This window comes from Lepus europaeus, chromosome 17, assembly GCF_033115175.1.
Source record: "Lepus europaeus isolate LE1 chromosome 17, mLepTim1.pri, whole genome shotgun sequence".
NCBI classification, from domain to species: domain Eukaryota; kingdom Metazoa; phylum Chordata; class Mammalia; order Lagomorpha; family Leporidae; genus Lepus; species Lepus europaeus.
The window spans coordinates 194,482-245,874 of NC_084843.1; the positions used below are offsets into that span (position 1 = coordinate 194,482).

General features: G+C 57.1%; 3 protein-coding genes across 3 annotated transcripts; 2 read left to right on the forward strand and 1 right to left on the reverse strand.

The window, feature by feature from the left end:
- Positions 1 to 12,622: 12,622 nt before the first annotated feature.
- On the forward strand, positions 12,623 to 23,285 carry LOC133776379 (cytochrome P450 2E1). Its single transcript, XM_062215305.1, has 9 exons — positions 12,623 to 12,847; positions 13,742 to 13,901; positions 16,723 to 16,872; positions 17,191 to 17,351; positions 17,672 to 17,848; positions 18,675 to 18,816; positions 20,507 to 20,694; positions 21,126 to 21,267; positions 22,976 to 23,285. Exons 1-9 carry the CDS (start codon positions 12,671 to 12,673, stop codon positions 23,158 to 23,160), a joined length of 1,482 nt encoding a protein of 493 aa, XP_062071289.1. The 5' UTR covers positions 12,623 to 12,670; the 3' UTR covers positions 23,161 to 23,285.
- A 2,547-nt stretch (positions 23,286 to 25,832) lies between these two features.
- LOC133776004 (synaptonemal complex central element protein 1-like) lies at positions 25,833 to 31,219 on the reverse strand. Its single transcript, XM_062214643.1, has 13 exons — positions 31,133 to 31,219; positions 30,713 to 30,787; positions 29,948 to 30,007; positions 29,592 to 29,666; positions 28,968 to 29,015; positions 28,704 to 28,758; positions 27,708 to 27,797; positions 27,435 to 27,498; positions 26,674 to 26,740; positions 26,485 to 26,608; positions 26,307 to 26,417; positions 26,082 to 26,169; positions 25,833 to 25,967 (listed from the first exon to the last, which is right to left on the reverse strand). Exons 1-13 carry the CDS (start codon positions 31,200 to 31,202, stop codon positions 25,890 to 25,892), a joined length of 1,005 nt encoding a protein of 334 aa, XP_062070627.1. The 5' UTR covers positions 31,203 to 31,219; the 3' UTR covers positions 25,833 to 25,889.
- A 6,120-nt stretch (positions 31,220 to 37,339) lies between these two features.
- CALY (calcyon neuron specific vesicular protein) lies at positions 37,340 to 46,074 on the forward strand. Its single transcript, XM_062215148.1, has 7 exons — positions 37,340 to 37,403; positions 43,497 to 43,651; positions 44,201 to 44,311; positions 45,154 to 45,267; positions 45,493 to 45,753; positions 45,808 to 45,909; positions 45,997 to 46,074. The coding sequence occupies exons 2-7, from the start codon at positions 43,517 to 43,519 to the stop codon at positions 46,072 to 46,074; spliced, it is 801 nt and encodes a 266-aa protein (XP_062071132.1). The 5' UTR covers positions 37,340 to 37,403; positions 43,497 to 43,516.
- The last annotated feature ends 5,319 nt before the right edge of the window (positions 46,075 to 51,393 follow it).

Genomic DNA, 51,393 nt, shown 5'->3' on the forward strand with positions numbered 1-51,393 from the left:
CGTATGCGGTGTGAATGTGTTTGTGGCTCCACGGCCCTGCGGCTACGGAGTCTGAATGGGCCCTAGCCTGCAGCTCCGTGTTCGCAAGGAGAGCGGCCAGGCGGGGGAAGGGCCTCAGTCCGCATCAGTGCTGTTCCAGAGGTCTTTGTCTCTTGTTTTGTGCAACCAAGGGGGACACATGATGGGAAAATTCCAGTCAGAACCAACTGTTCCAGACTGTATGATAAAAACTTTAAAAGGGTTGCAAGCATAAAACTGTGTTCTAAGTGAAAACAAGGGACATTTCAGACTTTTAACTCTTCGGTTTGTGGTATGTTAACTCCACCCCTTTGCTGGGAGAGGAGGGATGAAAGGTCAGCTGCCTGTCGGCAGGGGTAGTGATAACTTCAAGTTCTCCTAATCAAGTGCATCTCTGGTGAGCTTTTCACCCGGGACACCCCAGCCTCCTGGCCCTCGGTCACTCTTGGGACCTGTCTTGCAGCTGCTGGAACAACTCTGTTTCAGAGGCGGTACCAGGTATCTGACTGTTGACTGGGTGCAGTCTGGGAGCCGGCAGCGGGTGCTGTTATCCACTGTCGGGATGGATGGTGGCTTCTTCCCAACAGACACTTTTTGTCCCAGATTACCTGGCCTACTCCCTGCTTCATCAGTTTCATGGAAACACTCACACGGGGAAAACAGCTTAGAAGCTCAGGTCAACTGGTGTCGTATGACTGTGCTCCCCATGCTTGACAAAAGTGTAACTCAGAGATGCTAAACTTGTGCCTGCAGCAATGCCAGACAGGGGCCCTCACAGCCACCAGGAACATGAAGAAGAGGACGAAGCCTGTTTGGAGAACTAGAGACAGACGTTGCTAAGTTACTACCCAGCAGAGGCTAAGGATGCCTGTTGTTACTGTTTGTGTGACTCAGGCTCGGTGGAGTCCTTCCACACCAGATCAGAAAAAGCCAGAAAAGGCACCAGGGTTTTGCTGATTAAGATTTCACCCAGGTATGGGGTGCCTACCACTGTTGGAAGATTAAGGCTGAAATTTGATGTGTTACCTTGTTTAGAAATGTTGTCTTAATTTGAAGATTCTTGACATGTTGTTCCAAAATGTAAATTTAAAAAATTGGTAGATAAAAAACATCACAAATATAAAAATATGTGCTTAATAAAAAAGGTTAAAAGGAAAAGAGTTTTTAAATAAAAAAAGAACATGGTTTGTAAAAATGACTTCATCCTGATGGCTAGTTTAAACTAAAATGGGAAAGAAAGTTTTAAGTAAGTTACAGAAGGTGTGAGGAAGTCACAGAATGTTATAAAAATGTTTTTGGTTACAAAACTATTAGTCTATTTTTCTTTGACATAAAATCAAAATCTGACCCTCTGTTAAAGCAATGAGTTAAAGTAATCTATTATGTTCTCTTGATGTCTCTGTTAAATTCTAATTGTTTAAAAACAGCTAAGTTTTTTATTAAGAGCTATGGGTTATTTAAATGTGTTTACTTTCAGTCATTTAAATTTCAGGCACCTTGTAACAATGATAAAATTTGGTCTATATTATGTCATCATGTTAAAAAATCTTATTTCAACCAGATATTTTGGATTTTGAGCCTTCTTGGCATCCTTGACAGTCATTCAAAAAAATTAAAATTTCAAACATTTAAACTTCGACAATTTACAAATTGGTCCTTGGAAATTGTTGAAGAACATGTCTCTCATCTTGTAAAGACACCAACTAATCAGACTATTTGGACTATATTAGAAATACTGTCAAGATGTGAAGTGGTGCTGAATTTTAAGTTTCTATAATATAAAATGGCATTGATACAAATGTCTGAGAATTAAAAAGTCTAATGATCTGGTGTTACTAGACATGATGGTTATTATTATTTTTTTTTTTTTTTGACAGGCAGAGTGGACAGTGAGAGAGAGAGACAGAGAGAAAGGTCTTCCTTTGCCGTTGGTTCACCCTCCAATGGCCGCCACGGCTGGCGCGCTGCGGCCGGCGAACCGCGCTGATCCGAAGCCAGGAGCCAGGTGCTTCTCCTGGTCTCCCATGGGGTGCAGGACCCAAGCACTTGGGCCATCCTCCACTGCCCTCCCGGGCCACAGCAGAGAGCTGGACTGGAAGAGGGGCAACCTGGACAGGACCCGGTGCCCTGACCAGGACTAGAACCTGGTGTGCCTGTGCCGCAAGGCAGAGGATTAGCCTATTGAGCCACAGCGCCGGCCTGACATGATGGTTATCTTAATGAGAAAGCCCCAGAGGCCTAAAGAGTTAAATGCTTTGTAAAATCCTACAGGTGCTTTCAAAAATACTGTAAAGTAAGCAAGTGCCTCTTGTTGGTTAATGAGTTTATAATTTTAAATGTGGCAACTTAAATTCTTGTCATCCACGGTTTTGTATATCAGATTTGCTGCTCATAAAACTAACGCATTGTTGGTTCCATGTTTAGCTGTCCTATAGGTTCTGATGAACTTTTTCCAGCCATATCTATTGTATTCAGTACCTTGGGCTGGCTCTGTAAACAGATGAAGCCAATAATGTATTAAAGTTACCAACTGAAAGAGAGTATCCCCGAATGAGGATGGACTGGGTCCAAAGAAAGGTAAGGTAAGCGCGCCTCTTGCCCGTTCTCCAGCCTCCTGATCCCAGAGACAGTCAGACGCAGCAGGGAGTCAAGTCAAGCAAGCAAGAACTCCATTTATTGCGCGCATAGCAAAGCCTTTTGAAGCACAAGACAGCAGGATTACCGGGGCCAGGCATAAGGACCAACCAATTACTTAAAAGGTCATTTTACGGGGCGACTTTTTACAGGACCAGCCATATGTCTGTACACTCATCATCAGTTGTTGTCACCTCTCCTGTCGTTGCCTCCTGTGCCTAATTTCCCCACACTCTGGGCTGCTGGCTCTCCTCCTACCAGGCCCTCAGCATCTCCACTGAAGGACCTGGCACGTGTCACCTGCAAGGCAGGTTCTCTCACCTATGAGGCAGCCCTCTCACCTGTGAGGCACGTTCTCTCCACCTGCTGCTCACTGCTGCTGTCTGGGTTTTTTTCTGAACACCATGCCCATGCCCCACACCCAGAGGTTCTGCTGGAACTGTGGAATCTCTGTAGGGTGCTGGGGTAGAAACTGTCTTGGTGGCACCCATGTGCAGCCGGGATTGGAAGCATCACATGTGGACAAATGTAATTCTGTCTTGGGGAGGTAAGCGCCACACTGCTCTCTTTATTGAGAGCTGCAGCATTGGCATAGCCACAGGGCGGCTCCCCACATGAGCCCTCAGCTGCACGGAGGTATCAGCCGTCTCTGGATGTGATGAAAATGAAAGCAACGACTTCCATCCTTGATGAGTGAACTGTATAGCTGTGAATTATATTCATATCTCAGTAAGGCTGGGTTTTTAATTTGTGTATTTGAGAAGCAGAGAGACACAGGCTGAGAGAGAGTGCTCCCATCTGCTGGCTCACTCCCCAGATGACCAATAGTCAGGGCTGGACCAGGCGAAAGCCAGGGTCCAGGAGCTCAATCCAGGTCCCCTGTGAGAGTGGCAGGGACTCAATTGATTGAGCCGTCACCACTGCCTCCCAGTAGCAGGAGCTGGAATCTGGACCTGGAGTGGAGAACTGGACCCACGCAGGTGCATTCTGGTCACGGGCGTGTTACAGAGCAGCTCCAAGACCGGTTGGAGGGAAACCTGGGTCTGCTCGCCTGATGTGCAGAAAGCCAACGGCTGACGTCACAGTGGTGGAGTAAGCAGGTGCTCACTGCAAAGCACAGAGCAAGGGGCCGGGCAGCTGCCACTGAATTTCTGGGCTCCCTAGGGGTTAGGGTAAAAGTTCTGGGTTCTCATAGACCGGGGCTGTGGTTGAGAGGTGCGTGTTAAGCTCGCGTCCAAACTCTCGGTTGGTCTGCAGTGCCTGCTGCTCTCTGATTGGTCGGCAACGCTGTGTCCTTTATGGAATTTTGATGATGTCAGATTGGGCTCCAGTCTGTCTGGGGACTCACGCAGGTGGAAGTGACATTTTGCTCAGGGCTTGGGGTTCCTGGAAGAGAAACCCCTGAAGACACAGCTGAGCATCAGGGTGTTTTCCGTGGGGACATAACGGCCTGGTGAGTCCCGTGTTCAGGGACCTCGTAGGGCAGCGGCTCCACTCCCTGGATTCTGTGAGTTCACTATAGTAAAAGGCTGATTCGCAGTCACGAAGGCAGGGCAAGGAAACTAAGCTAAGGTGGGGGCTGAACGCGAGGGCCCTTGGCATCTGGCGTCTGCATCCAGGCACCGTGAGAGGCTCGGGTTCAAGCGCCCCCACCGGCATCTTAGCTGGCAGCCAACACAGCCCTGTTCTATTTGTCTAAAATGCAAATCAACACTACAAGAGCAGGAGGCAGGAGAGCTTTGGGTCTGCCAGCTGAGTGTGAGGATGTTTCCACTCGGGGACATTTTCTCAGAATCTGCAACTTGGAAGCAGAAGCACACCAACACTGATAACGTTTCGTTACATTCACGCACGCTGGCCTAATCGCTGGGTCACTCCTTGGATGAACCACATCTGATTTTTTACACTTTAATTTTACTTAAGTGGTTAATTTTGGTATTTTAAAGATTTATTTATTTATTTGAAAGGGGGAGATACAGAGAGGCAGAGGCAGAGGTAGAGAGAGGTCTCCCATCCGCTGGTTCACTCCCCAAATGGCTGCAGCAGCCAGAACTGGCCCGATCCGAAGCCAGGAGCCAGGAGCTTCCTCTGGGTCCCCCATGTGGGTGCAGGGGCCCAAGGACTTGGGCCATCTCCCAGTGCTTTCCCAAGCCACGGCAGAGAGCTGGATTGGAAATGGAGCAGCTAGGACTTGCACCAGTGCCCATATGGGATGCCGGCACTGCAGGCAGCAGCTTTACCTGCTACACTACAGTGCCAGCCCTATGGTTAATTTCATGTAGATTAATCTCTCCATTTAAATTACCCACTAAAGATTTATTCTTCAATGAAAGTTTTTGTTCATAGCCATTAATTTTAACTCATTATCACTTCTGCCAAAGTGGATTTTCCTTTGTGGTCAGTATTTCTCCTGATGCTTTCTTCTTGTTTCTGTTGTTTCTTAGCTAATTGATGAGAAAATGAACGTCATTTGCTGGACCTGAGATGGGAGACAAAGGGCAGATTGGAGGCACAATGGGGAGGGGCATATCTCTGAGTGACAGAGGATACTGCCCACAGCTCCTCACCCCACCCTGGAAAGCGGGTGCTTAGCTGTGGTCCCGGGTCAGAGCAGGGGGAGCACTGAAGGAAGCTACGTGTCGCTTGAGTGGGCAAGAGTTTCCTGAGAGACAGAGAAGTCTTGTTCCTGGCTCCGTCGTGTCTGAGGAGGCTGCAGGTGCACTTAGCCAACAATACCCTGCTCGGTGGCTCTTCAGTGTCCTGAGTTACCGTCAGCCACGGTGGACTTTGAATACAAGAAGCCAGAGTAGCTGCCGGAGCATCGAGCATACAGAAGGTATTGCCAGGTGGGTTACTGAAACAAACAAAAAATTAAAAAAAAAAAACCAGGAAAATATTTGAACAACGCTATTACAGAACATGCAACTGTAAGCCTAAGCTGAGCCATCACGTGGACAGACCTTCTAACCAGTGCTTCTCTAATCATCTGCATGGAGGCTGTTGCTTTCTGTTTCTTGTTGTTTACCAATCATGAGCCAATGCATTTTTAACAATCAGTAAAAATGAATTTCTAGAAAAAGGTCACGTGCTTGTCCAGTCCCCTGGCACAGACCACACTTAGAGCAGTTGAGTGAGTGAGGCCGTGGAGCAGGCTCCGGGCACCGCAGAGGTGGTGAGGTCAGCACTGTGCTCCCTGACAGCGAGGAGCCAGACCTCACCACAGCCACGTGCGTGAGAAATCCTCACAAGTTCACTTTTACTGCTTAGATGCGAGCTCAGCATTGTGCACCCAGCAGGAGAGGGGAGATGCGCCAACACCTCCCAGGGATGTTAGCAAGGAGCTGGGCTGAAGTGGAGCAGCAGGGACTGATCCCATGGGCCCTGAGAAGAGATGTAAAGCCATGGGGCCTGCACAACGCTGATTCGGGCAGAGGACAGTCCGAGGGAACGGGAGCCAGCTCATCCGGACGTGGACGTCAAGAGCCAGGACTCCCGGCTCTGGTACAAATCCACCCGTCCTGGCCGCAGACCAGTGGAACACTAGGGGACATTGACTGCCAGGCACCCCATGAACAGACCCCAGGGGAACCACACGGCCACTTCCATAGATACAGCAAGGAATCCACTGCACTTCCACATCAAGCACTGGTTTGGAGTCGACTGCAGACAGAGAACTCCCTTGACTGCACCGCCTCAGCCCCAGGCGCAAGACAAAACACAAGTAACAGAGTGTGCTGGCTCCATTCAACAGACAGACTGCAGGAGGGGCCGGTGTAGGGCACACTGGATTAACCCACTGCTTGCAAGCTCGGCATCTCACACCAGAGTGCAGGTTCGAGTCCCTGCTACTCTGCTTCTGATCCAGCTTCCTGCTAATAGCCTGGGAGGGCAATGGAAGATGGCTCAGGTGCTTGGGGGGCCCTGCCACCCATGTGGGAGACCCAGGTGGAGTTCTAGGATCCTGGCTTCAGCCTGGCCCAGCACCTGCTGTTGCAGCACTTTGGGAAGTGAATCAGCAGATGGAAGATCTCTCTCTCTCTCTCTCTCTCTCTCTCTCTTTGCCTTTCAAATAAATAAGTATAAGTCTTTAAAAAAGAAGAAGAAAATTACAGGTTTAATGGCTGGAAAAAATAAGGCAAAACTCTTGTTAGTCACAGATAAGTTTATGTACTGAGAAGCCTCCAAAGAATCTACAGAAATCATTAGAAATAAGAGAGTTTGTGATGAGGTTGTCTGGATCAACAAAGACCATCAGTATTACTATACAGCAGAAATAAACAGTTGGAAAATGTAACATCTTTTTAAAGATTTTTATTTATTTATTTGAAAGTCAGAGTTACACAGAGAGAGAAGGAGAGGCAGAGAGGTCTTTCATCTGCTGGTTCACTCCCCAATAGGCCACAATGGCTGGAGCTGCGCCGATCCGAAGCCAGGAGCCAGGAGCTTCCTTCGGGTCTCCCACGCGGGTGCAGGGGCTCAAGGACTTGGGCCACCTTTTACTGCTTTCCCAGGCCATAGCAGAGTGCAAGATTGGTAGTGGAGCAGCTGGACTCGAACCAGCACCCATATGGGATGCCGGCACTACAGGTGACAGCTTTACCTCCTACACCACAGCACCGACCAGGAAAATGTAACTTATGAAGGATTTTGTTTTAAAAAAAAAATCAACAGGGCCTGTGTTGTGGCCCAGTTGGTATCACTCCTGCCTGCAACACTGGCATCCTGTACGGGCACTTTTTCGTTCTCAACATCACCACTTCAAATCAACCTTCCTGCTAATGGCCTGGGAAAAGTAGCAGAAAATGGTCCAAGTGCTTGGACCCCTATACCCACTTGGGAGATCTGAATAGAGCTCCTGGCTTTGGCCTGGCCCAGCTCTGGCTATTGCAGCCATCTGGGGAGCAAAGCAGAAAATGGAAGATTCCCTCTTTCTTTCTCTCTCTGTTTGCAACTTTGACTTTCAAATAAACAATATATCTATCTTAAAAAAAAAAAAAACTTTAAAATGCTCAAGAATGAATTTGCCAAAAATGTGTACAATTCTTTTTTTTTAATATTTATTTATTTATTTATTTGAAAGAGTTACACAGAGAGAGAGAGGAGAGGCAGAGAGAGAGAGAGGTCTTCCATCTGCCGGTTCACTCCCCAGCTGGCCTCAACGGCTGGAGCTGTGCCGAACCGAAGCCAGGAGCCAGGAGCTTCCTCCGGGTGTTCCCACATGGATGCAGGAGCCCAACACTTGGGCCATCCTCTACTGCTTTCCCAGGCCACAGCAGAGCTGGATTGGAAGAGGAGCAGCTGGTCCTTGAACTGACGCCCATATGGGATGCTGGCATTGCAGGCGGCGGCTTTACCTGCTACACTAAGGCGTTGGCCCCGTGTACACTTCTTATGCTGAAAATTGTAAACTTCATTGAAAATATGTTTAAATGTCCTAAATGAAAAGAGTGTCCATGCCATGGACAGGAAGACACAATATTGAAAGATATTTAGTTTTCAGAAACTGTGTAATTCCAATCAAAATCCCAAAAGAATTTTTGAGGAAATTTAACTGTCTTTTTTTTTTTTTGGACAGGTAGAGTTATAGACAGTGAGAGAGAGACAGAGAGAGAGGTCTTCCTTCCGTTGGTTCACTCCCCAAATGGCCACCATGGCCGGCACTGCGCCGGTCCGGAGCCAGGAGCCAGGCGCCTCTTCCTGGTCTCCCATGCAGGTGCAGGGCCCAAGCGCTTGGGCCATCTTCCACTGCTTTCCAGGTCATAGCAGAGAGCTGGACTGGAAGAGGAGCAACCGGGACTAGAACCCAGCGCCCATATGGGATACCGTGCTGCAGGCAGAGGATTAACCAAGTGAGCCAGGGCGCCGGCCCCGTAACTGAGTCTTAAAAGTCATGCAAGACCAAAAGGCCAAGGGACATCTGGTGGAAACGGTCATTTCCAGTCTCAGGATGAAGCTGCAGTAACTGACGGGGCAAGGCTGGCCTCTGAGGGCAGCAGCTGTGTCGGACCTCAGCCTGTGAGGAGGCACTGGTCCTGAGAAATCCCAAATCCATGTGGAAAACCCCTCCTTACTCTCCCTACACACAGGATGCACTTCTGCACAGAGCTCAGACACAATCGCGAAAGGTAAAACTTGACAAGCGGGCAGCCACGGGAACTCTGATCTTTCCGGATGGAAGCCGGGACTCCTTAACCGCAGGGTGGCGCTGAGCCCAACACGGAAAACCGATCATCTGCGTGTACCTGGTCGTTCTTCAGCCCTGCACCGCAGGGACACATGACCCTAATACGGGGCGGGGGGGGGGGGGGTGTCCCTGTAACACAGGAGACTGACGAGGATCCAATGTCTTCCTCGCACACGGAGACATTCCTGCACATGGCCAGAGCCGCAGCCCCCAAGAGAAGATGAAGCGAATCCCCCAGGAGGCATTTTCGGGACGAGAACACAATTTTTCTGAGCGATAAGAGGGAGAGAGGGAGGGCTTCTCCACTCTGTTCATAAACTGGAAAAAGTAAAATGAGACCACACTAAGTCATATTGTTACCCCCTTAGATGGGCGAAAATCCAGAAACGCATTAGTGCCCAGAGGCAGTGCGGGGCGGCGCCATCCGCCTCGGGCAGCCCAGGGCCACATGCGGTCTGGACGCTGGCTGTACGGACCGAGCCTGGCCGGAGTCCCCAGGATGAAGTCAGGACGGCGGGCGAGCGGGCGGGTGCGAGGGGCGCGTGTCCACGGCCGCGTCACGCGAGCCGGGCACATCTTGTACTGGCAGCAGGGCGCGTCGGCGTCATGAAACCACTTTAAAAATCCCCAAATAAGAAAGGTAAACAACATACAAAGTATAAAGAAAACCGGTGAGCAAAGTTCAGGAGAGCAGTCGCCTGGGTGCGCTCAGGAGGCAGCGCCCATGGGTGCGGGGCGGACGCACGGGGCGCATCCTCCCCGCGCCGCGCTCTGCGAGCCGCCTGCCCTCCGCGTGCGCTCCCGCGCCCTCCGCCAGGCACTGTGGCCCTGCAGGCACCGTCCAGCTCCCCGCCACGTCCCCAGGAGGCTCCGGGGGCATGAGAGGGTCCCACGCAGGACCACAGGGCGCCTTCCTGCGCCCCGCGGGGCTGACGCCTTGCTGGCAGGGAAGCGGTGCGCCTGCTCGCAGAATGGTCCACGGTGGCACAGACTGGGAGAGGCAGCTGAGAGATAAGCGAGCGCCACTGTAACGGGAAAGCTTTGTTCCCGCGCCAGGCGGGCTTGTCCTTTGGACACCCAGGTTGCGAGACCTCTGCTTCTGTTTAGCTTGGAAAAGATCGTTGGCTTTTTCCAAGGCCATGAGTAACAGTGGCGTGGAACTCTAAATATTGCTGAAAAGCTTTGTAATTTGGAGTTCTAACCTTTTACAAACAGAAACCTCCCGGGGAGCGTCCTCAAGTCCCCACCCAGAGCGCGCGCCCTCAACACCATCCCACACCTCGGCCTCGGCCTCGAAGGACAGTGATCTACCTTTGACTGAGAGATGAGCGAGCTCCTCAGACCCCTGGGGGTGTTTCCGCGGTGTTCAGTCGGGGGAGTCTGGACGTTAGTCCTAGCAGGAAAGCTGCTGCTCCACCCAGAATAAACTACAGGAGACCCCTCCCCCACCCAGAGCCCCCTCGGGAGAGGAGTGGAGTCCCCCGCAGAGCAGCAGAGCTGACGCCCCGCACTTCTGTCAGAGGACAGCAGTCAGTGTGCCCGAGACAAACCCTGCCCTCACGGGAGAAACCCCCTTCCCAGTGGGCGGGCGGACTGGGGGTCCAGAGCAGCGGCTCAGCAGCAGGTCTGTCTGCAGGAGCTCGGGAAGGGAGTCGCTCAGCCTAAAGTAAAAGGACGCGCACGGGACAGCAGTGCCCAGAACCAGCATGAGTGCAGAGACGCCTTTCAGTAGGCGTAAAACTAAAGGAAGAATGAAAACCAGCAACCTTGTTCTTCCTGAATGAGGCTGAAGATGTGGAAGCTGCCTTGGGGGTGAGCTGGCGCCTTCACTGTTTGCTTTATCCACCGACGTAGGTTTGGGTCTGTTCCCCGGACATGCTTAGCTTTCCCAATTCATGTTACTGTGCTAATCTGTAGAAACAATTTTTTGTTAACTTTATTTCATTTACTTGAAAGGCAGTTACAGAGAGAGGAAGACAGAGATCTTCCATCTGCCGGTTTATTCCCCGAATGGCCACAACGGCAGGGGCTGAGCCAGGCCATAGCCAGGAGCCAGGAGCTTCTTCCAGGTCTCCCATGTGGGTCCAGGGGCCCAAGCACTTGGGCCTTCTTCTGACGCTTTCCCAGGAGCATTAGCAGGGAGCTGGATCAGAAGTGGAGCAGCCGGGACTGGAAGTGGTGCCCATATGGGATGCTGGCCTGGCAGGCAGCAGCTTAACCCATTACACTGTAATGCCGGCCCCTATAAACAATTCTTAAACTCCAACAAAGCCTCCCTGTATTGTGCTACGGGTGAGTTCTAGCAAAATTTCAAAGTCCAAATGGCTCCCCTGCAGCACAGAGGAATTTGGGGGCATTTCTGTGGTTTCGAGGGTCAGCTCGATTCTTACACAAGAGCCTAGAAACACGAAGAAACTGCAGTCCAATTTTAGTTGTGGGTATGGATGTGAAATTACTAAGCATGCTGTTAGTGCGCTGGATTTCTCGGCAGGCTAAGAGCACCGCCCCAGGAGAAACAGGCTATGATGTGGGGCGCTGAGTGCTTTTATGTGAGACGTTCTTATCTGGCATCTTCCTAGCAGATCTAAGAGAGAAATCATAGGATTGTCTGAATCAAGACAGCATTCCATCCCTGCCCAATACTGTTTGTTACCAGAGAAGGGAGACACCTGTCACTGTGACGGCCTCTTGGAGGCACACGGCACACCCGCTCTGTCAACCTGGGTATCAAACCTTGTCCTAAAAGGCCCAGTTGGTGGGAGAACGGAACCTTGTCCTGGACCACGTCTCAGCCCTGTGGGGTACACGCTCCCCAGGATGTGCAGGGCCGCAGGCCACACGTGCACACCCAGGTGAGCAGCACGGGTGCAGCCGTTCTCAGCCAATGGGAGCCAGAGGCCTGCTCTACTTTCCACACCCTGATCTTCCCGCTTTCTCCACACCAAAGCCAGGCCTTGAATTCCAGCCTGAGGGGCCAACTCTGGCCACATCAGCACCAGGAGGAGAGACCGGCCAGCAGGGAAACTTGGGCCCCTGATGGGTGCCTGCCTGGCCCGGGAAGGGAGAACAGGGTGCAGGGGCCAAGGCAGCTGCACCTGTGCCCTCAGAACCGGGCCCTGCTGACACCGTCCACAGTCAGGTCAGGCTCACGTGGTCGTCCCACCTCCAGGGGAGCAGAGGCCCCCGAGTCTCAGGGCGAGTAACAAGTGGGCACCATGACCACTTTATACAATAAAAATAAACTTTTTATATAAGAGATTATGTTTCTCAGAATTGCTGACTCTCTCCTCTGCTTCTTTCCCTCCATGAATGGAGGGAGTGTTTGGATCCTGCTCTGCCCTTGTTCGTTTGTCTGGTTGGGGTGGTCAGACATTGAGAGGCCAGTCCTGGCACCCTGCCTGTGCTGCCTTACATAAAAGTCCCACCACACATAAACACTTGGCATGGATCTGACTACGGGCCACATGTCCAACCAGTGTCAAAGGACACAGTAGGTCCCCACCCCACGCTCAGGCCTATCGGCTGGTGAAGCGTCTCCAGGCACTGGGGTGTTGCCAGAGCCCTTGGTCCTCGTCGGGTCACTGGGCACGCCTTTTAAGAAGCAACCATGTCTGGCTCGTCGGGTCACTGGGCACGCCTTTTACGAAGCAGCCCATGGCAGGCCTCAGCCTTTGAAACAGTGGCCAGCCACAGCTAATAATAAACCAGGAACTTGGGCCAACGGGGAAGGAAGGTGGCATTGGCTGGTGGGGAACCCTCCCTTCTCAACAAGGCGTTAAAAGCTCGGTCTTTGTAGGCTCGTCCTCCTCACCAGCAGCAGGACGCCAAAGCATCATGGCTGCTCTGGGCATCACCATCGCCCTGCTGGCGTGGATGGTCATCCTCCTGCTCGTGTCCGTCTGGAAGCAGATCCACAGCAGCTGGAACCTGCCCCCAGGACCTTTTCCACTGCCCATTATCGGGAATCTTCTCCAGCTGGATCTGAAGGATATTCCCAAGTCCTTTGGCAGGGTAAGCAACAGTGTTTACTTTGGGGAGAATAAACCAAGAATCTGATCTAAATGTACATATCTGTTTATTGTCAAAGAAGTTACTGTTACTCAATGCCAGTCTGTTTTGAATTAACTGAATCCATACATCCTCCAGGAGTAAGACAAATACTGAGCTGATGGTGCAGCTTGGGTGCCAAGTGTTCAGAATGGGCATTGACTTTGGACGCCCTGGAGGCCCTGGTCATGCCGTGTCACTGGAGCAAGTGTGCGCAGGCTGGTGAGGCTTGCACATTGCTCTGGGCCACTCCAATGTGGGCAATGCGTTCATGACCAGGTGTGCGTCTGCTGGGCGTCAACCTGTGTGATGCCAAAAAGCAGCCTGAAAATTGAAGTGTCAGCTCAGCCCATTTGGAACCAGACCAATCCCACCACCTGCCCCTGCAACTACTGTGGACAGTGAATGAGCTAGAACGTCCAAGACTTCGGTGGGTTGATAAAGGAAGGCCAGGCCACCAAGGCACTGGGAATTGGCTTTAGTTGTCCACCAGTGACCACACATCGACATGGTGCACAGCAAAGGGTGGGCAGTGGCAGGTTCCTGGCTCCAGGTCAGCCTGAAGCCTTGGGAACCGGGGCGTTGAGTGTGGACCTGAACAGTGGGGTGATGGTGCCTGCAAAGTGGCCTCTGGTAAGGGAGACAAGAGCCAGAGCCCACGGGGGGTTGATGTGTCCAGGCGGGCAGCTGGGCATACGGACATGCCTGCGGTCGTCCCACAGTGGGGTGGACACAGATGGCCTTTCCTCAAGGCCCTCTGAATTCTCTTGGCCAGCAGCAGTGGCAGTGATGGGGCAGGGACGAAGCAGCATTCCTTTGCTCACACCAGCCTCACCCTGCACCTGCTGGTCTCCACAGCTGGCAGAGCGCTTTGGGCCGGTGTTCACTGTGTACCTGGGCTCCAGGCGTGTTGTGGTTCTGCACGGCTACAAGGCGGTGAGGGAGATGCTGTTGAACCACAAGAACGAGTTCTCTGGGCGTGGCGAGATCCCTGCTTTCCGGGAGTATAAGGACAAGGGTGAGTTCACATCCCAGGCATGGAGACCAATCCCTCCAGCAGCGTGAGGGTTCCCCATGGCCCTGGCCAAATCCCAGACTAACAGCGGCAGCCGCAATCCTGTCCTGACACAAGAGGAGCATTGCCGGAGGACAGCCCCTGTCTGCCACCCGCAGATGGGCTCGAGGCCGGAGCCTCGGAGGCAGCGCTAGTTGGGCTGCAGGAGCTTCACTGCCTCTGTTGGGGTCTCCAGAGCCCTATTTTATACGTTGTACATGGCCCAGACTGACCCTGGACGTGGAGTGCACCTGGTCCTCCAGGGATAATGACATGACTGTCTGAGCACAGGCGGCAATGTGCCAAGCGACTGCACACATTGTTTCGGGAAATTGTCATAGAGCTCTGAGAAGCCTGCCCCCTCCCCGGGCTCCTGCCTGGTGAACAGCCTCTAAGGAGGTTGTGCTAGGCGCTACCCTCCACTCACAGCCCAGCCAATGTCCACGCCCGCAGCTCTGCCCCCCTCCTCCTGACCCCTCAGGGTAAAATCCAAACCCTCCTCTGACTGCACTTCCCAACTCAAACTGCTCTGTGTCTGCACTCTGGGACCAGCCACCTTCTTTCTAGAATGTTCCTCACAGCACAGTGAGCACACATGCCCTGGGCACTTTCTCTGTGGGGGACTTGACCATTGTTCCCCAGTTTACGACAGAGCCCCAGAGCCTGGCAGGACGTCTTGTCACAGTTGGCACCAAAATGTTCTTGTTTGAGAAACGGTGGTAAAAGTAAGAGGAGAGGGGAGGAGAGGTCTGGCTGAGAAAGGGCTGTGCAGGGCCGGGCTGGGTGGGCTGTCCCAAGGGGGCCCCGGGTCTTCACAGAGCTGAGCTGACTGAGCTGACAGTCAGAGATGACACAGGTTTGTACCTGGGGAAAAGAGAAAAGTGTAGAGTTAATTGGAATAGGGATGGAAATCCCTGAACTTTTTTTTTTTTAAGATTTTATTTATTTATTTAAGAGGCAGAGTTACAGACAGTAACTTCTATCCACTGGTTCACTCCCCAAATGGCTGCAAAGGCTGGAGCTGTGCTGATCTGAAGCCAGGAGCCAGGAGTTTCTTCCAGGTCTCTTTCGTGGATGCAGGGGCCAAAAAACTTAGGCCATCTTCCACTGCTCTCCCAGGCCATAGCAGAGAGCTGGATTGGAAGAAGAGAAGCCAGGACTTGTGTTATGCCCAGTTTGATTATCCCCAAAGATCACGAAGGAGCTGACACCGCTGTAAGACACACTAGAGTTATGTTGCAAGCTCGCGCCCGGACTCCCAACCGTCACCGACACAGCAGGTCTGAATTGAGAGACCCAACTCTTCAGTTAATGAGGTTTTTATAGGGTTTTTAGAGACATTCTATACGTTATAGCACCATTCAGCAATTCGTCTCATTCCACGGGAGATTCAAAGACCATCTCTTAAAATCGAGTAGTGCATCCACCGGCAGGAATGGAGCTAGTAAAGGTGGCTGGATGGCTTTGAGGTCGATGCTTTTTAAAATGATCGGAGAAAGTATAGGGTCCAGGGGCCGGCACTGTGGCACAGCGGGTTAAAGCCCTGGCCTGAAGCGCCAGGATCCCATATGGGCACCAGTTCTAGTCCCAGCTGCTCCTCTTCCGATCCAGCTCTCTGCAGTGGCCTGGGAAAGCAGAACATGGCCCAAGTGCTTGGGCCCCTGTACCTGCATGGGAGACCCGGAAGAAGCTCCTGGCTCCTGGCTTCGGATCGGCGCAGCTCCGGCTATTGTGGCTATCTGGGGAGTGAACCATCGGATGGAAGACTCTCTCTCTGTCTCTACCTCTCTATGTAACTCTTTCAAATAAATAAAATAAATCTTTAAATTAAATTAATTAATTAATAAAGTATAGGGTCCAGGCCACTAGGGTTTACGTTCCAAACTGCCGGGTCTCAGGATGTTATCAGTCACCTTAACTGCCTGAACCGAGAACTGGAACTTCAGGTACCTCCCCGCTCTCTGCTGATTGGCTGCTCTAGGGGAGTTTATCTCAAGGGGAGTTTATTTTTCTTCTTTCAGGAGCTTTTGGCTTAGGGTTCAGGGCCCGGTCAGGCCCGAGTTACAAGATGGAGGCCTAGTCTAAAATAGCTGTGCCTTGATCCAGGCTCAGGTTCCTCACTTGACCGACGCCCATGTGGGATGTTGGCACCGCAGCCAGGGGCTTCACCTGATGTGCCACAGTGCCGGTCCCTCGTGAACATTTTTAAAGGAAAAGTTCAATCTTAGGTCTGTGGATTTCAGACATCATGGTCCAGGGGTCCTCCAGGGGACATTCCAGGAGGAGATGAGGAGGATCAGCTCCGAGACCAACGAGCTTGAAGGGAAAGTGTGGTCCTCCCGCCAGTGCTCTGTGCAGCCGAGGGACCGGGTGATCTCTGATGTTAGGAGACCCTGGTGCGCAGCCAGAAAGCTTTGTGCTGAGGCATTTACAGTGTGAGGTTTCGACATTAGTGAGGACAGAGTGGTTGTCAAGAACATGGTCAGTAGACAGGAAAGAAGTGGTCATTTTCACCTGTGGACATGGATGTGAGCAGAGGGTGTGGGACAGGTGAGTGGCCACGTGTGGGCTTGTTTAGTATGAAAGGGAAAAGAGAACAAAAGCCCTGTGAGGTTGAATGTGAAGAGGGCCCCCGGTCAGTGGAGCCACCCTGGTCCTCTTGTGCTTCTGCCTGCACCTGCACACCCGCCCTGTGCCCCAAGGCCCTGTAGGGTCCGCATCCCACCCTGGCCCCATCTCCCTGAGAGCCGGGAGTGAGTGACTTCTGCTGGCCCCTTTTCCTTAGGGATCATTTTCAACAACGGACCCACCTGGAAGGACACTCGGCGGTTCTCCTTGACCACCCTCCGGGACTATGGGATGGGGAAACAGGGCAATGAGGACCGGATCCAGCAGGAGGCCCACTTCCTGCTGGAGGAGCTCAGGAAGACCCAGGGTGCGTAGCCTCGTGAGACCCACCGACAAGGAGAGGGGCCTGGGGGTCCTCGGGCTGCATTCCACGCTTGGCGTCCACACGTCAAGGGGAGCAGCACGGAGAAGAAAACCCAAATGGGGCAGGCACGCGTGATGTGTTATAGGGATCGTGGTGTCAGTGCGTCCTCTCGAGGCACTGCTAAACACTGCACAGACCGAGCTGGGGGAGGGAGAAGGCCCCAGCGAGAATCCACACCTTCTTCCCACGCAGGGGGCTGTCAGCTCACCTGTCTCCCACACCCTCCTCCTCACGCCCACGTGTCACTCACCTGTCTTTCAGGCCAGCCCTTCGACCCCACCTTTGTCATCGGCTGCACACCCTTCAACGTCATCGCCAAAATCCTCTTCAACGACCGCTTTGACTACAAGGACAAGCAGGCTCTGAGGCTGATGAGTTTGTTCAACGAGAACTTCTACCTGCTCAGTACTCCTTGGCTGCAGGTGGAGCCCTCCCTCCTGTCTCATTCATCTTCTCTCGCCTAGCTTATGTCGGAAACCGGATGGGTGGGAATCCAGGTCGTGTGGGCTTCCTTCACTGGATCACCCCGTGTTCCTCCCAGAGATGCCCGTGGGCCTCCTTTCCCGACCTCAGGGCACGTTTCCATGAGTGCGCCTGCTTTGGAGAGTGGCTCTCCAACAAGACACCAAAGCCTCTGATGACAGCCATACATTCAAGTCTGGAGTAAAGTCATTAACCTAGCACGCAAAGTTATGCTGCATCCAGAAAGAAATATGGTAACAAAATTTTTCTCTCTCCTTAGGTTTACAATAATTTTTCAAACTATCTACAGTACATGCCTGGAAGTCATAGAAAAGTAATAAAAAATGTGTCTGAAATAAAAGAGTACACGCTCGCAAGAGTGAAGGAGCACCAGAAGTCGCTGGACCCCAGCTGCCCCCGGGACTTCATTGACTGCCTGCTCATAGAAATGGAGAAGGTGCACCCCGCCCCCCACTCCCGCCCTGCAGTGGCTCAGGTGGGGCTGTGCGGGGCTCACGGGTTCCAGCTTCCTGTTGTGACCCACTCGTGGTGTCCAACTGCCCCAGTGACCGCAGTTGGCACTGTTAGTTCTGCACAAATACCCTTGGCTTAAGCAGGACCCCTGCTCCCCACGGAGCAGCTGCAGGGGTGGCGGGGCCTGGGGCGTCCCTGCTCAATGCCCTTCAGTGCACCAACCTTGAGAGCCATGTCTCGACGAGGAGAAGCCCTCGGCTCCCCTTGTAGGCGCTTGTTCCCCAGTCGTGCCTCTGCAGCCCCTCAGGACCCCTGCCTGTGGCTCCGGCTGGTGAGCCCTCTGCGTCCCTGTCTTTCCCTTTTCTGTGGCTGTGGCTGTGGAATGAAGTCTGTGCTGATTACTCTCAGGCGACTGCCAGGGCTCTCCGAAGCTCCCCTCCTCCACGTGGGCTCCTCCCTGTCCCCTCGTATGGCCTGCTGATAAAGACACCAGACTTGGGCTGGAAGGAAGGGACCCTGGCCACTGTGGCCCAGGTGTCGTTAGCAGGGTCCTCCCGAGGCCAGGCGCATCCCACCTCCCCCAGGACGGCCCTCGTGCTGTTGAGGGAGGAGTCCCAGGGCCTGGGTGAGGGGCCCATCCTGCCCTCCGAGGCTTCCAGGAAGCTCAGTGTCCCAGCAGAGAGAGGGAGTGGGTCCCATAGGGACAGCTGCTGGCACACCTGCCTCTGCTCTCCCTGCGGAGCTGGAGGTGGTTCTGACCCCCTGAAGCCACCCTCTCATCGGTTCCCCATCTGTCTCAAACTTCCCAGGACAAACACAGCACGGAGCCCCTGTACACGCCGGAAAACATTGCTGTGACGGTGGCGGACCTGTTCTTTGCGGGCACGGAGACCACCAGCACCACGCTGCGATATGGGCTCCTGATCCTGCTGAAGCACCCCGAGATCGAAGGTTTGCAGCCTCCGGCAGACGCAGCCTGCATTTCAGCTTCAGCTGTGGGTCTGCAGCTGCTGGCAACCCTCAGGGGTGGCGCAGGTCCCTGGGGAACCTCTCTTGGGCATGCCCAGGACCTGGTGCCCTCAGACACTGGCTGGCCCACAGCCTGTGAGGGGCCTCTGGCTACCAGATGGAGCAGCCCGAGGGTCTGCACTCTGCTCTGTGAGCCTTGCATGACAGAGAAAACAGTGCTGCTATTGCCCAATAAGACTTGGCCTTACAGGCGGGGGTGGAGAGTGTGCAGGGCCAAGGGGCTCTTCCTGGGCGTCCAGCACCCAGCTGGCTGCCACCCTGGAGCCTCCTCACTGCTTTCACGGGGCTGCTCCCCAGCAGCACCTGCGTCCGAGGGGACCCAGTGTCTATTGGAGGCTTGGGGTCTGGGCCCACATATGTAGGGGAGGCACCCACCCTGGCTGAATAGAGGCCTCATGGGGGCACCCACATGTCACCAGGATGACGAGCTGCCCTCCAGGCAAGTGGGAGTAAAGTGGCAGTAGCCTCACACGAGGGTGCCCACGGGCCTGCGGCCCTGCCTCTCTCTGGGTTGGCCCCGAGTGCAGCCCTGGGTGGCCTGTGCTGCTCCTCCCTGCCCAAGCCACAGCTGCTGCCAGTGATAACGCGGCTTCAGCTGAGCACCAGCGGGCAGAATTGCAGGCTGCGGAGTCGTCTCCTCCAAGAAGGCGGCTTGGTGACGGGTTCAGGTTTGCGCCCTGGTCTCTGGTCTCTCTGAAGGCAGCACCTTCGCTTCACAGAAATGTGCGGGTGAAGCAACCAAAGCCCAGAGGGGAACGTTTTATGGGTGTTGCAGCTATTAAAGAGAACGCTTGATCATTTTACTAGGGGAACCATGGACTCACAACTGTGTTAGGCGATTCATTATGAGGAATTTCTAAGACAAACAGAAAACACGGATAACACCCACACATCCATTGCCAAGTTTACCCCTGTGTGGCGCTCACTTCAGAGGTCTTCAAAGAGAACTCGCTATGAGCAGCAAAGCCCCACGGCCCCACTCCCAGAGGGGTGCAGTGCCCGTGGCCACGTGTGGCCGTGCGTTCACCACTGATGTGCCTGAGTCCACGACTCCCGCCAGCGCTGTGTGTGTCTGTGTCTCCATAGCTCATCTGGGCACCGCCCAAACACGGCTCTTTCCCTGGACATGCTGTGGCCTCTCTCCAGCAGACTGCGTGTCTGACTCCACTCTGTCTTCTCCACACTTTGTAGAGCGCAGCACACACGTGCCAAGGCTAATAGTAGCGCCAAAATTTCTCTCCCCAAAGAAATTTCCAAGACCGTTTGCTATTCTCTACTCCTAACATGAAGAGAAGAACTAGCTGAGCATCGTCAGCTAGGATAACAGATGCCCAAACACCGGCAGGTGCTGAACAACCCCCGGGCTCAGCTGTCACCGAGCCTCATGGAGAATTTTTCCCGTGGGTCCGGGTGCCTGCAGAACACCACACTGCTCAAGTTGCTTCACAGACATCTGCTGGGTGCACGTGGGGGACGGAAGGCTGTCGGGTGGACGGCAAGATGGGTGGGCAGGTGGATGGGTGCATCGGTAGGTGGGTGGTGGGAGAATGCAAGGGGGGGGGTGCTTACCTAAAGCCAGTCCTTTAAACTTAGCTCATTCGTATCTTGGCAGAGAAACTTCATGAAGAAATCGACAGGGTGATTGGGCCGAGCCGAATGCCTTCTGTCAGGGACAGGGTGCAGATGCCCTACATGGACGCTGTGGTGCACGAGATTCAGCGATTCATCGATCTGGTGCCCTCCAATCTGCCGCACGAAGCCACACGGGACACCACCTTCCAAGGATATGTCATCCCCAAGGTTGGTGCACACGGCCAGTGTTGCCTTTCTGCTCACCACCTGGCCTTCCAGGGTCAGGATTAGGGCAGGGGTTGGGGTGGGGGCCGAGGACACCTCCCTTGGGCAGACACAGCTAATGCTGGGCAGGGTAGGCCTGCCCTGCGGAGCAGAGAGGAGATCTGGGGAAGAGCCTGGGTTTGTAGGACTTTCCAACCCCAGGGACGGGCAGCAGCAGCACCAGCCCTGGGGTCACTCCTGCGAAGAGACGAGGGCTTTCGTCCTCCTTAGGCCCGATCCTGTTTTCCATCAAGTCCTTAAGCAAGCAGCTTCCCCAAACGGAAATATTTTACCATCTTGTATCACGTAAAATCCAAAACCACCTTCTTCCCCGGGGGCTCCTGGGGGAAACCCGTGTTGGGTTGACATGAGTGAGACGACCTTTGTTTTTCTAGGGCACTGTTGTAATCCCGACTCTGGACTCCCTTTTGTATGACAAGCAAGAATTCCCTGATCCCGAGAAGTTCAAACCAGAGCACTTTCTGAATGAGGAGGGGAAGTTCAAGTACAGCGACTACTTCAAGCCGTTTTCCGCAGGTGAGAGGAGCCCAGAGGCCGCACCTGCCCTGGAGAGTCAGCTCCCGCGCCGTCCTCTCCACACCCACACTCTGCCGTCATGCGGGATCAGAGCAGCACGTGGGGCCTCACACGACCTAGGGAGCTCTTCCCTGTTCAGAGAAGTCAAATGACACCTTTCACCAAAAGTCCAGGGAGGGGGCATTGTGAGTGAATCCTGTTTTATAGGAGGACATATTGCCACCTCGTTTTTTAAAGATTTATTTATTTATTTTAAAGATTTCATTATTTGAAAGGCAAAGTTACTGAGAGGCAGAGACAGAGAGAGAGGTCTTCCATCTGCTGGTTCACTTCCCAGATAGCTGCAACGGCCGGAGCTGTGCCAATCAGAAACCAGGAGCCAGAAACTTCTTCTGGGTCTCCCATGTGGGTGGAGGGGCCCAAGGACTTGAGTCATCTTCTACTGCTTTCCCAGGCCATAGCAGAGAGTGGGAACGGAAGTGGAGCAGCCAGGACTCAAACCTACGCCCATATTGGATGCTGGCACTGCAGGCGGCAGCTTTACCTGCTAAGCCACAAATCCAGCCCCAGATTTATTTATTTTTTAAAAGATTTTATTTATTTATTTGAGAGTTATAGTTACAGACAGTGAGAAGGAGAGCCAGAGAGAAAGGTCTTCCTTCTGCTGGTTCACTCCCCAAGTAGCCACAATGGCCTGAGCTGCGCTGATCCGAAGCCAGGAGCCAGGTGCTTCTTCCGGGTCTCCCACGTGGGTGCAGGGGCCCAAGGACTTGGGCCATCTTCTACTGCTTTCCAAGGCCAAGGCAGAGAGCTGGATCGGAAGAGGAGCTGCCAGGACTAGAATCGGCACCTATATGGGATGCCAGCGCTGCAGGCGGAGGATTAACCTACTGCGCCAAGGAGCTGGCCCCAATTTGTTTTTTATTTGAAAGAGAGAGAGAGAGAGAAAGAGAGAGAGAGAGAGAAATATCTTCCATCCACTGGTTCACTCTTCAAATGGCCACAGTGGCCAGGGCTGTGCCAGGCTAAAGCCAGGAGCGTGGAGTTCCATCCAGGTCTCCCACAGGAGTGCAGGACCCAAGCACTTGGGCCATCATCTGCTGCTTTCCCAGGCGCATGAGCAGGGAGCTGGCTTGGAAGTGGAGCAGCCGGAACTGGAGCTGATGCTCTGTCCTGGGATGCGGGGCGGCAAGTGGCGGCTTGACCTGCAGCGCCAGAATGCCCGTCCCTCTGTCACCGCCAGTCTGTTTCTACTTTAACAGGACTTAGTGAAAATCTCTCAACAAGGGTCACTGCAACTCTGACCTCCCCGGCTCGTCACAGGGAGCCCCCCGTCTCCCTCCACGGGGCTTGCTGGGCCTTCTCAGTCCCTCTCCCCGTCCCAGGCCTCTCTGTGCGTACTGCTGAGGGAACACTGTAGGCAGCTCCAGGACTCAGCCCCGGTGCTGGGGCCTTGGCCTCTGGCGCCGCCCACCGCCTCCCTGCCTGTGTCCCTGGGCAGAGGCCCTTTTCCCAACCAGACACAGCTTTGCAGCGGAGTTCCGACTGCTGTGGTGTGAAAGCTGGCTCTTGAGTAGGTTCGCGCTTCTTTCTGTGGGCAGAGTGCTTTAGGGAGCGGCTTCTCTGCGGCCGCCCTCCCCCAGCCCCGACCTGCTGCCCCAAGTTAGCAACTCCGGCCGCGTCTCACCGATGCTGTTGTTGCTTCCAGGAAAACGCGTGTGTGTTGGAGAAGGCCTGGCTCGCATGGAGTTGTTTCTGCTCTTGTCTGCCATTCTGCAGCATTTTAACCTCAAGTCTCTCGTTGACCCAGAGGACATTGACCTTCACAATATTACGGTGGGCTTTGGCCGCGTCCCACCACGCTACAAACTCTGTGTCGTTCCCCGCTCATAAACCCGAGGAAAGCACCCAGAAGACACCACTGTGTCTGTGCCCGGCCTGCAAGGCCCTGGGAACACGTCTCATTACACGGTGCACTCTCTGTCTGTGTTCCCTGGTAAAATAAAGAGTCAAGCCCAGCAGTGTGCATCTTTCAACCTCTCTCTGACTCGGACCCTCCTGCCTCCCTCCTACAAGGGTTTCCTTGGGCCCACGGGGACAAACCAGGATGCTCTCGCTGTCTCAAGACCCTGAATTTAATCACACACTCAGATTCCTTACAGCACCTCAGTTCACACATCCATGGGTTCTTGGATTTAGGGTATCTTTGGGGCACTGTTCTGCTGACCCCACCTCCCAGCTCACCCACCTTAGGGCATTGCTGAACACAAAGTTAACAGGCAGGAAATCCACAGCCTGGAGGGCAGCTGCCCCGCTGACAGGTGACAGGTGCTGTCCGGTTACAATATTACATAAGGCTTAAGGTAACAATGTTATCCTTGAATTACATATAACTAGTTTTTACCACAGGTAACTTCACGTACTCTGAATACTACTTTGTACTAGAGCCCAGTATAAAAAGCACAAGGTCCTGTGAAAATCTGCATATTGTGTCCTCTGCACTGGTTACACAGGGGCGTGTTCTCCAGCGGCAGGGCTGCAAGTCGTGTCTCTTCCCGTCCCTGTTGCTAAAAGTTGCTGTTTGAGTCCTGTCCGCCACTTTAAGAGAACTGTGCTGGGTTCAGTTATCCACACCAGTTCACGTGAGAGTTCCACGTCCATTCCCCAAGCTTTTCTGCATGTCTCACAGGCTTCCTCCCTCCCCAGGTCCTCTAGTTCTGAAGGGCTGCCCAGTGTCCTCTTGATCAGCCAGCTTCAGACAGGACGTGTGGACAAGTCCTGGGCTTTCCTCAAGGGCTTCATTCGTTTCAGTTCCTTCTGATCCAAGAGAATGGAGTCACCAGCTGCTTTCACAATTTCCAAAGCACCAAACTCATCTTGTTTTCCCAATTTTGTCCCCACTTAGGGCAGACGACAATAAACAACATCTCCCAAAGCTTCCCCTGCAAAACTGCTGATTGGCACTGTCCCACTACCACTTTCTGTTGTCACCCATTCATGTCTCTCTGTGCAGTTACACACAGAAAGCACAGTGGGTTCAGTACGCAGCGTCTGGCCGGTGCCCGCTCGCAGTCACCGAGGCAGAGGAGGGCAGGGAGCAGCGGGCTCTGAGACTGCGAGCAGGCTGCGGGCCCTGGCCCTCATGCCCCGCCCACCTGCGGCGCTAGGTGTGCAGGGGTGCCGAGGGCCGCTGAGCTCTGCATGTCTGTCCTACACTTTGTCAACCTGTTTACACCTTTAAATTTTAAGTGTTTCTCCCATATACAGCATAGGTTGATTTTAAGAAATCCAGTCTTACAGTACTCTTCCAATTGAATTGTTTAATCTATTCACATTTATAATTTTTACGATTTATTTATTTGAAAGGCAGAATTACAGAGAGAGGGAGAGACAGGAGAAACAGTGCTCTTCCATCTGCTGGTTCACTCCTCCAATGACCGCAAATAGCCTGGGCTGGGCCAGGCTGAAGCCGGGAGCCAGGAGCTTCCTCCAGGTCTCCCACGTGGGTACAGGGGCCCAAGGACTTTGGTCATCCTCCACTGCTTTCCCAGGTGCATCAGCGGGGAGCTGGATTGGAAGCAGAGCAGGCAGGACTCGAGCCAGCGCCTATACGGGATGCCTGTGCTGCAGGCAGTGGTTTTACCCACTCCGCCATGGCGGAGGCACCTAGATCCCACTCTTGAAGGCCCTGGGTTTCAGGTGCTTGGACTAAGGCAGCCGTGAGTCCCTCCTGGGTTGCATGGTACACGTGTGGGTGACTATGTAAATCTGTGTCTAAGGCCAGGGTTCAGCATGGATCTTCCAGAGCCAGTTCCCAATGGAGTACGTACACTCCAACTTCAGCTCACCGAGCTCCACTGTTCCCCTTTATTGACGTCAATTTTGTCTATCGGATTTGGTCTTAATTTGCATTTCCCACATTACTGGAGATACTGCGCTTCATGCTTGTTGCACACCTGGAAATATCCTGATGAAATGGCGGATAAGGTTTCTTGCCCACGTTCCTGCTGGGGCCTCTGTTTTTTCTTATGAAAGTGGCTGGTTCTAGCTGGGCTGGCGCATTTGAGTTTATCTGAAGCACCTTCAGATGCACACAGTGGAAGTCCTAGCTGCTTAACTTCCTGCCCAGTGAGCTTTCTGACATACAGACTGTACTCCTGCTAACAACACCTTGGTTGTATGCTGTGTGCATGAGAGCACAACCTACACCCATTCTCAAATACTTCTTTGTCCCAGGTGGGCTTCCAGCTGGAACTGAATGGCTCTGGGCCCTAGCTCCCTGGTGCTGTGAAATCCAGGCCTCCACAAAGGGATCCATGTAATTGACCCACGTTAGGCTTCAGGCCCCTGGGCCCGTGGAGAAGGTCTCGGGCCTGTGTCCCTCTGCCTGATGAATCCAGAGATCAGGAGTTGGTCAAGGGCCCCACAGTGTGATCCTGGTCCCGACCAAGAGACGGAGTCAGGCTACGGCTTCATCGGAGTCAGAGACCTGGGGTCTGGGGCCTGACTCCCACCCTCCCCCAGCACAGACTCAGCTGAGGCCGGTTGTAACAGATTCTCTCCTTTATTTCCCGTCGCCCCCGGGACAGGTTCAGAGGTGGGGTGTGCTGTGTCTTCCTGGTCTAGGCGGGCACCAGGCCCTGCTCCACGGACGGCGCCAGGTCGGTCTCCTCACGGACTTCTCCAGGTTTGGGAATGGCCTACAGAGACCAGGGTCTGGGGCTGGGGAGTCTCCACACCATGCCAGGCAGCCCCCAAGCATTCCCGGACCCTCCCAGCCCTCCTGCCCCGTCCTCCCCGGCTCTGGGGCTCACCCCCTCTCCTGGAGCAGCCCCCTGCGCCTGCACGCTCTGGGTCTCGGCAGGGACTTGCACTCCACGCCTTTCCAGCTCCTCCTTCAGCCTGGACAGAAGGGGTGGGATGGGGGGAGGACGGAGGAGGGACAGGGGATGTGGGGAGACAAAGACAAGGCAGAGAGCAGGGGTGACCGTCCCATCCAGCGTCCCGGGCTGGGGCCGTGCACGGTGCCCCACGCCCACCTCTGCCGCCTCTGCTGAAGCTGCTGGCACTTCAGCTGCAGCTGCTGCTGATGCTGGGCACTGGCCTCCAGGAGCTCCTCGGCCTTGCTGTTCTCTTCCTGGAACAGCTGCCTGTGGGCCGGGCAGGGTGGTCAGCACCAGCCAGTGCCGCCTCCAGCCCGGCCCCTCCACTTCTTACACGGCTGTTGCAGCCTCCTGGCTGCGGAGAAAGAGTCCCTCGGGGACAGCGGCGGGCCCCTGGGCGCCACACAGGGAGCACAGCCGCCGTTTCACGTCCTGCAGCTTCACCCCGACCAGCTTCTCTGTGGCAGGAAGACGTGGGTGAGCAGGTGGGGGCAGTGAGGGCCACCCTCCTGCCCTGTCTCACCTTCCTCGAGGAGCTGCTCCTTGCTGCTGTCCAGGGTGCAGAGCTCCCTTGCCAGTCGCTCCGGCCTCTGAGGATCAGGAGGCAGGCCTGTGCACACCTGCTGGCCCCCAGGACTCGCGGAAGGCTGCCCAGGTTCAGTCACCTCCTCCCTGGGCCTCCCCTCCTACAACTCTGCCCGCCGCCCACACCAGCTGTGGTCCAGCCTCAGCACCTGTACACGGGCCACTCCCTCTCCCAGTGTCCTCCACCCCAGCTACCACAGTGCGGTGGAGGACGGGCTCATGATTGACATGGCCCTGGGGTAAATTCTCCCATCAAGAGAAACCTGCAGAGGCACCACGGCTGCTCTCTCATCAGCCCCAGCACGCGCTGCAGCGCCTCCCTTCCCTGCTCCCTCTAGTGGCCTACTCACTCAGCCCCTCCCTGCTTTCATTCTCTGGGTTCCTGCTTGGCGCCTGAGACCACCGGCTGCGCTGTCCCCACCATCTGCCCGTGCCCGCCACGGTCCCAGGTGTGTCCGTGGACTCCTCCTCATCAAACTGTGTCTTCTCAGCGATCCACAGACACAGGCGTGCAGTGGGGACGGGTGGGCAGGACGGGCGGTGAGGTCGGTGGGTGGCCGTGAGGGGGCGAGGAAGTGAACTCAGGGTAGCGCTGACCCTTGGGGCTTGCTCAGGAGCTGGGTGTGGCAGCTAAGAGGAAGAGGGCCTGGTGCTGCTGGGAAGATGTGGGAGGCGGGATGGACGCTCTGAGGGACTCACGTGGAATTCCCACAGCTCCTTGTGCTGGCCCATCAGCTCCTCCAACTGTTCCTCGAAATTCAACCTGGGGGCCAACCACAGGCAGAAGGGTCCATGGACTGAGACCCCCACAGCTTGGCTAAGGCCAGGGCATTCATGCACAGACCTCAGGGGGCTTTACTCATGCCCTCTGACACGCCAAGCCTCGTCAACTCTTGCTCTAACCCCCAGCCCTGAGGTTACCCCCACGCACAGCAGATCTGAGCGTCCCAGGCCTCGGGTGCTGGGGCGTACCTCAGCTGCCTCTGTTTGTTCTTCTCCTCCTCAATCCGGGAGGTCAGGACGAAAATTCTCTCCTTGTACTCCTGCAACAGGGTGTGCTTCCTGGAGAGACAAGGCATCCTCAGCATTTCCTGACTCCCTGTGCTGAGCCCGTTCCAGCCCTGTCTGCCGAGGGCTCAGTGTCACAGGTGCACCTGCCCCATGAAGTGCTGCTGTGAGGTCAGGGAGAGCCAGGAGCATGGTCAAGGGCTCGTGCACACGCACATGCACATCATTTTCTCCAAACTCCCAATTTCAGTGTGCCCAGGTCTGGGGGGGGGGGGGGGTCCTGGTCACACGATACAAGCAAGCATTCAGAAGTCTGTTCAAAGAGTGGGCGATGGTTTGTGGGATGGACAGGTAATGGATGAATAGAAAGAGAACAGATGGGGTCAGGCCACGTGGCCTAACGGGTAAAGCAGCTGCCTGCAGTGCCGGCATGCCGTGTGGGTGCTAGTACGAGTTCCAGCTGCTCTGCTTCTGATACAGCTCTCTGCTGTGGCCTGGGAAAGCAGTGGAAGATGGTCCAAGTGCTTGGGACCCTGCACCCGCATGGGAGACCTGGTGGAAGCTGAGGGGAGGCACCTTTTTTTTTTTTTTTTTTTTTTATTTGACAGGCAGAGTTAGACAGTGAGAGAGAGAGAAAGATCTTCCTTCTGCTGGTTCACTCCCCAAATAGCTGCCACGGCTGGTGCTGCGCCGATCTGAAGGCAGGAGCCAGGTGCTTCCTCCTGGTCTCCCATGCGGGTGCAGGGGCCCAAGCACTTGGGCCATCCACTGCCTTCCCGGGCCACAGCAGAGAGCTAAACTGGAAGAGGAGCAGCCGGGAATAGAACCCGGTGCCCATATGGGATGCCAGCGCAAGTGAGCCACAGCGCCGGCCCCGGAGGCACCTTTTGACACCCACTGTACAGAGGGTCTCAACCTCACCTCCTTTGTACCTCTGCTCCCCCACAACGAGGCTCCTACCTCTGTGCCTCACTCTCCTTCTCCTGGCAGTGCAGCCGGAGGATCCTCAGGGTCTCTGTGGGGAGAACAGCGCCTGTGAGCTCGTCAGGGCCCCAGGTCTGCGCAGAGAACAGGACCAGGTCACGTCAGGCCCACGGACACCTGATCGGACTGGTACACGCCACAGGACGCTGAGGCAGGTGTCTGACACCTCAGCTGCCAGAGGGAGAGGGGCTTTCTCCCAGGCGTGAGAAGCAGAACTGGAGACAGAGGGCCTGTAAATACCTTGCTTTTTGTTCAGGATCTCCTGCACACGTGCTCTCTCTCCATGCACTGGAAGACACAACAAATGCTCAGGCATCAGGAGTGACCCACAGACGCTCAGGGATTGGCTGGCCCGTGTCACACGGGTCTGCCTCACCCCCCAGGCCCCGCCCCTCTGGTGCCCACCCTCTCTAGGCACCAAACAACCCTGACATTTACTAAGGGTGGCTGGGAGGACTCTACAGGATGCCAGTGTCTCTCCTCCCACGTGACATGGGGTGAGAACCATGAGCAGACACATGGTGCAGGAAGGGCATCTGACCAGGTGGGGGCAGTGTGGAACCTTTAGGTAGGGGGATCTGGAAAAGCCTCTGAGAAGGGGACAGCTGAGTGACAACCCAAGCAGGCAGAAGGGATCTGTAGTATCTGGGGAGTTGCAGGGCAGCCAGGCAAAGGCCCAGAAGCAAGAGTATGCTGGGAGGTGTTCCCAGGACGCCCACGCCAGCAGAGGGGAGAGGGAGATACGGGCAGCTCCCGAGGCTGCAGAGGGGGCAGGGCTCTTGGCCACGGCACAGATGCCGCAGTACTCGGGTGGGGTGTGCTGGACACACTGCAGAGGCCTCCGGTGACGCCCACGTCACATACACGCATCCAGTTCCTTCTGCAGGGCTTCCCACACAGTCCAGGCTTCCCCCAGCTCCTCACTGGCTTTCTTTTTGGCTTCAACAAAGAGCAGAAGGGAGACACTGTGTGAGTACGGCCGGGGCAGCACCGCCCTCTTGCAAACATGAACATTTCACGCCTGTTTTCCAGCAAACATGGAGGGGCCTGAATCTTAGAGAGGAGGTAACAAGGCTCCTGACAGCACTGTGGCAGGTGCGTGGGGGACGCTCTGGTGTTAATTAGTGCTCTGCTGTTGTGCTGCGACTACCTGTACTTTTTAGACGAGGAGCCCTACACATCACGCAGCCCCCGCTGCAGGCCAAGGTCCCCGAGCTCACCTTGCTGAACCTCATTAATGCGGTTAATCAGGACCTCGACTCTGGGCTCCAGGCTCCCCACTGCAGGGAGTAAAGAGAGATGGAGCTGACACAGCAGGAGGCCATGGTGCCCGCCCTGCCCGCGCTGCTTCCGGTTCACAGACTCGGAGCAGGGCTGTGTGGTCCCCTTACAGCTCACATTCTCGGTGGGAGACAAGAAACAGACAGCTGGAGAACCGGACTCAGGGAGAGAGAAGTGAAGTGTGATAACGGGTTATAAAGTGAGGAGTGAGTGAGTCTGTGTGTGAGAGTGAGTGTGGGTGTGAGTGTGTGTGTGGGGGGGGGGACGGCACTCTGGTGTAGCCGGCAAAGCTGCCAGTGGAGACAACCGGCATCCCACGTGGGATCCAAGCCCAGTGCCGGCTGCTCCCGCTCGGCCCAGCTCCCTAATTCACCTGGGAAAGCAGTGGAAGATGGTCCACGTCCTTGGGCCCTGCACCACGTGGGAGACCCAAGAAGCTCCTGGCCCCTGGCTTTGCCCTGGCCCAGCCGTGGCCACTGCAGCCTTTTGGAGAGTGAACCGGCGGCTGGAAGACCCCTCCTGTCTCCCCCCGCCCCGTACCTGTGCCTTTCAAATAAATAAGTGAACTTTTTATAACAAGGAAGCAAACCCTTGGAAGGAAAGAATCAGTGAAAGAAAGCGCCCGGGGGCTGAGTCCACGGCGTGCTGAGCCCGGGCCTGCATCGAGCCCGCAGCCTGACCCCTACCCAGGCCGAGCCCCTGACCACGGGACACAGGAGCTTTCTGCAGCCTGGCCACCACGTCCATCAGGTCGTCGACTTTCTGCGACTTGTCCTGCCCTGTGGTGCGAAACCAGGCTCGTCGGCGTGAAGGCGGGGCCCGGGAGGGGCCGACGGCCCGGGCCCACGGGGCCCTCCCAGCGCCGCGCCCGTCCTCGTGTCCAGCCCTGGGTGGGCAGGACGGACCCTGCGGGCGGGCGACATCCCACAGGGGGCGCGGGGCGGGCAGGGGCTCGGGCCTGGCGGGCGGGGGGCCCTGCCGCCCCCTCCCGCCCTGGAGCGAGGCGCGGTCCGGGCCTGGGAAGCTCGGGTGAGGACGGCGGGGCCAGGAAGGCGCGGACAGGCCCCGCACGCCCGGCCGACGCCGCCCCCTGCCCGGGGAGGCCCCCGCCGCGCCCCCGCCACCTGCAGCCTTCTCGGCGCGGTCCGCGGCGCCCGCGGGCTCCACACACGAAGGCCCGGGCCGCGCGGCCATTTCCTCTCAGCTCGGCGGCGCCTGTGCCTCGGCGCCTTGACCGCTGATTGGACGACGCTGACGCCTGCGCAGTGCGCTCAGCGCGCCGTTACCCAGCGGGGCGCCATGCGCAACATCCACTGCGCATGTGCACGTATGCAGGCACGTGCCCCTCAGCGTGTGCACACACGTGTGCAGGTGTGTCTGTCTTAGCTGTGTGCACACACGTGTGCAGGTGTGTCTGCATCTCCTCTGTGCACACACGTGTGCAGGTGTGTCTGTGATCAATTCTTTGGTTCAGTTGTTCTCCAAAACAGATGAGCATTGGATATGCTGATTGCCACTCAGGGAGGTATCTGCCATGTTCCAGGAAGAATGTTGTTTCTGGGTCAGACTGGACAGGTAGAAACCCGAATTTGTCCTTTCCTGGACAAAGCCAAACAGCTCCAGGACCAGGCCAAGCAGGGCTGGGATTTCTGGCCTGACATCTGGTCATGGAAATCCTGGCTATTTCCTCTCCTTGGCCCTATAACGTCCGTAATCTTGCTGCTGCTTCTGTGTTTTTAATGCTCTTGTTCATTTTGTTTCTAACATTATAAAAGCTGTCGAACTCCAAATGGTTGTCAGACAATGCTTCCAGCCCATTCCATTGGACGACCTGAGCAGCCCTCTGGACCAAGCAGAACAGTCTTTCCAGGGGCACTGTCGCACACTATAGGACAGGTAGCAAGAGGAAATATGCATATCCATCTCTACGCCCATTTGTCAGCTTCCAAAGTAGCTACAGAAGACGGAACTCCGCCCATTTATCCCAAAAGGAATTATGGGTATTTCTCTCTTGGGGGGGATGTTAGGTAGAAAGTCAGAAATTAGCTTATGTGTGTGTGACAAGGGCCTAAGGAATGACATGTACAGCGGTCCAGCATCCGCATCTCAGAGTCACCCCATAACCTTCCAGGTACAGTCCAGTATCTGCACCTCAAAGTCCTGCCCAGACCCTGATGACCTCCAGGGGCCCCCCCTTCTACCTGGCCTGATAAGCATCCTTCCTCTAAGGCGGGCACCCTAGAGAGAAGCCCCCTTGGCTGATGCCAGACAGGCTTCCCCTGTCTGATAACTTCAGGGGGAAAACTCAGAAAGGAATGTTTTGTATTTACACCCAACAAGTCCTTTGTTCTGCAGGATTAGGAGAGGGGGAGAGAAAAGGCAGGAAGGCAAGACCCAGCCCCTTACAACCCCAGCCTAAACGTGAGCTGCGCACTCTCTCTCTCAGGTCCTGTCTGGAGAGGTGCCTATCCGTTACTACGGATGTCCCTACCCTAATAAACCTTGCTACTTTGCTCTCTGTCTCACGCTTGAATTCTGTCTTACGTGAAGACAAGGACCCTTTGCTTCTCTGGTAACATCCCCACAGAGCCCCCATAGCACAGGTCACCTGGTGTCCCCACAGAGCCCACACAGCATGGGTCACCTGGTGTCCCCACAGAGCCCCCATAGCACGGGTCACGGGTGTCCCCACAGAGCCCACACAGCACAGCTCCCCGGGGTTTAAGTCCAGAGAGCCAGGCCCCGGCTCCTGAGGTTTCACTCACTGCCGCTGAGCCACCTGGGGGTCTCTACGTGGGGACGGCGTCCCCAGGGCCTCAGGAACGTGCTGGGAGACAACCCCAGAGAGGCTGTGCGAGCTGCGGTCCCCGAGCCCTGGCGACGTCCTGCGGCCGAACAGCCCGTGCATCGCGGATCAGCGCGCTGGGCACTCGGGGCGCAGGGGCGCAGCACCCCCGGGAGTCCCTCAGCCGGGATGAGGCCAAGGACAGGAGCTGGGCTGGGCCTCCTGCCCCGCGGCCACGTGCAGATGGGACCTGGGTTGTCGCCGTCGCCCAGGCCTCAGACCCCCGGGGTTCCCTTTGGTGGCTCTTCTGTTTGGAGCGGGGCCAGAGGACCGCGGTCCGCCTCTCCAGACTTTGGTGCAAATCCTGGCCCTGCTCCCTGATAATGGCAGTGGTGGGGTGGGAGTCTTTTGTCACAGGAAGGAGTGGGAACAGGGAGGGGGCAGGTGGAGTTTGTTTATTTTCAGCTCATTTCCGGGGGAGGGGGGGAGCAACTTTTAAAACTATGTGTTGTGAATAAAATTGTTTTTGAAAATCAATGTCACTCAGCTAAAAACAATGACAGGCTGAGGAGAAAAGCAGGAGCCAGGGCAGAGATCACAAACCCCCAAGAGCAATACTGTGGCAATCATCTCCTGGGTGGAGGCTTTAATATTTTAATGAGAGGGCAGTTTAGGTGGGGAAGATCTGGCTTAAACTGGTTTCTTCCAGCTGTAGCTCCCTGGGGGCATGTTGCAAGACCTGGACTCTGACAAACAAGCTCCAGGCAGTGTGCACTCAGCCTGCCCCAGACTCTGCCCTGATCCAGAGCCCCCTTTTGCCTAAGGTGCACTCTTGTAATCACATACCTGCTAAGGAACGGTATTCAAAATGTAGGAAGAACTCTTAAAACTCACCACGAAGAAAACCAACAACCCAGTTCATGGGTGGGTAAAAGATCTGAACACACCCTTCTCCAAAGATGACACATGGGAACCACGGGGTCATTTGTCACCAGGAAGCACAAAAGTAGCACCGATTAAAATGGCCAGAATTCTCAAGCTGACAACCAGACAAGGGTAGGCAGCAAGAGACACTTTCATTTCAAGATTGAAAAGCAACTTTGGAAGACATTTGCAGACAGAAACCCAACACACACGTACTATTGTGGGATGGAGGCTGCTACCAGGTGTGGAGGGGAGGTTCTTTTCCTCAGCCTGTAAGGAGTAAGTTGAGTCAAAATAAAGAAACTAAGGCTAATGTTAACTGCATTTTTCTGCTTCTGTATAATAGCTAAGCTTGCAAGACATGTGCTATCTTTAGAGAACAAAGAAAAATGAAAAGCCTCTAACCCTTATCCTGTTGAGACATACCAGGGTCTTGTTGCCACCCCCGTCCTGATGGAATTTTCCTAAGCCCCTTATCCTGCCATGCTCACCGATGCCTCCCCCTTCCCTGCTTACTTGAGCTGTTTACTTAAGCTAATAAGGAAAGAAGAAAAACCGCAGAGCACGGACAGCCCGTACCACCCCCGCCCTGCTCGCCTTAGCTGATAAGAAGAAACTGCCCGCGACCCCCATCCCAAGCCCCTTACCTAGTAACCATTAACATATCCAATAAAATTGTAACACAACTTTTATCTTGCCCAATAGGATTGTAACATAACTAAGTATGCTAATGCTGTGGTTTTAAGCTTTAAATACTCTGTGAAGCTATTGTTCTGGGCCGTTCTCTCCCCCTCTGCACCTTACCAGAGGGTGCTGCTGAGACGGTCCATTTGCAAATGAAATAAACTTTCCTCTTGCCTTTTGCATCGATTGGAGTGGAGTCTGTGTTTCTGGGGGTCGCTCTGTAGGACACCTGGCTCAGGGGTCTTACAAGCCTAGTATAGAAACAATTTGCAAAGAGGCAGAAACTGACCGGCGCCGTGGCTCAACAGACTAATCCTCCGCCTTGCGGCGCCAGCACACTGGGTTCTAGTCCCGGTTGCCCCTCTTCCAGGCCAGCTCTCTGCTATGGCCCGGGAGTGCAGTGGAGGATGGCCCAAGTGCTTGGGCCCTGCGCTCCTGGCTTCAGATCAGCGCGATGCGCCGGCCGCAGTGGCCATTGGAGGGTGAACCAATGGCAAAAAAAAAAAAAAAAAAAAAAAAAAAAGGAAAACCTGTCTCTCTCTCTCTCACTATCCACTCTGCCTGTCAAAAAAAAAAAAAAAAGGCAGAAACTTTTACTGACAGAAAAGCGCCTGGTCGAGAGGAGCCCAGGTGGAGTGCCCGAGCGGACGCTGGCTTTGCAGAAGCGCCAGGGTTTGAAGGCGTTACTGTCTGCTCACCGGGTCATCCTGTGGGGGTGCCCACTGGACAGGGGTTCACATTCCCATGTTGACTGGCTTGGGGCTCATGGAGATGGGGGGTCTCCTGGGGACAGCTCCCTCTGTTAGGAAACTGGTGCAGTTTTATCTGTGGCATGATCTACACCCTGACTTACCAGTGTCAAGCTCCATCCCCATCCTAATGGGATTCACTGCTCCTGCTTCCCTGCCCGCCTTCGGGCAAAGTTTTAAAAGGGCCTGTTCCTGGCTCTCTAGGCTCTTCTCATCTGCTCTGCTCTCCTCCTCTCATCTCTCTTCTCTCTGCTCTATCTTCTCTCCTCACTAGCTCCTCTCCACTCTCTCTCTCTCTCTCTCTCATACTCTCTTTCTCTCTCTTTTTCCCTCTTTGCCCATTTCCTCCGGTCTGCTGGAGGAATACATCCCCCAATACATCCTTTCCCTTACTCCAGTGTCTTGTGTGTTTTGTGAAGGCCTAATAGAAATAGATAACACCCTCCCCTGCCAGCTCTGGGTGAGACTACACCCACCCTGGGGGAGTAACTTAAAGCCGCAGGCCACACGTGCTGCACAAGAAGCTACGGTGGGGGAGAAGCCGCCGGTCTGGAGACAGCTTTCCAGCCACAGCGGGCAGCCTGCTCTGCAGGACATTCTACCTGCGCCTGAGGGACCGCAGACCCCAGCCCCACTGGACGGCATTGGTCCTGACCCTTGGGGTGTGGTTATCTTCAAAAACAGGGTCTTTTAAAAAATCATTAAGTTAACTTGAGGTCATTATAAACAGAGGACACAGACACACACAGTGCACGGCCCATGAGGCCACGGAGAGGTCTCAGGGGACAATAAGGCTGACTCGGTCCCCACGCCAGGCCCCTGGGTCTGGGGCTTGGTCACACAGCCTGACTCCACTGCTGAACGTGGAGAAGCTGCAGGGAACACAAAACAGTGCACACCTTGGCAAAGCTCTTCAAATTTATTCACTTATTTTCATTTTGTTGAAAGGCAGAGATTGAGACAAAGAGTTCCCCATCTGCTGGTTCATGTCCTAGAAAACCACACAGCAGGGGCGGGGCCAGGCCTAAGCCGGGGGCTGGGCACTCAGCCCAGGTCTCCCAGGTCGGTGTGGTGTGGTGTGGTGTGGTGGCAGCGGCCGAGCACTGGAGCCATCCCTGCTGCCCCCGGGGTGTGTGTGGGTGGGCAGGAAGCTGTGGCTGCGACTCAGGAGCCCCAAGCAGTGGCCTCACCACTGAGCAGAACACGCACCCGAGGACAGCTTTTCTTACCTCATACAGTTAAATGTGGGGGCCGGCGCTGTGGCACAGCTGCTTAAGCCTCTGCCGGCAGCTCCTGCATCCCATATGGTTGCCAGTTCAAGTCCCAGCTGCTCCACTTCTGATCCTTTTAAAAAATGAGAACACATGTCCACTCAAGACTTGGACAGCTTGGGGCTGGCGCTGTAGCGTATCTGGTAAAGCCGCCACCTGCAGCGCTGACATCCCATATGGCCACCGGTTTGAATCCCAGCTGTTCCACTTCTGTTGCTGCTCCCTGCTAACGGAAGATAGTCCAAGTCCTTGGGCACCTGCCACCGACATGGGAGACCCAGATGAAGCTCCCGACTCCTGGCCGTTGCAGTCATCTGGAGAGTGAACCAGAGATGGAAGACTCTCTTTCTCTGACTCCCAAATAAAATTTTAAAAAGACTTGAACAGGAAAGTGGACAGCAATAGCACAAACAACCAGCAAACCTGGAGGCACTCCACACACCTGTGGACGGGTGATGGACAGCGGGATTCTAGCCAACAGCAAGAAGCAATGAACAACCAACACGGCCCTGAGCCCTCCCCGCCAGGCGGATCCTGGGGGCCACAGGTGTGCCTGCAGGAAGCTCAGCACTCACTCAGCAACCAAGCAGGCGCCCGGTGCTCCAGGACCAGGGAGGATGAGCTCCCAGCCAGGGCAGGGGTCATCCCCCACGCTGACCTTCGCCAGCCTCAGGGGCGGACAGGGCAAGGACAGGGGCGATCGGGGGCGCCCCAGACCCTGGGCCTGGGCTCAGCCGCTCAGGGTAAGAGTGTGGACCGCAGGCGCGCAGCAGGTGAGGGTCAGGCTTGGCCGGGCCGCGTAGTAGGGGCGCGCGGCCCGCTGCAGGCGCCCAGGTCCCTCCTCCAGCCGCGTCTCCATGGCAACCGCAGCCTCGGTCTCGCGGCCTCAGCCCCTCCCCCTCCCCTCCTGCTTCGAACCGTCTGGAACCGCAGCCTCGTCCCGCCGCCACCGCGTCCTGCAGCAGCTGCCGCTGGGCCGCCTGTGAGCCATCTCCACCTTTCCCCTAGCGGAGCGGGGACGGCGGGGTCCGAGGGCGTGCGGGGCCGTGCGAGTGCGGGTGGGGGCGGGGAGCATTGCCGCGTGCATGCGTAGGGGCTGCATGTGGGGGTGCCTGTGTGTGGGCGCGACATATGGGGAGGGGGACACTGCCGCCGGCCGGCAGCCGCCCTCGGTCCGGCCAGCCACCTCCTCCTCCGGGCTTCCTGCCTGCTGGAGGCCGCGACAGCCCCGCTGCCCAGAGGTGGGAGCAGTGCCCCGCGTCCCGGGGCGTCAGGGGCCGCGGCGGCCGTGTGGGTCCAGCCGTGCTCAGAGCCGGCTGTCTGCCTGGTCCCCAGTCGCAGGCAGAGGGAAGAGGACCTGGGCCAGCCCCTCCATGGAGACCGAAGCCCCCTCCTCTAGCGCGGGCTCCGCCCCTGCGGGTCTGAGCGAGCCAGTGGGAGCGCGTCCGAGGCGCGCGGGTGACGCCCGCCCCGATCGGAGTCGCTGTGTGCCGAGGCGCGGGAGGAGGCGGTGGGGGCGCGGGCGGCTGGGCTGCGGGCGACCGCGTGACCGGGGGCAGGTGGCAGGAGGCCCGCAGGGGCGTTTGCCTATAGCCGGGGGTGGGGGGCGCGGGCACAGCGTCACCGCGGCTGTGCGTGAGCTGCTCCGCGACCCCCTTGACATCTCAGTGCGACGGTGGGCGTACCCCTGTTGGGGCTGCGGCGGGGCCCCCAGAGTTCAGGGGCGCGCGCTCCTGCGTCCTGCCCGCGCCGCCCGGGTAACGCCGCAGCGTGGGCGGGGTTCGCGCGAGAGCGAGTCCAGTACGCGAGTCCTGGAGTCTGGTCCGCACTGCGCGACCGTGCGTCCATCCACAGCCGCGCTCCCGCAGAGCCCGGGATGGGGCGCGGCCCGCAGCCACCGCACAGCGCACGCGGGGCCGATAAAAGGGCCCCGGGAGGCGTGGGGGTGCCGCGTTCCCGGAGCTCCGCGCCGGCCTCCCGGGTCCCCACGCCCCTGCGGCTTGGAAGGCGCCGCGTGCAGCCCCCGGCCCCTTCCCTCTGAAGGGTCTCCGGATCCTGCGTCGCCATAGAAACCGCGATGACGTAAAGTAGCCATCTGCAGAGCGGAGCTGTGGCCCGCAGGAGGCCGGCAGGACTCAGCCTTAGTGCGCACGCGCCGGGGAAGGCCCGGCTCCCGCTCGACGGCCCGCACCCCGCGGACCGACCAACCCCATCTCTTTTCCGCGATGGTCGCTGGGCCTTTCATCCCTGGGGCGGCTCCGCCGTGGTCTGCGACCCAGTGCCCGGAGTGGCTGGGCTTCAAGCTTCGACCAGTGGCCACCAAGTGCCCCGCAGACCCCTTCCCGCCAGGCAGAGCGTGGGGAGGGTGGGAGGGCAGGCGGGGTCCTAAGAGGTGGGGTTCGCATGCCGGGGAGGGGCCCCCTGTGCTGCGGTCCCACATCCCCTCCCCAACACCTCCCCAGCCTCAGCCGGTCCAGCCCCTGCTCCCACAGGCCTGTCCACACCTGCAAGGACCCCACCTGTCTTTCCTGGGGCTCACTCTTAAAGGGAGGCGCTCAAAGCAATGGAGATCACTCCCTCACAGCCGGAAGGAAACCCCAGGTGTCACCGACCCCTTCCTGCCTCCTGCTTCTGGTGGCCCCAGGTGCCCTCTGGCTTGGGGCCACGTCGCTGGGTCGCCCTGCACGCGCGCATGGCACTGTGCCCGCACGGTCACTTAGGACACCAGCTTTGGGCCAAGGCCACCTCCCCCAGGAAGTCCTCCCAGGGTCACATTCTCCAGGAGGGTGTCTTTCCTTCAATGCAGACGATTTCGCTTCTTCCTTTTTGGAAGGTTGTGCTTTTAAGATTCACTCATTTATGGGAAAGGCAGACCGCAGATCCTGCTTCACTGGTTCACGCCCCAGATGGCCACAACAGCCAGGGCTGAGCCGGGCCGAAGTTAGGGGCCAAGCCCTGGACTGCCCAGCAGCAGTAGAAGGGAGTTGGGTCAGACGCGGAGCAGCCGGGACCCAGGCCAGCGCTGGCCTCTGAAGGCAGAGTCTCCGTGAGCAGCCAGCAGCGAGGTCCCTGCACAGACACAGCCTTGGGCTCTGTCCCCTCAAGACGTCCTCACCTGTGTTCTCACCTGTGTGAGCTGTGACTCGGCGGTCCCGGGTCGCAGGTCTGGGTGCTGTGAGGGGTCAGTGTCGCAGGTCTGGGTGCTGTGAGTGTGGTCAGTGTCGCAGGTCTGGGTGCTGTGAGGGGTCAGTGTCGCAGGTCTGGGTGCTATGAGTGTGGTCAGTGTCGCAGGTCTGTGTGTGGTGTGGTCAGTGTCGCAGGTCTGGGTGCTGTGAGGGGTCAGTGTCGCAGGTCTGGGTGCTGTGAGTGTGGTCAGTGTCGCAGGTCTGGGTCCTGTGAGGGGTCAGTGTCGCAGGTCTGGGTGCTGTGAGTGTGGTCAGTGTCGCAGGTCTGGGTGCTGTGAGGGGTCAGTGTCGCAGGTCTGGGTGCTGTGAGTGTGGTCAGTGTCGCAGGTCTGGGTGCTGTGAGTGTGGTCAGTGTCGCAGGTCTGGGTGCTGTGAGTGGTCAGTGTCGCAGGTCTGGGTGCTGTGAGTGTGGTCAGTGTCGCAGGTCTGGGTGCTGTGAGGGGTCAGTGTCGCAGGTCTGGGTGCTGTGAGTGTGGTCAGTGTCGCAGGTGTGGGTGTGGTGTGGTCAGTGTCGCAGGTGTGGGTGTGGTGTGGTCAGTGTCGCAGGTCTGGGTGCTGTGAGGGGTCAGTGTCGCAGGTCTGGGTGCTGTGAGTGTGGTCAGTGTCGCAGGTCTGTGTGTGGTGTGGTCAGTGTCGCAGGTCTGGGTGCTGTGAGGGGTCAGTGTCGCAGGTGTGGGTGCTGTGTGGTCAGTGTCGCAGGTGTGGTGCTGTGGGTGTGGTCATTGTCACAGATCTGGGTGCTATGTGGTCAGTGTCTCACGTGGTCAGTGTCTCAGGTGGGTGCTGTGAGGGGTCAGGGTCGCAGGTCTGGGTGCTGTGTGGTCAGAGTCACAGGTGGGTGCTGTGAGGGGTCAGTGTCGCAGGTGTGGGTGTGGTATGGTCAGTGTCACAGGTGTGGGTATGGTGTGGTCAGTGTCGCAGGTCTGGGTGCTGTGAGTGGTCAGTGTCACAGGTCTGGGTGCTGTGTGGTCAGTGTCGCAGGTCTGGGTCCTGTGAGTGGTCAGTGTCGCAGGTCTGGGTGCTGTGAGTGTGGTCAGTGTCGCAGGTCTGGGTCCTGTGAGTGGTCAGTGTCGCAGGTCTGGGTGCTATGTGGTCAGTGTCACAGGTCTGGGTGCTGAGTGTGGTCAGTGTCGCAGGTCTGGGTGCTGTGTGGTCAGTGTCGCAGGTCTGGGTGCTGTGAGGGGTCAGTGTCGCAGGTCTGGGTGCTATGTGGTCAGTGTCACAGGTCTGGGTGCTATGTGGTCAGTGTCGCAGGTCTGGGTCCTGTGAGTGGTCAGTGTCGCAGGTCTGGGTGCTGTGAGTGTTCAGTGTTGCAGATCTGGGTGCTGTGAGTGGTCAGTGTCGCAGATCTGGGTGCTGTGAGTGGTCAGTGTCGCAGGTCTGGGTGCTGTGTGGTCAGTGTCACAGGTCTGGGTGCTGTGAGGGGTCAGTGTCGCAGGTCTGGGTGCTGTGAGTGTGGTCAGTGTCGCAGGTCTGGGTGCTGTGTGGTCAGTGTCGCAGGTCTGGGTGCTGTGAGTGGTCAGTGTCGCAGGTCTGGGTGCTGTGAGGGGTCAGTGTCGCAGGTCTGGGTGCTATGTGGTCAGGGTCGCAGGTGTGGTGTCAGTGTGGTCAGTGTCGCAGGTCTGGGTGCTGTGAGTGTTGTCAGTGTCGCAGGTCTGGGTGCTGTGAGTGGTCAGTGTCGCAGGTCTGGGTGCTGTGAATGTGGTCAGTGTTGCAGGTCTGGGTGCTGTGTGGTCAGGGTCGCAGGTCTGGGTCCTGTGAGTGGTCAGTGTCGCAGGTCTGTGTGTGGTGTGGTCAGTGTCGCAGGTCTGGGTCCTGTGAGGGGTCAGGGTCGCAGGTCTGGGTGCTGTGAGTGTTGTCAGTGTTGCAGGTCTGGGTGCTGTGAGTGTGGTCAGGGTCGCAGGTCTGGGTGCTGTGAGGGGTCAGTGTCGCAGGTCTGGGTGTTGTGTGGTCAGTGTCTCAGGTGGGTGCTGTGAGGGGTCAGTGTCGCAGGTGTGGGTGTGGTGTGGTCAGTGTCGCAGGTGTGGGTATGGTGTGGTCAGTGTCGCAGGTGGGAGCTGTGAGGGGTCAGTGTCACAGCTCTGGGTGCTGTGAGGGGTCAGTGTCGCAGGTCTGGGTGTGGTGTGAGTGGGATTTGCCTTGTCCCATTCCATGTGGACAGTGGTTGTATCAGGAGGTGGGTGCAGAGCCAGACAGAGCCTCCAGACACCTGCTCTTTTCTGAGATGTCCGTGTTTCTGTCCCCCTTTCCCGCATCCAGAATTACGGTCCTTGCAAGTTCATTCGAAAACTGAGACCTTGAAGGGACTTCCTGGTGCACAGGCATGGCTGGGGGTCTGTGGAGCCTGCAGGCTCCAGCTCATGCCGCCAGCGCCTCAGGGCCATCGCCGTGCAGGTCCAGCTCTTCTGCTGTGCCAGTTCCCGTCGTTGAGGGTTTGGTGCTGTTTACGTGGAATCTCTCAGATTTCTTTCTAGGCTTTTGTCAATGCCATAAAGACACAGAATTCATTGCTTGGTGCCTGGCCCCGCTCCCTGCTCTGCTCGCTTTCCAGTTCTTATCACCGTCTTCCGGACTGTCCACACACAGGGCTGTTCGCCTGTGGGCAGTGAGAGCATCCGTCCTGCTGGGGCCCAGGCTGGCCTCTCTGCCTCCGCACAGCATGGACTGAGACCTCGGCACCGGGATGGCACCCCTGTCCCTCCCCCGTGCTGAAGGCCGGGAGAGGCGCGTGCAGCAGCTTTGCTGTTGGCGCTCTTTCTTCAGGTTCAGGAGCATCTGCCCTTGGTGTGCCAAGATTTTTAAAACAGCAAGTGAGGGGCCGGCGCTGTGGCGCAGTAGGTTAATCTCCCGCCTGGGACGCCGGCATCCCATATGGGCGCCGATTCTAGTCCCAGCTGCTCCGCTTCCTATCCATCTCTCTGCTGTGGCCTGCGAAAGCAGAAGATGGCTCAAGCATGGGGAGACCCGGAAGGAGCTCATAGCTCCTGGTTTCAGATCAGCTCAGCTCCAACCGTTGCTGCCATTTGGGGAGTGATCTAGAAGATGGAAGATCCCCCCCACACACACACACACACTATATGTAACTCTACCTCTCAAATAAATAAATAAAATCTTTAAAAAAAAAAAATAGCAAGTGAGAGGCCAGTGCTGTGACCTGCCAGTTAAGCCACCTGCAACACCAGCATCCCATATGAGCATTGGTTCCAGTCCCAGCTGCTCCACTCTGATCCAGCTCTCTGCTAATGCACCTGGGAAAGCAATGGAGGATGGCCCAGGTGCTCAGGCCCCTGCACCCACATGGGGGACCCGGATGCAGTTCCTGGCTCCGGGCTTCATTCTGGCCCAGCCCTGGATGTTGTAGCCATTTGGGGAGTGAATCAGCAGATGGAAGATCTCTCCCTCTCCCCTCTGTAACTCTGCCTTTCAAATAAATAAATGAGTCCTTTTTAAAAACAGCCAGTGCACATTGAATCTTATCTAACACTTTTCCAACTCCTATTAAGATTGATCACGATGTGTCTTCATCCTGTCAATATGGTAAAAATACCTCCACTTTCAAAACACCCCCAGCCTGTCGGGGTGGGGCTCTTTGTATCTTTCTGGAACTGCCCTTGGAGTCTCTGCTCGGGTGTTTGTGGTTGGGGTTGGCCTGTGGTTTCCTCTGTCAGTCACTGGCCTGCACTGCTGAGGCCCAGGAGGTGGGCATTCAGGGAGGGACAGGAGGCCTTGGGCTGGCCTCCCCCAGCATGCTCAGAAGGTTGACCTGAGAGCCCACGGCCCACCCCCGTGCTGGCATGAGGAGCTGGGACCAGCCTGGGCTCGTCTGGCTCTGTGGCCAGCTGGCCTGGTGCTCTGAGGAGCCTGTGGTCAGTGACCTGTCTCTGGACCAGGACGAGGACCACCATCCACTATGGTGAAGCTCGGCTGCAGCTTCTCTGGGAAGCCAGGCAAAGACCCCGGAGACCAGGATGGGGCTTCCACAGACAGTGTCCCGCTGATAAGCCCCCTGGATGTCAGCCAGCTCCAGCCACCGTTCTCCGACCAGGTGAGGGGCCTGGGCTGGCGTGGGGGGGCGGTCCTCAGGCTCCCCTGGGAACAAGGGGGTATGGGTGAGGATTACTTAGATGTGGCCTCCTGGCCACCCGTCCCCATCTGGAGAGGAGTAAACTGGCCACGGTCGACCAAGGGGCTCTGGCCCAGCGTGGCCCTGTCTGGGTTGGGCCCGAGAGGGGCTCCTGGGGCAGATGACTGCAGAGGGGACCCTCAGCAGAAACTGGGGGGAAGCAGAGTACTGTCAGCTCAAGCCCAGCCTGGCCTGACCCAGGAAGGGCCCAGCTGCGGAGCCACTGAAGGGGAAGTTTCTGTGGGGGTGGCCGGCAAGCAGGCAGGGGCCCAGCACTCTGGCTGGGCACCTGCAGGCAGGCAGCGTCCACCTTCCTTGGCTTCGGTCTTAGCTGCCGGGGTCCTCCAGGCCACGCAGCCATCCTCACAGTCACTGTCACAGAGCAGACCCCGGTTACCTTCCCCTGTCCAGTTTAGGACTCCTGGGTCCTGGCCAGCTGCCCAGCAAGGCTGTGGCCATCTCTTTCCAAAGGTGGTCATCAAGACACAGACAGAGTACCAGCTGTCCTCGGACCAGGCCAAGAAGTTCCCAGACCTGGAGGGCCAGAAGCTGGCCTGCAGCCACCCGGACGATGGGCGTAAGGTAACCACACACAGCTGCCCACAGTGGGGTCAGCACCATGCAGACTGTGGGCGCCCAGGCTCCAGCCAGGCAGCCGGTCACTCTGTCCAGAGGTTGGCCTTGCAGCACCAGCCAACTATGAGCTGTCCAGCAGTTCTGGGGCTGTGACGAGGGAGCTGTGCGTGCCCCTTCCTGGGAGGTAGCCGTCTGTCCACTGTCCACTGTCCGTCCTGGGGGCGAGGGGCGTCCTGTGAGGTGCTGTGAGCCTGTCCTGCAGAACGCGTGGCAGATACCTGCCCTCATTCCCCTTCTCTCTCTCTTCACCTCTCCAGTGAGGGCCTTAATCTGTTTACCTTTAAAAAATCTGAAAAGCAGACGGACAGACAGAGCCCCCGTCTGCTGGCCCACTCCCCACGTGCCTGTAGCGGCCAGGCTGAAGCCAGGACCCAGGGACTCAGCCCGTCTCCCACGTGGGTGGGCCACTACTGCCTCGGGCGTGTGCGTCAGCAGGAAGCCGGAGCCGGGACTCGGTGGCCAGGTGGTGGCGCTCAGCGGGTGCTGAAGCCTGCACCTGCTGTAGCGGACTCTGCCTTCGCCTGTGAAGCAGGGCTCACGGGGCGGGGCTGTGGTCAGGGGCACGGATGCTCCCAGGGTGCGACCCCCTCGCCACACTGGGGCCCACGCAGAGGAGCCCCCGGAGTGCCTGCATGCCTTGCACCTGGGGCGCAGGTGCCAGGACCCCAGGCCCTGAGGAGAGGGATCCTGGACGCTGGGCCCTGGCTGACCTCAGGGCTGTGGTTGGGGCACCAAGACTTGGGGGGGCTGCCTCCCAGAGCTGAGGGCCATCCCACCCCTACCCCCAGCTGCCCACAGCGCGGATGATCGCCTTCGCCATGGCGCTCCTGGGTTGCGTCCTGATCATGTACAAGGCCATCTGGTACGACCAGTTCACCTGCCCCGACGGCTTCCTGCTCCGGGTGAGTGGGCAGTGGCATTAAGGTCGCTTCTCTGGGGGAATTTTGAGATTTCAGCCTCCTGTGAATCAGAAGTTGGAAGCACAGGCCGACAAGGGTGAGGGCGGGAGCCCCTGTCTACACTGCCTGGGGCAGGCACCCAGCCCACAAGACGGCCCTGAAGGGGTCAGGTCGGGAGGGTGCGCCCTGCACCCGCAGGGGTCCCGCGCTGATTGGCCGCTTCTGCAGCACAAGATCTGCACGCCGCTGACGCTGGAGATGTACTACACGGAGATGGACCCCGAGCGCCACCGCAGCATCCTAGCGGCCATCGGCGCCTACCCGCTGAGCCGCAAGCACGGCACGGAGGTGCCACTGCCGTGGGCCGAGAACCCGCGCGCCCCCAAGGAGCCCCGCAAGGCGCCCACCGTGGCGGCGAAAGCGGCGGCCACGGAGCCACCCGGGAAGACCCAGGCCAAGGGCGGGGAGGCAGCGGCGGCGCGGCCAACGGTGGGGAGCGTGGCGCCCCCGCGCCCACAGTAAGGCCTCCGCCCGCCCCGGTAGGTGCCCGCGGCCCGCCGGGCTCCCGCCCCAGTTCTGAGCCCAGAGCCCTCCTCCCCTGCCCAGGACCGACACCCAGGGTGCCTCCGCGTGCAGATGCATGAGGTGGGAGGAGGGAACTGCGGGGGGGCACTGGTGTCCGGGGGTGGGGGCAGTGGCTCCCGCCTCACAGCCCCGTCCGTCTCTTCACAGTGCCCCAGCTCCTGTGACCAGCACATCGTCCCATCCCCCCCACCCCGCGTTGTGCCCCTGTCCCTGAGCACCCGCTGAAGCCCCCGCTCCCTGTGGGCCTCTGGCTCTCTTGCTTTTCTGTAAGTAAAGAATCATGTTCATCTGCTCCTTCCTCTTCCCATCCTCACCTCGCGTGGCTCCCGCAGGTGCAGACCCTGAACAGCCTGGAGGGGGCTGGACCAGCCCTGGGAGCAGGGAGGATGGGGTCTGCTGTGCTGACCCTGACTCCTCCCCAGCCTGGCCACCGTCCACCTGGTGCTGGGCCTGGCACCCTCCTCCCCGTGGGACAGGGGTGGGCGTCTGCTGCAGCTCCCGCCCCCACAGATGTGACTGCCGCGTGGAGAGATGAGTGTGTGCTGCCTCAGGGTGGGGAGGGAGGCGTCTCAGGGGCAGGCACCCCCAGAGCTGAGTTCTGCAGGGGACGGGTTCCATGGGGATCTTCCCTCTGCCATCGGAGCCAACCTGTGGCTCTGGGAGACCTCAGCTCCGTCTCCTGCCTGGGGGGCTGGGCAGGATGTGGGCTTCCTCTGCTTGGTCCCACCTGGGATGAGGTGGGCTTGGGCCTTGGGTCGAGGGCTCAGTGGGAGAGGGTCTCCCCGGGTTGTCACGGGCCAGAGGTGGGGCTGGTGTTTCTTGCATTGCACAGTGAAGACGCAGGGGGCTCAACATCAAGGGTGGCGCACCCCACACGCTCTCTGGGGGTCCTCATCCTAGCATGGAACTCAGGGTGTTTCCCGCGATGTCCGCAGCCGTCCAGAGCCTCTGACCTGCGCTTCTCTCTGAGCTCCCGGGGTGGTGGCCATCTCTGGGTCCCGGTTGGGGAGCTCAGGGCTCACTGCCGAGGTACACACATGGTGCCCAGGAAGCAGGCAGATGCTGTACCGAGACATTGTGGGCAGAAGCTGGCCAAGCATCAGGCTTAGGGGAGGCCTGGCCACCCAGTCCACACCATGTGCTTCCTGCTGGGCCAGGGAGCAGCAAGGAGTGACCGCAGGGACCTAGAGGGGCAGCTGAAAGTTAAGGCAGAGAGAGCTTGCACTGTTGAGATGGAATTAAAATGCAACTCTCCCCTTTTATTCTTGTAACATTTTGCAATGATTTCAGATTTGCAGAAACCCTGTAATTACATGAAGTCCCGTGTGCCCCTCATGGCAACTCCCAGTGGTTCTGCTCTGTCATCTTGCCACCCATCCCTCAGTGTTACCAACTGTTCAACCACCTGTCGTCTGTCACCTATGACCTGTGTTCCGTCTTCTGGCCATCATTCCTCTAACAATTTTCTGAGCCAATTAAGAGAAGTAACTTCTTCACCCTACATGCTTCAGTGCTGAAGGGCAGCAAAACCAGGGATTGAGCGTTGACACAACACCATAACCAGGGATTGAGCCATAACCATAACCATAACCATAACCATAACCAGAGAATTAGCCTTGGCACAACACTAACCAGGGATTGAGCCATAACCATAACCATAACCATAGAATTAGCCTTGGCACAACACTAACCAGGGATTGAACATTGACACAACACCGTAACCAGAGAATTAGCCTTGACACAACACCGTGACCAGGGATTGAGCTTTGACACTACACCATAACCAGAGAGTTAGCCTTGACACAACACCGTAACCAGAGAATTAGCCTTGACACAACACCAGGGATTGAGCTTTGACACTACACCATAACCAGAGAATTAGCCTTGACACAATACTGTAACTGATGCTCCCTGTCCACACTTTGTCAGTTGTCCCAGCTATGTCCTTTGTAGCCCTCCCCTGAGAAGGATGTCTGGTCCAGGATGCCAGCTTCATCCGCTGCCTTGGGCTCCTCCTGCTGCCCTTCCTGACCCCAAGCTGTGCAACCTGTGGCCAGCGGTCATGCACCAGAGCCGGGACCCTGTCCTGATGGCCGCTTGCCCAAGGTGGCTTCTTCGGAGGCTTTCCCCTTGTAAGCACGGATCAGGACACTGCGGGTAACCACCCCCAGCAGCTGTCGCATCCCCCGGCCGGTCCTGTGTGAGCCAGCCATTGTGTTTTCCGAGTGGTGATTCTCCAACTTCCTTATCTTCTCTGCATCTGCTGGTCTACATGCTCTCAATGACCACAAGGAACGAGAAAACCCTTTCTCCCTCTCATCTGTGTGCTCCTTTTTGTGTAACCCACAGATCCCTGCTCCATGTAGTGGGTTGAGAATCAGTTACTGTCACTTTAGAAAATGTTTATTTTGATTTGAAAGGCAGAGAGACAGACAGGTTCACTCCCCAGCAACCTCTAGGAGAGAGCCTCTGGCTGGTGGCCTCAGACCAGACGCCCTGGACCCTGGCAGATGCAGGAGAGCCCTCTGGTGGCTTGGGGGAGGAATGTAGCCAGAGCCACAATGCCTGGACAGAGCCCAGCCAGCGGGAGGGGCCCTGAGCTGTCCCTGGAAGTCCTATGAACCCCTGAGGCCTCCTGTAGGACTCCAGGCCACTCCCGCAGGAGCCAGCCCGGGACAGTCCCGGGGGCTGCTGGTGCCTGGCAGCCCTTCATCCCCACGCCACACCAGGACCTACAGGCCCAGTCTGCTGTGGACATTCCCAGGCTGGGGGTGATGAGGTGTCCCCCGTGTGTTTGGGAGAGAAGGTGCAGGTAGGATGTGGCCCATCAGATCCCCTGAGCTGCATGGGAGCTGGGGTGGAGTAGCCAGGGTGGGTGCTGGGCAGAGGTAGATCTGCCCACACAGCCAGGGTGGGTACTGGGGCACTGGGCTCACACGGCCAGGCTGAGTGCTGGGGGCACTGGGCCCACACAGGGCCTGGGTGCAGCCGGGCTCCAGGCTGCAGGGACAGGGCTCAGTTGGAGCGCTGGCTGCAGCCCAGCTTCCAGCTTGTGTGCTCTGGGTGCCCACTCCCATGCCTGGCCCTGCCACCCATGCCCATTTGGGAGCCCAGAGGGAACCCCCAGCTTCTGCTTTCTGTGTGGCCCAGTCCCAGCCACAGAGATCGAAGCCTCAGGCTGTCCCCAGCCCCTTCAGCTCTCTCTCCTGAGACATCAGGTGCAGGGAGCACTCAAACAAATCCTAGAGCTCCAAAGCCTCCCCTGCAGGCCCTGAGTCCCCTAGGAGCAGCAGAACCCCTCTACCAGCCCAGCCCCCAAGTGTACAGGAGCCCCAGGCCTCACGCCAGCCAGGGGTTGGCACCCGCTCCCGGTCTCCCTGGGGGCCTTCGACCTCTGCAGCACCAGACCTCAGGCTGGATCGCCTGCACGTGTGCAGGTGGGCAGATTGAGGCCGGGGGCCACCCTTCCCCATAGTGGGTCCAGCCTGTATGCCAAGGGCAGCGCTCAGAGGGGTCTCCAGCTGGGGGCAGTGCTTAGCAGGGTCTCTCCCACGCTCCCTGCCACGTCCACAGCACCCTCAGAGCCAACCACCCCTACGGAGCCCCGCAGGCTGCGGAGATGCAGGGACACCGCGGAGGTGGCAGGGCTGTGGGCCGGGAGGCGCAAGCAGGATCTGCTGCGGGACTCGGGGTGCGGGAGGGCGAGGGGAAGTGGAGAATGGCGGCCAGCTAGGGCGCGGGGGGGGGCCGATGGGCGGGGCCAGGTCAGAGGGGAGGGGCGTGGACTCAGGGCCTTTAGCTGACTGTGGCATTCCTGGAAGATCCGTCGCTGTGGAGGGGCGAGGCTTCGTCCCTGGAGGTGAACTTGGGCAGAGGCCGGGGCTGAAGTGCACCCCTTCCTGGCCTCACCTGAGCTGTGTCTGCAGGGCCAGCAGGGGCAGCCCGACAGTTAACAAGTCAGGCCGGAGCAAGGGGCTGCAGTGGGGCTCCTCCTGGCACAGCATCAGCCCGGAGCCGCCTGCGTCTCCACAGCTCACAGATGGCCAAGGCACAGGACTTGCTCCAGGTGGCTGGGAACATGAGCCAGGCAGCAAAAAGGGCTGGCGCTGGCTCAGGACCAGTGGTGCCTAGTAGGGTCTTGGTCACCTTGGCAACCAGGCCCCCTTTCTTTCTTAGAAAACCTGCACCAGGGGCAGGGGCTCTGGCATAGCAGGCTAAACCCCTGCCTGCAGTGCCAGCACCCATATGGGTGCCGGTTGGAGACCCAGCTGTTCCTCTTCTGATCCAACTTCCTGCCAATGTGCCTGGGAAAGCAGTGAAGACGGCCCAAGTGCTTGGGCCCTGCACCTGTGTGGGAGACCTGGAAGAAGCTCCTGGCTCCGGGCTTCAGTCTGGCCCAGCCCTGGCCACTGTCGCCATTAGAGGAGTGAACCAGCAGATGGAAGTGTCTGCTTGCTTTCTCTTTATTTTTCTCTCTCTCTCTCCCCCTCCCCCTCCTTCTCTCTGTAACCTGCCTTCCAAATGAAAAATAAATCTTAAAAAACAGAAACCGGTGACGCTGACTGCTGGGTTCTGAAGGTAGCAGGTCGGGGGTTGGTGCACGAGCACACGTGAGAGCCTCAGAGCCAGGACACGAAAGCGTCCTCGGGCAAAGGACGCTGGGCACATGTTACTCAAGAATGCGAATGTCCACAGAGGACCACGCGGGCCCATGGTGCTGCCCTTCACAGGATCCAGGACACAGGGTGCAGGCATGAAGGAGGGCTCGGCGTCTGCGTCCCAGTGCCCTTGGGAAAAATGAGGAGACGAAGCTGTATCCAAGATTGTATGCCGACTGTATGCCGCTGAGGCTGAGGGGACAGGTGCCACCTGCGTCAGCGAAAAGACCTGAGGTCCCATCTCCCAGACAGACCACTGGCCCTGCTGACCCCATGGCCCCAGGCTGGGTCTCCCAGACAGAACACCGGCCCTGCTGACCCCTTGGCCCCAGGCTGGGTCTCCCAGACAGAACACTGGCCCCGCTGGCCATGGGACTCTCCTAGATAGAACACTGGCCCTGCTGACCCCATGGCCCCAGGCTGGGTCTCCCAGACAGAACACTGGCCCTGCTGACCATGGGACCCCAGGCTGGGTCTCCCAGACAGAACACTGGCCCTGCTAACCACAAGACCCCAGGCTGGGTCTCTCAGACAGAACACTGGCCCTGCTGACCACGGGACCCCAGGCTGGGTCGCAGGTCCCGCGTGAGCAGGGCTGCTCTGAGGTGGGTGGTGACGCTGGAGGGACCCAAGCCCTCTGCCAGCAGCGTCTCTAGGAAAACGCTTTAGGTCCCAACATGGCGTGGATGGGCTGCTGGGTGGCCAGGAGGCCAGGGTGGGGCTCAGCTGCAAAGGCACAGTCCCCTCAGGAAAGCCAACGCCGTGCATGAGAGAACTCTGGCAGAATACGCGGAGTGCTGGCACCGCCGTGCCACTGACCGGGCAGGGAGGAGGACTCTGGAGTGGACAGAATTTCCACATTCCGTTTTTTCTGCTTTCACACAGG

What these genes read in the sequence shown, in the direction of transcription:
- CALY (XM_062215148.1), top strand. Translation starts at nt 43,517, where the DNA reads ATGGTGAAGCTCGGCTGCAGCTTCTCTGGGAAGCCAGGCAAAGACCCC. An exon ending in ACCCGGACGATGGGCGTAAG is followed by an intron (nt 44,312 to 45,153) that starts GTAACCACACAC and finishes CCCTACCCCCAG; the next exon opens with CTGCCCACAGCGCGGATGAT. An exon ending in CAGCGGCGGCGCGGCCAACG is followed by an intron (nt 45,754 to 45,807) that starts GTGGGGAGCGTG and finishes CCGCCCCGGTAG; the next exon opens with GTGCCCGCGGCCCGCCGGGC.
- LOC133776379 (XM_062215305.1), top strand. Translation starts at nt 12,671, where the DNA reads ATGGCTGCTCTGGGCATCACCATCGCCCTGCTGGCGTGGATGGTCATC. An exon ending in TTCCCAAGTCCTTTGGCAGG is followed by an intron (nt 12,848 to 13,741) that starts GTAAGCAACAGT and finishes TGGTCTCCACAG; the next exon opens with CTGGCAGAGCGCTTTGGGCC. An exon ending in CCGGGAGTATAAGGACAAGG is followed by an intron (nt 13,902 to 16,722) that starts GTGAGTTCACAT and finishes CCTTTTCCTTAG; the next exon opens with GGATCATTTTCAACAACGGA.
- LOC133776004 (XM_062214643.1), bottom strand. Translation starts at nt 31,202, where the DNA reads ATGGCCGCGCGGCCCGGGCCTTCGTGTGTGGAGCCCGCGGGCGCCGCG. An exon ending in AACAAACAGAGGCAGCTGAG is followed by an intron (nt 27,499 to 27,707) that starts GTACGCCCCAGC and finishes GTTGGCCCCCAG; the next exon opens with GTTGAATTTCGAGGAACAGT. An exon ending in AGGAGCTGTGGGAATTCCAC is followed by an intron (nt 26,741 to 27,434) that starts GTGAGTCCCTCA and finishes CCTGATCCTCAG; the next exon opens with AGGCCGGAGCGACTGGCAAG.